The sequence below is a fragment of the Periplaneta americana genome, chromosome 11, assembly GCF_040183065.1.
Source record: "Periplaneta americana isolate PAMFEO1 chromosome 11, P.americana_PAMFEO1_priV1, whole genome shotgun sequence".
NCBI lineage: Eukaryota > Metazoa > Arthropoda > Insecta > Blattodea > Blattidae > Periplaneta > Periplaneta americana.
In genome coordinates this window covers 67,216,577-67,277,524 of record NC_091127.1, presented here as the reverse complement: position 1 = coordinate 67,277,524, position 60,948 = coordinate 67,216,577, and the positions used below count along the sequence as shown (strand labels likewise).

The 60,948-nt window shown below is 33.9% G+C and overlaps 1 protein-coding gene across 1 annotated transcript; it reads left to right on the top strand.

Annotated features, from left to right (window-relative positions):
- Positions 1-254: 254 nt before the first annotated feature.
- frj (membrane bound O-acyltransferase domain containing farjavit) lies at positions 255-32,699 on the top strand. The gene is made up of 8 exons (XM_069839582.1): positions 255-478; positions 4,001-4,127; positions 6,969-7,128; positions 13,929-14,080; positions 19,362-19,576; positions 20,905-21,084; positions 27,797-27,932; positions 30,553-32,699. The coding sequence occupies exons 1-8, from the start codon at positions 267-269 to the stop codon at positions 30,769-30,771; spliced, it is 1,401 nt and encodes a 466-aa protein (XP_069695683.1). The 5' UTR covers positions 255-266; the 3' UTR covers positions 30,772-32,699.
- Positions 32,700-60,948: the final 28,249 nt, after the last annotated feature.

Genomic DNA, 60,948 nt, shown 5'->3' with positions numbered 1-60,948 from the left:
ATTATTTAAATACAATTTCAATTAAGTAACATATTAAACGATTTATCCTTCTAACAAACACAAATGTTCCCTGGATCAAACGTCCTATTTTAATTACGTAATTACTTTATATTTATTTCTAACAGGTGCAGCGGAGCGCACGGGTACGGCTAGTTAGTAATAATTATTGTCATGTCACGCCACCAAACCGTTGAGTTGATCGATATTTTGTTGAACGATGTAGATAATGAACTCTCCCGACCTGTATGAAATCACGTGGTGCAGACATGGAGTGGGACGATATTGTTTATGTATTACTACTCTTCTTTTCTATTGGAATTGGATACGTCTTCCGAGAAATACACGATAAAGAAAGTAGAAAATGGCTAAGTTCTGGTTTAGGATTCCTTCTAGTGTTCATCGTATCAGGGAAACACATTTTGCATCCCATTTTTTGTACTGTTATAAATGCGTTTATTATACTCTCAACAGATAAAAGGTGAGAATGAAGGTTAGAAAGTTGTTACTTGATGCAGCTTTTGAACTCAGATAGGAATATTAGGCCTAGGAACAGATATTGCCCGGAATGGATCAACTTCAGAACACGATTACCGTCCCATCATACAAAATTCCAACCTTGTGCACACAAAATAAATTATTGGCTTTGAAAAGTGCCTTTTCGTAAGCATGATGATGCGCATTTGACAGAGACAAATGGTTTTTTTAGTATTTGAAGATAATTATTGGCATTGGGATAACGGTATACTGAAGGTTGTCCCTTATTAGAAAATGGGTAAAATAATGCGAAACGGACATTGCACTTGACTTAGTATATGCAAGGCATAAAAATGCCTTCGATATCTCTCCACACTACACAATCCTTCGGACTCAAATCACTTAAATAATTCCCTCAACTAAGCCACTAACCTTGTCACATAGGCCTACTTCGACTTAATGTCACTTAGCTGTTCCCTCATTTAACCCATCTAACCCATAGAGAAACTTAAATCAAACAGTCCCGTGTGTGGTGTGGGGCGATATTGAAGATTGGCCACCTAATTTAACCTGTCACATTCGTATATGCAAGGCATACTAAAAACCTAAACTAATGTAACCTAACCTGTCACAGATTCGTATATGCAAGGCATACCAAAAGTCTAAACTAATTTAACCTAACCTGTCACAGATTCTTATATACAAGGCATAAGAAAAGCCTAAACTAACTTGACTTAACCTGTTACAGATATCCACACCGGAGAACTTAGACTAATTCAAGTTGGAAGTTTCAGTGTCCCGTGCTGTAGAAAAGCTGGTCAGGGTCAAGGATCAGTGACAGGTTAGGTTTAGTTTGTTCAGGCTTTTAGTATGCTTTGCATAGGTGTACGCTTTTTGGAAGATATGTAGGCAGATTTACCCAGGACCGAAGAAAGAAGTGCGTTCCCACATAGTGCAACATATGGTTGTACCACTGGGTTACGTGGTCATTTCGTGTGAAAATGTCTGAGAAAATCATGTCAGTTAGGCCTATAATAAGAAATGAAGGTATTTTGGGCGGTTTAGATGTGCAATGGTCACATCGTGTTTTTTTAGATTGGTGTGACTGGTTGAGGTTTTTTCCAGGGTTTTCCCTCAACCCAATACGAGCAAATGCTGGGTAACTTTCGGTGTTCGACCCTGGACTCATTTCTCCGGCATTATCACCTTCATATCATTCAGACGCTAAATAACCTAGATGTTGATACAGCGTCGTAAAATAGACCAATAAAATAAAATTAAAAAAAATAGATTGGTGTGCTGCAATTTTGAGTTATTTTCAATTATTTAAATTTAAGATATTTTTTCCTCTCGTATGATGTGCTTTAGCAGATCGAAGATTCACTTTGAATTATTTATGTTTTAAGTATTTATGTACACCCAATAAAAACATATTTTTTTACATTATTTTTCAGTGGTACAGTCTTTGTAAGCCCTATATAAGTACCTACTTATGCTGTATTCTGAAGTACAGTGGTACTTTTTTTTTTTTTTTTCTCAGGGAAAATAACATGTCTCTTACGAAAACACATGTTTTATTCACTGATTTATAGGACTATAGACTAGCTTAGCCCACATGGATTACCAAGAACTTTTGCCTTATTAATATTAAAACAGCATAAAATTATGAATTGTGTTTGTTACTGGAAGAAACATTGGCTACACTACTTTCACCTTCACTGCAACTTTAGTGGTAGTATGTATGGTTGATGGAGTGAAATGCGTTTCTGCACTTATCTAGCCCCTCATCTATCCCACTTTAACTTCGTCACAGCCCTCGACCTCCTGTACTTCGACCTAGAATAAATACTAGTATTTTTAATCACATGGAAATGTTATTGTACACGCTTAGTGTGATAATACTGTTATTTTCAAAATAATAAGAATCATGGATAAGATTATTTACAGAAATATGTTATATTATGCTTAAAGTAAAGGAATATTGTGTTGTTAATTCATTATTTGCAGAAAGAATGGTCAGTGTTATACAAGCGAATCTTTTGACATAGGCCTAATAACAGATCATTCAACTGTGTAGGGCTTATGTTCTGCAGGCTGGGCTCCAAGGGCTAGTCTCTTCAGGCTAGAGTTCATTGCCTCGAATTCGATATCTGAAGGAGGAGATGTTAAGGACTGCAGGCAGATTTGGAAGGCTTAGTGCTGTACAGATAGTCATCTGAAAACCCACAGTCCACCCATTCACATATCTAGCTACTATGCTGAGTAAATTTTTGGAATATCAGTCAATCTTCTTAATGTATCCAGCTGTTTGCTGACAACATAAAGTTCACTACAGTCCACTGTAGTCTATTCAGTTGTTTTTCACGAGAAATGAGGGATATTTTGATCGGTGTTCATTATAGATGCCTGTTGCTAGTAGCCAGAGGTGGTGTGTAGTCAATATACACTGCAGGGCTGTGTCTTCTGCAACTGGTACTGATGATTTTGATTTATTTCTTTTGTGGTTTATGGATGGACAGTATAGAAGAATGTGTTCCAGATCTTCATCATGATTATTACACCACAGACAAGTAGGATTATCAGAAATGTGAAATCGGTGTAGGTACAATTGAGTGACAATGTGACCTGTACTGGCTCTTGTTAAAAATGTTTGAACATGTCTGGGCAAGTTTTTGTCCATTTCCAGGTCATTTGATTTCTTTTGTACAGACTGTAAAATTTTTCCTTTGTCAGAAGAGAGCCAATTGTTGATCCATAAGTTTGTAAAATGAGACTTTACAGAAGCAAAAGCATTGGATAGAGATATCACTTGAAGAGGTCTTGGTTGCAAATATGTTGCCTATATCGACTTTCTCGTTTCCAGGTATACCACAATGACTAGGTATCCATTGAAATGTTATTTCCTTTTGGAGTTCTCTTGGTTTACTTAGTTGTTTCTGAATTGGAATAATTCTATGTGCGTGTAGATTTGGTACACATTTAATTATATTAAATATAGCCCCCTTGGAATTGGTAAGTATGCAAATAGATTTTTCAGAAATTTGAGTAACACACTGAAGAGCAGCATCAATAGCTAGCAATTCAGTGTCAAGACTGGAGGAGGATGAACATGGTATAACTTTCTTGATATTTTGGAATATGATACCCTGCTCCTGATGTCCCATTATTAGGATTTAGAGATCCATCTGTATAAATTTGGTGATCCTTATATATGCTGCAGAGTAGTTCCATGGAATTTTCACATTTTTGGAATATAGGAAAACGAGAAATGATATTTCTTTGTTATATGCAAATTTAATACAATTATTAAAATTATCAGAAACGACATAATATGTAATGGGATATGATGATAGAGAGTGGATTAATCTTGCACAGGATAGGGACCGATGGCGGGCTTATGTGACGGTGGCAATGAATCTTTTGGTTCCTTAAAAGCCATTTGTAAATAAGTAAGGACATAATATGTGATGCAGTCCTCTCCTAGACAGTTACAGAAAATAATGTATGTTATTTTCTATTTTTTCAGAAAATGTCATATTCTGAGCTTCTTTTTTACATTTTCATACCTGTTCTTCTTCCGTACAACTGAGTATTTTGGGATACCATATCCACCAGCACATACCAACCTCATACAAATGATGATGACATTGAAGGTGATCATTTATTTTTATACATTTTTGTTACATACAGTACAATGAAATTTATAACCTGCACAATAGATTGCTTACTAGCAATAACCATTGCTCTTCCTGTGAAACATGGTAACATAATTGAGGCATTGACATGGGAAAGCATGTAAGTCACAAAAACGAAATTTTACAGGACAAGCAAAAAACCTTTGTGGGTCTGTTACAAAGGACGTTACTTAATGCTAACACCATCTTTGATGAGCTGCTGAAACTAAACCATTTCTGCTAGCGACATACTGGCTTTACCATGCCGCTGGCGTGGGTTCATACTATCTTATCCGTGAAAAAACGGATTTTCGATTTTTTGTGACTTGTATGCTTTCCCATGTCAATGCCTCAATTATTGAAAGAAAAGAAGTCAAGGTTGGACTTTTTAGTACATAAACGACAGTACTTGTCAAGTTAGTAACAGTTGCTGAATATACACAGATATTAATGAATATGATTTCTTCTAATAACCTAATGTATTTCTTAAATTTGTATTTTGGAAGTCCAAGAATAAGCTTTCAGCTGTAAATACTTGATTTCCATTCATCATTTGTACTTGTATCTGAATGCTACGAGAATGTCTTCTCTGATGGCATATTTACCAATGAAGAAAGGAAAACAGGCTATTCTGTAACATAGTAATTAGACGAATGTAAATTTTTTATCTTTTATTTACCATCACAGTTCACTTGCTGCATAATTCTCAGCTTTGTTTGTTTATTATTTACGTATTTTCTCTTTTAAGATTTTGGTGAATGAGTAATATGTGTGTTTCCTTAAGTTATTCTGCAGTGCACCCATTGGTAATTTCTCTGATTTCATCATCACAAGACCGCGGAACTTTATGCACTAAAAACCTGAAAATATGCATGCAACTATACAGTAAAAACTGTTGAAATATGTGCTAAACTTGAAATATATGCAGTAAAAAATACATTTTAGAGATTAATAATCAGCCATTCCAGTTATTATGGATGTTAAATTTTTACAATTTTGAAACTCTAGGCCTATATATTGAAAATGAAATGACTTTTGTCAATTTTTATTATTAGAATCGATTTAGAAGATGAGTATCATTTTACAGAAAAAAGTTGTTTGAATAAAATTTATTAGTACTGCAGAAAATAAAGAAAAGGTTCCGTCACGGATGTTACAAGATTTGTGAACTCACTTTACACCTTATTAACAAAAAGTGTAAAACTCAGGTCTCTGCCTCAAGCAAAAAGAGATTGATTCTCACTGTGTCCGTGTGAAAGCTATGCAAATCGCATGGCATTGAATTAGTTCACAAAAACATAATCGGTAAATATTTTATAGCTGTTTCTTCCATGTCACGGATGTTACACACATTTTGTCACGGATGTTACAGATGAGTTAATGTCCTTCATTTTTTCCAGTTTCAAAACAACTGTGACATTTCTAAGTCAAAATATTCACTTGAACTGTAAGATTGCTAATTGTTATTAACTCAATCTACTTAACATAAATGGCAGAAAGAATATAGTACAGAGTAAAAAATTCCTTGATCCTGGAGCTCTGGAATTAACAGTGCAGACTCTAAAAATATTTCTTCAACAATAGCTTCTTGAAAAACATAGATTAACGGCATCTCTCTATCAGTAAGTGCTGAAAACTTTAGGGAAAGAAAAAGTACTCATTATCTAGACAAGACCACTTAGATTCAATGCCCATAAAACTTGTAACATATTTTCCTTTTGGAAATAAAACAGAGTGTTTAAATTTAGGGCCTTATCCATGTCTTACACTAATAGTAAACAAATATTTTTAAAAAACATTTTTTCATTGGATTTCCCAATTTGCCTGGAATGGCTGTAATACGATGTAAATTAAAATAACTTAAAGTAATAAGTATCAAGAAGCCATATTGACAGAAGACGATTTTCCTATCAGTAGAAAAACATTTGTCTTCAGAAGTCCATTTCTTCAATAAAACTTTTCTGCTACTTTTTTCTTTTGGCATATTGGCAGTTAAACTTGTAAGCAGATTGATCATGTACTGGTTCTTCATTTGATTGTGCAGTAAAACTTGTTGAAATGAAAATTTACACTTCACGAGACTTCATTGTTGCAGGTGTTTAAATACAGTACCGTCAGTTTTGTTTCTATGAAATCAGAGTAAAAGGTGGTAAAAGTCTGAATGACATCTTGGCAGCATGTATTTTCGCCTTGGTTCCTGAAAATTACACTTACACGGCTAGTATGTACTGTACATTGTACACAGAGCAGCAGCTAGCCTCATGTTGAAGTGGAAAACAACCCAGTTTTATACACTAGGGACAAGTATCCATTGTTACAGCAATTTCATGTCCTCAACAGTAATAAAATAATTATTTGTTTCATTTCTCACATAATTTTCATATTTCTTGAAAATTAGGTTCTTTTTATCAGAGAGAAATTTTGAAATTTGATTATATATCTGGCAAAACAAGGAAATATGTTAATATATGCATTTAAAAGCGAAACTCCTCAAAATATGCATTTATGCAAAGTAAAGTTGGCTTCATTCAAACATAAAAACCATGATCAGCAAAGATCCACTTTTACTTTCTTAATATGCCAAATCAATAAAAACATGCAATTACATGAAGTTCTGCAGGCTAATTATCAAATTTTGTGATTATTTTTCCATAATATTCATCATTAAATGGTCTGATGAATGTGCAGCACAAATTATTTTTAATTTGAAGGTAAATTTTTGACAATAATTGTAATATGTATGTACAGTATTTTAACTTTTGTATTATAAATAACATACAATAGCTAGGCCTATATTAATGTTTTCGTCCTTTGAAACAGCTTGTAGGACTGGCATTTGAAGTTCACAATACAGCCACAGCTTCAAGAAAAAATGGACAGGGTGATAGTTCGATTGTTGCAGAATTTGAAGCAACAGAAGTTCATCCAAGTTTCCTTGATATTTTTAATTACACATTCTGCTACATCGGAATTATGACAGGTAATTAGCTTCATTTTATAACCTTTTTTTTAAACAATTTCATATTGTTTACTTAATAAATTATGCTTTCAATTGAAAACTTCTGTAAATAAACATTACATCATTTCACAGGTCACCTACATGAATTAATTTTTAAAACTGGTGCAGTCATTACGAAAATAGAACAAAATAAAATAATTTAATTCGCTTATTAAAACTTTGGAGCGCGAGATAGCATCACAATGCTACAAAGCCAGAAGATTGCGGGTTCGATTCCCGATGGGGGTCACAGATTTTTCCATTGATCTAATCCTTCCAGCCGCATTATGGCCCTGGAGTCTACTCAGCACATAGGATTGACACCCCTACTGCCATTAATTTGCCGACTGTCTGTAAAGATGGAAGCCTTAACCTCTTGCCCACCCTCTGGGCTGGTCTGTCATGGGGTTCCCTTTACCTTTATTAAAACTTTACTTTTTTGTAGACGAAATGTATCTTGCCACAAGTAATTGTAATGCTCCGAAGTAAGTAGTATTACTCTTTAGCATGTACCCAGAAAGTACTACTTTTAATACCTGGTATTTTTTTAACTCTGGTAGTCATTTCAATTAGGTATCTCTACTATTACTACTGTACTGTATTATTAGTGTTGCTGGGTCCATTAACTTCACTAATATAAACAGTCTATGATTTCCATTTAACTCATATGTGAAATAAATACACAGTAGAAAAGATGCGTTAACTATAATATATAAACACTGAAATGATGTAAATAATTCCTCTTGTTTGAAATAAAACTTTGATACTTGTTCACACGTCGCAGTATGAGAGTTGCGCAGTTTTTTGTACTGCAGCATAGCAAAAGTAGCGAAGTTTGACCATACCTTTAAGTGGCCATCCTAGTTCATTTATTGGAATGTGTACTCACTGATTCGATCACTCATTTATGAATGAGGAGCAACTGTGAATATGAAATGAGTTTGAGTGCTGATAGAAGTATCACTCATTTATAAGTGTTCACTATGAATTCGGCGCTTAGAGTATTTTATTGTTCAATTGTTTGTAATTCTACACTACCCTCACTTATTCATCACACTTATTCCTTCTTTCTCCTTGTATAAATTTATATACCATAATGTTTTTTGTGTGATCCTAGCAGCAGATATAAAAAATTTGGGTAGAAGAAAAGATACCTACAGAGTGGGGTAAAGGAGTAATCATTAAAATACCTAAAGAAAGGTGACCTCACCAGTTGCAACAATTGGCGCGGAATAACTTACTATCCACTCCAAGCAAAGTTTTCACCAGAGTCATTCCGAATAGAATTAGAGAAAGGGTGGAAACAACACTGAGAAAGACACAGTATGGCTTTAGGCCAAATAAAACTTGCACTGATCTTATTAATACTTTGAGAATAATAATGGAGCAATCTTCTGAATGAAGTAACCCATTATAGGCTACTTGATATTTGTCGATTTTGTTAAGGCCTTCGATTTGCTGGATAGAGATTTTATCTGGAGAAGATTAAACAAAATTGGAATTACCGACTAAAATCATTAATATTATCAAAGATTGTTATAATAACAGTATTTGTTATGTTTCACATAATGGGGAAATTCTCTGCACCATTTACTACGGAAATAGGAGTTAAACAAGGTTGCCTCTTGTCCCCACTATTGTTTATTCTGGTTATGGATGACATAATGAATGATTTAAGTAGTAGAAGACGTCGTGGCATTCGGTTGGGTTTAAATGCAAGACTAGAAAGTTTAGAATATGCCGATGATGTATGCCTCTTAGCCCACAGATTTTCAGATATAAATGCCAAACTTCATGATTTGCATAACTTGGCAGCTAATGCTGGTCTGGAAATAAGTAAACGCAAAACAAAAGAAATGAGAATGAGTAGATTCTGCTCATATGTTAGAAGGAGAAGTAATTGAAGCTACAAATGAATTTACATATTTGGGAAGTATAATTTCTGTGAATGGTGGTTCAGATGAAGATGTAAATGCCAGAATAAAGAAAGCAAGAAATGCCTTTATTCAATTGAAATCGATTTGGAGGTCGAAGAAAATCTCCTTAAAACTTAAATTAAGATTATTTAACTCAAATGTAAAGTCGATTTTACTGTACGGGTGCGAAACTTGGAAGGCAATGAAACAAATTGGAAAGAAATTGCAAGTCTTTGTAAATCATTGCTTGAGGAACATCATGGGTATTTGGTGGCCAGAGATTATAACTAATAAGGAACTCTGGAGAAGAGCAGATCAGCACGAAATCAGCAAAGAAATCAAATTCAGAAAATGAAAGTGGATTAGGCATGTACTAAGGAGAGAAAATGGTAACATCACTAAAATGGCTCTGGATTGGAACCCCCAAGGACTGAACAGACGAAGAGGAAGACCTAAAATAACATGGAGCAACACAATTAAAGATGAGGCTAAACAGGCAGGGAAAAAATACATTAAAGGTGATATGATTCAGTTGTATGAACACTAATAAGTACAATAAGATTATTGAAGATGTTAGTCAGACATGTTTCGGAGATGCTTCTCCATCTTCAGTGACAAATTACAACGACTGCAAAACGAAAATAATTATAATTAATATCTTGTTTAGTTATATTACAAAAATTAAAAAAGTGACAAATGAAAAAATAGAAAATATCTTAAATTGTGATACTTTGTAAATATCTTCCATTGACTAGAAAAGTTAAAAATATAAAATATAATTGATTTCTAAATAAGCAATAGTATTATATCTTCTATATATGCATATGATAATTGAAAATAATATGAGAAACTATAATAATGTATAATGAAATTGAATAAAAGTATGAAAATAGATTTGCCATTTAAAAATTAAAAAGTTAAAACCCTATGATGTAGGCCTATGTATATTTTTCTGATAAAAAGTTAAATATGTTCTGTGTTAACACCTGCATAGAATTGGAATATATCAGTCCCCTAACTCCATTGTGCAACTCAGATTGGGAAATGGATTCGGAGCACCTCAAAGTCTGTGCTTCAGTGGCTAGTCATGATAATATCTTTGAAAAATATTGAGTGCAAGAGGTCAAATGACTTTATTGTCAAATGCCTGGCATTAGAAAACAACAACTTTTATTCAATTTCATTATACATTATTATAGTTTCTCATATTATTTTCAATTATCATATGCATATATAGAAGATATAACACTATTGCTTATTTAGAAATCAATTATATTTTATATTTTTAACTTTTCTAGTCAATGAAAGACGTTTACAAAGTATCACAATTTAAGATATCTTCAATTTTTCCATTTGTCACTTTTTAATTTTTGTAATATAACTAAACAAGATATTAATTATAATTGTTTTCGTTTTGCATTCGTTGTAATTTGTCACTGAAGATGGAGAAGCATCTCCGAAACATGTCTGACTAACATCTTCAATAATCTTATTGTACTTATTAAAGCGCTTTCAGAATAAGAAGGCATATAAGGCGGAGCTAGTTCAGGCTGGTCTATGTCGACTAGCCATTGACAGTGAAACGGTGTTGCCTAGTTAAATCGTCGCCAAGTCTCACTGAAGCGTCGCGTATTAGTTTCTTTCTTGCGCGCACAATACTTATGGCTAGGAATGAATTTTAAGCTATGCCATTCGATAGAGCTCCGAATTCTGAATCCAACAGTACAAGAATGGCAATTGTATGTCAACTGGTTCGCGTGTTATCGCTCTAAGACTAAACAGAGATATCCAACCTACAGCATAGAACATATTTTGCTCTGAATTCCGTCTCTGTAAACGAAGATAGAATCTGTTTATTTTCAAATTCAGATGTGGACTGTTTTCTCTTGTGTGATGTGTAACTTACCTGTACCGTAACAATATCTCTTGAAGGGATTGCAATTGGCTCTGTTGTTTCATCTGTTATACGCAAAAGGATAATCCAACACTCATAAGCGAGGAGTATGGTATTTTTCTATATAATTTTTTTAAAGGACTAACTTATGATTCAGTGTGTGTCAGTTCTTCACGAACAAAGAATCTTGACTGCAGAGACATGTGGTTTAGAAGTGCATATGTTATCTCATATTCTCGGATAGAACAAAGAGACAATTAAAATAGGTGGTATAACTTACTTGAATTTACCTCTCCTGGAAAATAACGCAAAACAAACGTGTTAATTATTTGTACAATTTTTAGAACCGTGTATTACTTCATCGTACGATATTTTAAATACATTAGTAGTATGTGTTAGCAGTTCCATTATAATAGAACGTGGAAAGAAGAAGAAAGCTGAGAACAATCATAGGTACGATTTTCACTTTTCATTGGAATATTATACATGGTATAAGACGAAATATTGCATAAACATATGAGATATTTGGATGATATTGTAAACATAAACACTCCTGCCTCTTTTTCCATGCATTATACGAAGAGCATTAACAACATTCTTCCTTAAGAGCATTAGAAAACTTTATAAAATGAAGCACATTAACTACATTTCACTTTTAAAATAAATACAGGCATGCTAGGAACAAGGAGATTTTATAATTCCAAAACTCAATTTCTATTTTAAAAACCTTTCGTTATAATATATATTACACTTTATACGATTTTTTCTAATATACAATTTTATCTTCAATATATTAACGATATTATTGGATTACGGTTTTCATATTCGCTTCTGTACAACTACCTTCACTTGTAGGTTTATATTGCCACAGGCCAGAGTGATAGAACATAGCATCCTTGACTTCTAGGTAGGTATAAGCTTGAGGATTAAATTAAATTAGATAGGCTTGATTTAATAAAGTAAAAGAAAGTAATCTTCATTTTCAATATGAGTACTGAATTAGGCCTACATATGAACAGATATGCTTATATTCTTATAGCCGGATTCTTAGCCAGAATATGAAACACTGGACCTCTAGACATGTAAAAATTATATGATAAAATAAAATTAGATAGACTTAGTTTATCAGAGAAAAATAAAATAATCTACAGTTCCAGTATGAGTACTGAATTATATACGAACACACATTATGATTACGTTGCATTATAGCCAGATTCGTAACCAGAATGTAGAACCCTGGACCCCTAGGTATGTATAAGCTAGAAAATTAAATTAAATTATATAGGCTTCATTTAATGGAGGAAAAATAAAATACTTTCCAACTTCAATACTAAATTACGTATCTACAGATATGTTTTCGTTTTGTTATCGCTAGATTCTTAGGCTGCCCCTACAAACAAACTGTACCTTATCTTTCCTCTGGAGAAATAAACAATAATAAATTCAGCTTTGCTGTACAAGGAAGTCTGAGTAAGAATTAAAACATTCTTTCTCAGACATTAGCGAAGGAAATTTCTACATATCTGTCACTTTATTTCGCAAGTCAGTGACTCCAAGAGCTACTGATCTATGAAGCGAAGAAGTAATAAAAATTGAGATGAGAATTACTTCAGTAAGAGTAATTATATTTAAACATTACACACAATGAAGAAACAGGTCTCTACCCGCTCGCTCAGCGAGAGGGCTGCAACTGATATGTTCTGTCCTTATCTGTTGTCTCTGTCTTCCACGTCTCGTGCACCGTGCACTGTGTGACAATGTCGAACTATTGCTAGCACTCAATTGGCTTAGGCCATATGCCTTCTTATTCTGAAACCGCTATAGTGTTCATACAATTGAAACATATCACCTTTAATGTATTTTATCAAATCAATGAACACTGTATTATTGACTTAACATATGTGTTTTATCATTACATAAGGCAGGGAAAAGCTGGAATGAAATTAAAGCGTTGGTGAACAATAGAGTATGATGGCATGCTTTCATCAAGGCCCTATGCCTTGTGACCAGGAGTACTGCTGCTGCTGCTGCTGCTGCTGCTGCTGCTACTACTCCTACTCCTACTCCTACTCCTACTCCTACTGCTGCTACTGCTACTAAGCAATATTAAAATCTATTTAGTTAAAGCTTATCTGTACCGTACTAATATTATTTATTTTTTTTTACCATTATCTTGGACTGACTCGGTTTACCCCTTCAACTTCTGAATTATCGTCGTAAGGGCAAAAGATCACTGGGAAGACCACTTAGATGCTGATGAGAGGCATAACAGGTCATTTAATATGTGAGAGGCTGAAGAAGAACAAGAAGAAGAAGAAGGAGAAGGAGGAGGAGGAGGAGGTTTATCTTACAACTGAAGTTTATTTTTTTCAAGGCCGTTACTTTTGTTTTATATTTGATATTATAGCCTTGGCACCTACCTGGAGATTATCTTCTGATTTTCAAATATAACATTAGATTGCTGGTCTCATTTGGGAAGTTAACTAAATTCATCAGGTGGTTGCTTTGAAATAATGCTTCTGTGCAATACTGTATATGTCACGTTTGTAAGTTGTTTGAAAATAGTCTGGAATTTTTTTACTTATTTCAGACCATCACGCGATTTTTATGTGCCTAAAATAAGAACATTTCTGGTTTCCAGTATGTGTAATGATCATATCATATGCCCTTCTCTTCATTCTTCCAGATGGCTACCATTTCAAAACTTCCTTTCTCATTCTGTCTTCTAACATTCTTCTTTTAACATGCCCCTACTACTCCAGCTGTTTTTTTAAGTACGGTATCAATAATGAGTTTTGTATTTACATTTTGTTCCTGAAAGCCTTATCTGTTACTCTAAATGAGAGTTAAAAATATAACTGTGACAGGCACTATTATTATCATACTCTAGGCCTATATATTTTCATATATTGCGACATAAAATATTTCGAAATTATTAATTATCTTAAGCAGAATCTTAAATTTGTTTTCAGGTCCATATTACACATACAGAACTTACCATGATTGGTTGACTTACCCCTTCTTATCATCTGCTCCTTGTAAAGATGCTACTATTCAGAAAATCAAATATGTGCCAATGTTTGCAGTTCTCTTCCTTATTGCTTCAACTGTCTTTCCACTCAAGGTGAGGAATATTAGATGTTATGAATATTTAGTTTTAAGGTACCTAGCTATACTTTTCAGAGAACTTAAAAATATGGCCTGGCATAGGTGTAGTAATGTAAGATTTTATATATTTTTTAAAAATTATTTATTAAATTATTATTGACATGTCACTGGCTTAGAGTACAAATTAGATACACTGGTGAGATAGAAGATAATAATGTAGAAACAGTCTTATATATAATTGTTGTGAGTAGGCGAGGGATAGTTAAAAAGAAGGGGAAAAGAGAGACAAGACAGGACGAATGACAGAGAGAGAGAGAGAGAGAGAGAGGGGGAGGGAGAGGGGGAGGAGAGAGAGGGAGGGAGGGAGAGAGAGAGATATTTTTTTTTGTATGTGCTCACTATATATAGCATAATGAAATTATTTCGATGCTGCAAAGCATTATTTTGAGATTTTCACCAATACACACATTTTCAGTATTTCTGATACTGAAAAGTTTTTCTTGTACCGGTAAGATCTTCAGTAATATGACCTCAGGGATTTCATCTAAACTATTGGACAGACTATGTTCGTAGGCAGTAACTGTAAGTGAATTTTTTCGGAAATGATACTACGCATAAATGTAGGTAGTCATTCATACTTAATAATTTTTGGGTCTTTGTTAAAAAAAAATCATAAAGTGGAAATTTATTCGAAATTTGCTGTAACGATTTTTTTTTTCACGATTATGTTTCTTATGTAAAACATAAGAGAATGTGATAAATGATAAATATCTATATGAATGACATGATAATTAAACTTTTACAAAAATTGATTACTTCCGTATCTGATATGTATGTGCGTGTGGGTATGTAAAACTTTTCAGGGTGGAGATGTCGTTGTTGTATAAGATTCTTTTGAAAATTAATTTATTGTCCAGGATGCTGCCCGAAGGGTTTCGTTGAAATAATTGGAAAGCCACCATTCATTTGTTTGTTACTCAAGAATTTTATGCATGAAAAATAAAATCTTTGTTTTTCAGTTATATCAGAAAACCTCTAGCATAATTCATGAGACTGTGTCTGTGTGCATTTTTAAAAATCAATTCATTGAATTTTTTAAAACAAGATACGCCAATTGAAACTCAGAGATATAATCTAACATCTATCCTATTCTTAAAGTGGTGCATCAGCTCAATACAAGCACAATTTCAATTTACTCCTTCATAGTATTTTATTGTATTGTATTGTATTTGTTAACATTCCATCACAGTCTACTATATACAGTCACGAAGCTTGAGTTTTGAGGGTGCTAGAAACAATAGACTGTGACGGTACTATTTTGCATTGCCTGTAATGAGGTGATATTAGCAATCCTAGTGGTGAGCAACTATCTAATGTTTGCATATTTACTACGTATTGAGCTTTGCGACTGTATATACTAGACTGTGATTCCATGGTATTGATACATTGCTTCACAGCTAGAACATGATACAAGTCAAAAAACTTAATACTACTATAAAGTCTTAATTTACAGTCACAGTCTAGTTGAAATATATACAGAAGAGGTTTACAATATAGTCTACTAGTACAACACAAAGTTTTAGTATCAATTTTATGAAGTGTTGTTGAATGTCATGAATTCACTACAGAATAGAAGGCCTGAGAAATTAGGTACTTCTATAATTTGGCCCTAAATAATCTTATGTTCTGAGTTCCATTTTTTTATATTGATAGGGAGGCTATTAAAAATTTTTACTGCCATATAACGCATTCCTTTCTGATAGCACAATAGACTTGCCGATGGAGTATGGAAGTCATTTTTTTGACGCGTATTTATGCTGTGAACTATTGAATTAGTTACAAAGTTTTCACGACTACATACGAGGAAGGTCATTAATGAAAAAATATACTGACAAGCCATGGGCTTTATTTGTAGTTTTTTTTAAATAGTCCTACACAATTCCCTAGATTTGGCACCTAATGTTATTCTAATTACCCTTCTTTGTAGTAGGAATATACTGTTACTATCTCTGGAACTTCCCCAGAATATTATTCCAAAACTCATTACCGAGTGGAAGTATCCCAAGTATATTGTTTTTAAGATATTGATGTTTATTATATTTTGCATGAATCTAATAGCAAAACATGCTGAATTTAGTTTGAGGGTAATTTCTTTAATATGATTTTTCCAATTTAACACATTATCGATTTTTAAGCCAAGAAATTTGGTTGTTATTTCTAATAGGGACCTATTGTTAATTATTGCGGTAAAAGTAAAAACAAGAAACAAATACGAACTAAGCATCAGTGGGACCACTAAATTTGTGGGTACATTCATTAAACACTTGAAATAGGTGTATAAGAACTTGACTCTCTAGCGAATTGTTAAAGCCTGTCTTAATGACAGCATATTAACTATGTCTTTCACAAGAGGGTGACCTCAAGGAGGAATCTTATCACCTTTACTGTGGTGTCGAGTGATAAACGACCTTATAATATGTAAATAATCTTAATAGATCGGAGTTATATACTAAGACTTATGCTGAATCTAGTTATATTAGCTCTTGAGTATCATGTCGGCATGCTTTTTGAGTTTCAAAAGTGGGGAGCGGGCATGAGGGAGGAATTAGTATTAGTATTATTTATTAATAGTTCAAAAGTACATAAACTTAATATTAAAAATTGATACATGACAAATAGTGATTATGCACAATAAATATACAATTTAATAACAAATTTTCTATCATATAACTATTCAATTTATGTTGGTTTAACTTACACTTACTTCTGGTTTTAGTGCAAGTTTTCACCCTATCGCATTTATTTTAAACATTCAAACTTCTTTACTTGCTAAGTTTGAAATTATCTTTTTTAACTCTATAATAAACAAGTGTATATAAATCGTCCCTGCTGCTATATTCATCCAATTATCTTTTACAACAGACATATTTATATTTAAATTTCATTTCCTCGTTTACATACTACTTAACTATTTCATGTAATAAATATTGCATTGAGGTTAGCAGATATCGACAATAAATGAACAAACTGAATAGCTGGATCAGTACATTCTATGTGTATATGTAGGGCATTGTCTAACCTTGCGCATTCGCTTGTCAGCAAAATCGTCTACGTAATCTCAATACAGCTGTCAGCTTACTTGTTTAAACACATTATTTGTCAATCTAATTATTACATGATAATATCAATTATGAGGGAGGAATTAAGTGTCAATTCTAATAAAACCGAAATGATTTTTATTTACGAAGAAAAGAAAACTAGGAAATATACCACACATTTCCTTATTTGGTAAGAACCTGGTATTAAACAAATCAGTTAAATATTTAAGAGTAATCCTTGATGCCCAGCTGATTTGGGAAACTCATGTGAAATATTGTTCAGAAAAGACTACTGCTGCCTTTTGGGTCTTTAGATGAGTTTTTGGTTGTATTTGGGGGCTACAGCCGAAAATCCTTTATTGAAGCTATTGTGCTGTTCTACGCCCCATGATTATGTACACAGCAGTGATTTGGTGGTTCTGGACCTTGATTTCCCAAGCAAGGACCTTATTGGATTTCATACAGTGACTTGAGTGTTTAGGTATTACAGGAGCCATGAGGACTTCACCAACAAGGGCTCTCAAGGTCTTGCGATGTTTTCTTCCTCTGTATCTCGCAATCCAAAACGCAGCCATGTTAGCTGCTTCTTGACTCTAAGGCCTTGGCCAATGTATAGGAAGGAATGGAGTACTTGGCCACACATGTATTTGGAAAATGGCAACAGATATCAATCCCATTGTTGGTATGAGACAGGATAATATGATTCCTGCATGTAAATTCTCCTGTTTTTATTGTTCCGACAGTGGTACTGGAGCAGAGATTTATGGTGTAAGATTCAGGACTAGAATATCTATCCCTCTTGGCGAATATACTATGGTTTTCCAAGCTGAAGTGTTTGCGATATTAGCCTGCACTCAGGAAAACCTGAATAGATCATGTCAAGGTATCTATATTTGCTCTGATAGCCAGAGTCGACTCCACACTGGTTGAAGAATGCAGAACTATCTTGGAAACGTCATCTAGAAGAATTTTTTTAAATACTAATGGCGGGTACTTGATTTACGTCATTCACCCATATGAAGCCAGTTATATAGACCAGTTTACCAACACAGTTGTTGCCCAGGGTGTGCCATAGGAGGCTGACCTATGCTACACCTGCGATAAGATGGGCTTGTCCAACACAAGTTATAAATCGAGAGTACACCAGGGATCGAACCTGGGTTCACAGAAATCCAGAAGAAATAAAGTGCAACTAAGTGGAGTGTAGGACAATGAACAAACCGACCTCTGGCCAAGAATGGAACTTCCATCCAATGCTATGGTCCAGAACCTTGTGTTGGCATCTCTAAGTTTATAATCCAACAGAGTCTAAAGACGAACCTGATGAAAGGTTTATTAGAAGCCTGGAGATTTACATCAGCCATGAGTCGGCCTCAGTAGCGCAGTTGGTATAGTGCTGGTCTTCTGTGCTCGAGATTGCGGGTTTGATCCCTGCCCAGGTCACTGGCATTTAAGTGTGCTTAAATGCGACAGGCTCATGTCAGTAGACTTACTGGCATGTAAAAGAACTCCTGCGGGACAAAATTCCGGCACACTGACAATGCTGATATAACTTCAGCAGTTGCGAGCATCGTTAAATAAATCATACTTTTTTTTTTTACATCAACCATGAGGCAGACTAAGCTCCTTATTTAAGAACCAAAACCTGACTCAACTCTTGGATTTGAAAAGGAGAATTTTAAGGTGGATAACTGGATAAACTTGCCATTTGAATGAGAACCTACATGTATTGGGTCTTTGTGATGACCCACCTTCTAGGAGATACGGGATGGAGACTGAGTAAACATTTCACATTTTGCTGAATGCGCAAGCATCATAATCTCGGGAAACACATGTTGTCTCCCGAGGAATTTCAGGACATTAAACCCAGTAGCATTGCAAAGCTGTAACACATTGTGGTCTTCTGGCTTGATTTGTAGTTTATGGGGTGTACAGCAGGCCTTCTGGGGTGTACAATGGGCCTTCTGTGCTTAAGTACTGTAGTTGTGTATAACCTTAATTTAGAAGGGTGTACATTCATTACCATGCATGCAGTGGACAGTGGACAGTTTCTTTCTCTCTCTGTGCCACCTTCTTTCCATCTCCCTCCCTTTCTCCCACTTTTCCTCTCTCCCTCTTTCGAGCGATTGTGGAATTACTTTATTATAAATTGTATGAGCTTCTAGGAATTATGTTGCGTACTTGTCTTTCATTTTTCAGTATGCTGAGTCAGATGAGTTCTACAATGAGCGGTCGTTATTATATAGAATCTGGTACATCAACCCAACATTCTTCATATTCCGTATGCGGTTGTACATTGGAATGGTGTTATCAGAATGTGTTTGCACCATGGCAGGACTTGGAGCGTACCCAGAGTTCACTGAGCCTTCTTCTGGTCATGGTCCAACAAAGGAGTTCGTCAGGCTTAGGGAAACGTGTGTATCAAGCATAGTTACAATAATTGTATTGGTCACTTGTAGTTTTATGGTTGCGATGAAAAAATTATGCACATTCATTTAATTTAATTGCTGAAGTTATCCTATTGTTTGATAAATAATTAGTCATTTTACAGTTTTCTTACTGTCTTTGACTAGTGATGTCTTGTTTGCTTTTGATTCAAATTCAAATGTCATGGGTTTGGACTCAGTAAAGGTCGTTTACCCAGATGACGTCATAAGAAGGATTATCAATCACAAGTTATAAACTCTTGTTGTTATGCTTTGGTGAATTAACCACAAAAACAGTTAAGTATTAAACATATCTGTCTGAATGACAGTATCGCTCACTTAATTTATTCACATCCTATAATTGGACGCAGTTTCGCAATAATAGACCAACCTACAATTTAAAAAAAATGAGATATTTGCACAAATCTGTTGATGGCAGGCTAATTTAACTCGGAAAAAATCAAGAATGCGATATCTGAATTTGTTTATAAGCAAAAATTCGTTTATTGCATAAAATTAATTTATTTTGCTTTGATAGATATTTGATAGCCATCCCAACTAGGTTTAATAATCGGCCTCCTAATCAATTCTAAAAGAATATTTATATTTAATTCGATTAATTAATTAATTCAACTGGTGGTCTCTTATTAAAAATTGGTTAGCCTTTTTTTGGTATTATTTGTGCTATTTTTTGTAACAGTATGAATGTTACAATACTTCTTGAATAAAATGTTTTATAAAAACCAGATACGTTTGAATGGCCAATATCTCGGAACAGGTTTTTGGTGCTTAGTGTATTATTGCGTAACTCTGTCCAATTTATTAGTGAAATTTATTTATTCTTTATTACACTCTTCTAACACTTATATAATCACTGATGAACTATTATTTAAATGAAATAAATAACCATTGTGTTAATATTTAAATTATGGTATTATTTTACCAGATTGACTAATTTTGATGTTATACCCTTCATCCTAGAATTCAGAGGATGATGGATATAACATCGAAAGTAGTCAATCAGATAAAATAACACCATAATTTAATATTAACACAGTGAAGTTGCTATTTATTTAAATTAAATAACTTAATTATTCATCAGTGAAGATTTATGAGAAACTCTTTTTGTGTGCAATCGAGAAGTATAGCTTTTTATTTTAGTGCAGTACTATGAAGAAACTGAGTTACTTTGAAAGACTTAAAGCATATACACAATATACACAATCGTTAATTTTTTGTCGTATTTTGTTTATTGTGAAATAAACAAAATAGCTGAGCAAAGATATGTTTTTTTAAGAATGTTCAAACTTTTTCAGAACCTCGAATTCACTACTTGCCAAGAAGGTAACATACAACTTTGAGACTATCCACAATATAGATCCATATGGATCTGATTTTGTACCAACATTCAGGGGTGGCATGAAGTGCTGGAACATGTGTATTCAGTACTGGTTAGCAGTAAATATATACAAGCGCCTTCCAAGAAATCAGTTCAGGTATGTTGTGAAATATGTTGTTTTCTAAGGACAGGATTACACTAGAGTCCCTATTAACTGATTTACGAATTTGCGGATTAACCGAATCCTGACGACACAGAATATAAAATTTTGATTTTGGCATTTTGCAGTTACTACATTTCATTTATACTCTTAATTATGAACAAATTAGTGTATTTGGAAAATGCTTGGAATGTTCAGTCAGTGAAATTTAATGCATTCTTGAAATTCAGTTAAAATTAAATTTAAATTAGAAATTATGTGAGAGTGAGGTTTGTATCTTGTTCACACGTCCTTTCAGTATTAGTATGTTGTTGAAATTCAGTTAAAAATTAAATTTGAATTAGAAACGGTGTGCGACTGAGATTGAAATGGATGAACACTACCTGAACATCTGCATCGCTGTCAAGCAAGAGGATTCTAAGACTTCAAAGTATTAGAGAGCAAGACTGCTAATGACTTCAGCATTAGATGCAGCACAACAACAACTATTACTACTTAACCACAGAATATTATAACATCAACATGCTATAGACTTTAAATGTAATATATATCGTCGTCTTATCTTCTAGGAGTTCTTTGGATATCCTGCCATTATCCATCTTCTTTACATTTACAGTATGTGGCCCTGAATAAATTCCAAAATTTGCTGCATATACGTATAATTCTTCCAAGATGTCCAAGTTCCTTTTATGATCCAAAAGTGCATATCCAGCTGTTTTATAATATATTGCATCTCTACTGTTGCAAGTCAATGCTGATCTGATTTCTTTATAGTCTAAGCCAGTGGTAACCAGCTCAGCTACTCTTACTAAACATTGTGTGCATTCACATGCACTCCTGAGAAAAACAGAGCAATGTTGACATTGCAGACATTGGGACGGTGTGCTGTCACATACTGTTTGTGTGCCACAAAGAGTGCTCTTGCACAAAGAGCATGAGTTGGTCACCACTTACCTAAGCCTCACTTTTATATACTAGTAATAATTGTCTTAATTGCCTTGCCGAAGTTTTATAAATTTTGAGCTGTGTGTGCTTTTGCATTAGACAGGGTTTAAGAATTGAATTTAAGATTGCCATAATCTTTATGAATTTTATTTTCATAGACATGTCTTTTTCTTCAGTGTACGACATTTCACAGCCTAAATAATTAAAAGAATTAAATTATTGACAGAAATTTTACTTCTGACATGTTTTTTTTTTTTTTTTTTCAGAGAAAACTGTAACTTTCATTTCATTTATAGATACACGGGTCATTCGTTTGTTCAAAAATTAGTGGCAACAATTTAATTAAGAACAAAAACTTATTTCATTCACAATTGACATATTAACATTTCTTAAAAATAATCTCTTACACTATCATGTACACACCCAGAAACTGAATTTTCCAAGTTCCAGTTACAACATACTATGCATGCTCAGTGTTAACTGGGCCCAAATTTTGTTTCTGGGTGTGTACAATCTATACTAATAATAAAGCTGTAACCAAAATTTTTCTGGTAATTTTCGCTTTTTCAGCAGTAATTGGTGTTGACATGTATAATTAACCATCCTGAAACAAAAAATCGCATTTTTCAAATGTTCGTTTGTATGCTGTCTGTCTGGATGTTTGTTAGCTTTTCACGCAATAATGGCTGAACCGATTTCAATGAAAATTGGAATATAAATTAAGTTATTTCTAACTTAGATTTTAGGCTATATGACATTCAAAATACTTAATTTAAAAGAGGGGTTATAAGGGGGCCTGAATTAAATAAATCTCAATATCTCACTTATTATTGTGTTTTTATGACGAATGTTACGTAACAAAAGTTTCTTTAAAAATGGTTTCCAATAAGTTTTGTTATATGCAACATTTTGATAGGACTGATATTTAACGAGATATACGAGTTTTAAAATAACAATGCATTTTGTCTGTGTCGCTTCAGACTAATAGGCTATAATGAAATGAAAACAAATGACTGCATCTATTTAAGGTGGCCTTGCATAACAAACGGAAGATATTCATTTAACACTATTTTTGTACAGATATAATTGTATTATACAGGGTGTTTAAAAAATACGGGGCATAATTTCAGGTATGTATTTCCCACATGTAGACAATCAAAATAGTTCATTACAACATGTGTCCGGAAATGCTTTATTTCCGAGTTATGGCCTTCACAACATTGAAATTCATCGGAACGTTTTTCTTTCCGCAGGTCGTTGCCGTCAAAGGAGACGTTAAGAGGGCACTCTGACAGTTCATTCCGAGGCGAAGGTTACATTCAGTGTTGTGTAGGCGTTAGACTGTGCAACATGTATTCAAATCAAGAGCTGGCAGAGATACACTTCATGTACGGTAAGGCGGACGGCAATGCTGCGCTGGCTCGTCGTTTGTATCAGGAGAGGTACCCATAGTGACAATGTCAGATAGGAAGACATTTGTACGTCTCCATTACCGTCTGTGCGAGTATGGAAAATTTAACTCTCCTGGTTTGGGAAGGGGACGACCAAGATCTACAACTCCAGAACTACAGGAGAAGATTCTGGAGGCTGTGAACATGACTCCTTCTATCAGCACATGAAGGGTAGTGTTGCAAGTCAATGTTCCTCATACGACTGTCTGGAGACTGTTGAAAGAGTATCAATTGTATCCTTATCATTTGCAATGTGTACAGGCCCTGTCACCAGCAGATTACCCTGCACGAGTTAGGTTCTGTCAGTGGTTCTTGCAGCAGTGGTGTAAATCCGAACTTTCCTGCCTTAGTATTATTTACAGATGAAGCACAGTTCACACGAGATGGCATAACAAATTTCCACAATCAGCATGTATGGGCGTATGAAAACCCACGTGCAACTGTTCCATCTCATCACCAGGTGCGGTTCTCCCTCAACATGTGGGCCGGTATCATTGGTGATCGATTAGTTGGACCCCATGTACTTGTAAACAGACTTACGGGGCAGGCGTACACAAACTTCCTGGAAAACACCATACGTCATGTTTTAGAAGACACTCCACTAATCAATCGTCAACACATTCACTTCTTGCATGATGGCGCTCTTGCACACTTCAGTCGTACGGCTCGCCGGTACTTGGATCGAAGTTTTCCTGATCGATGGATAGGTAGAGGTGGCCCAATTGCTTGGCCTCCACACTCACCTGATCTGAACCCTCTCGATTTCTACTTGTGGAGCCATTTAAAATCATTGGTTTATTCGTCTCCGGTGCCTGATTTAGAATCCCTTCGGAATCGAATTGTGGCATGTTCTGAGGACATACGCAATACTCCTGGAGTTTGGGATCGTGTTCGCAGGTCAATGAGACATGGATGTGAGGTCTGTATCCAAGCAGGAGGTGGACATTTTGAACATCTTCTGTAATGACAATGACCTGCGGAAAGAAAAACGTTCCGGTGAATTTCAATGTTGTGAAGGCCATAACTCGGAAATGAAGCATTTCCGGACACATGTTGTAATGAACTATTTTGATTGTCTACATGTGGGAAATACATACCTGAAATTATGCCCCGTATTTTTGAAACACTCTGTATGATGGGAATATATACATGTTTATCAATATTAATATTCAGAGAATGTTCGTGTGTTTGAAGTAATCTCAGAAGCTACTTAATTGGTTTGGATAATTCTTTCACCATTCGAAAGTGTAGTTTCTCTAGATGGACGTAATGCTATAGGCCATTGCTGTAACTCCTGAATGAATCTAGGATTTAGGCAGGATTAAAATAGATTCATATGCACAGAAAACTTGATATTCTATCGCAATATTGTAGTCTATTACTTGATTATTTAAACTTTATTTCGACCAAATAAAATTTAATTTTATACATTTCAATTTCTTTTTGTTCACAGAACATAATAGTATTTTTACGAGTTTTGTCATAAAGATGAGTATTTTCCGTGGATCAAAAATACAGCACATATGGAGTAAAAATTAGTATTTTACCGTTGAGCTCAGAGCTGAGTTATTTTACAACAGTGTCACGAAATGGCATTCTTGCGCTCATAATTTACCCATATTCGTTATACCAGATTCATTTTATTTATTTTTTTTATTTACTTAAACAATAATGTACAACCGAGTGATGTGGCCGACCAATCTGACTGGGGTTTTTCATGGTTTTCTTAGACATAAGGGCAAATGCCTCATTGGAAATTACATGCCATGATTCATCACTGCCTCAATCGTCAATAAAAGGTTGCATTCAAGACTAATTTGGAAAAATGTTAAACGAATTATCCTTGTACCAAAAATGGATGTTCCCTGAACCAAATGATCCTATTTTAATTATTTGCATGTAATAACTATTAAGAAACATATTAAAGGAATTATACTTGCACCAAATGAATGCTCTCTGGACCAAAATGATCGTATTTTAATTACCGGTATTTAAATACAATTCAGAAGATAACTTACAGAGGGCCCTATATAACCTGAACATAATAGCTAAAGAATTTAACTTAAATATTTCTTTAAAAAAGACAAAAGTTATGGGATTCAAAGGAAAAACACCAATAAGATTGAAAATAATCCTTAATGATGAATCAGTAGAACAAGTGAACCATTTTGAATATTTAGGCTGCACATTATCATATGACAATATAAATTATTTTGACAAAAAAATATTAAAATTTCAAAAACTAGTAGGAACAGTTAAAAGAACCTTCGTTAAGAAGGTAAGGACAGATACAGTTCTGAAGTTTTATAAAACAATGGTCATACCAACATTGTTATATGGCTCAGAGATTTGGACCCTAACTAAACAGCAAGAAAGAAGAATGGAGGCAGCAGAAATGAAATTGTTGAGACCATTGGCAGGATATACACTGCTAGATCATAAACAAAACAAATGCATTAGACAGGAATTAGGCATTTCAAATATAATTGATGTAACTCATACCTATATAAATAGATGGCACGAACATGTAGAGAGAATGTCATCAGACAGAGTTCCAAGAAAACTGCACAACTATAGACCCGTGGGACGACGGGATGTAGGAAGACCGAGACGACGATGGAGTGACCAGTTTTAGAGTTCAATTACTATTGGGACGGAACAGGCCGGACGGCCTAACCCGTGATGTTTATGATGATGATGATAAATACAATTTAAATTAAGAAACATGTTAAATGATTTATTCTTCTACTAAACACGGATGTTCCCTGGACCAAATGTCCTATTTTAATTATGTAATTACTTCATAGTTTTATCTGGTAATGTATGAGGTCATTATGATTGAGATACATATTGTTAATTGTAGGCCATAGTGATCAGACATATAAGGACTCGTACACAGTGAGATGGAGGTCAGGGCTTTGGATGGCCCACAAGCCACAGATCATGCTAAATATATTACTTTGCTAAAATTATTTAATATGAAGTGTTGTGCACTATACAGAACTGTTACCCATTAATTATGTAACTTTCTCAGTGACCACAGCATGTCTCTAGAGTGGTGTGTTATAATTCTGAGGTTATTTTCAACTATTTTCTCCCTGTGTGGTATGGGAGGATATCGAAGTTGCATCTTATTGTATAGTGTAGGTTTATCATTTACTGTAATTGGAAGTCTTCTTCCAGCTGAGAGTAAGAGCCCTCAGTTCGTACAAGTATATTTTATTTCAGTCTCTGACCAATTATCTATAAGGTCTAATATAGCATCAATCTTAAAAGTAGAATTGGCTGAACAACTCCAGAAAGTATTCAGTTAAATTTACAGTTTTAAATACAACTTTGAAAATAATTCAGGAGCAAACAACATACAACATATAAAAAGCTATTATTCACTAATTAATTACAAAACTGTATTTAGATTTAAGTCAATAATATTTGAGTAGCTTAATATCAAAGGCGGACATCTGACCTCAGATAGATTTAGATAGCTGTGGATTTTTATATAATTTTTCATGCTCTTTCCAGTTATAGTGAAGCCATATGCAAATTCTAACACTACATTTATAAAATAAATTGTGCTAAATATTACAAAGAACACTGCGAAACAAAAAATTGCCTCTAGATCAAAACTATGGAGACGACAGATGTCCATCTTTGATATTAAACTACTCACTTATTTCTAACAAGTGCAGCAAAGCGCATGGGTATGGCTAGTACTAGAATAAATTGATGGGATATTATTATTATTATTATTATTATTATTATGATTATTATTATTATTATTATTTTTATTATTTCATAGTTTTCTGCCCAAAGGCAGGTCTTTCTCTGCAAACCCAGCATTTTCCAATCTTTTGTATTATTATTATTATTATTATTATTATTATCATTATTATTATTATTATTTAATTCATAGTTTTCTTTCCAAGGGCAGGTCTTTCTCTGCAAACCCAGCATTATCCAATCTCTCTCATTATTATTATTGCCACCGCCACCACCACCACCACCACCACCACCACCACCACCACCACCAAAAAATGCATATCTTTCTCTTACAATCTTTATGCATCATTTTCTTGAGGACTGGTGATATGATTAACTTTGTTTCTTCCACCATTTTACTGAACATTGGTGTGTATTCAGCAGGATGAATTTTTGAAGAAAGTTGAACTCTTGAGCATAAAGAGGGCTGTGACTTGCATTAGATATATCACTATTATGTTGAAGTAATAAATTCTGATATTTTATTAATGAGATTCTTATTTGGATTGATTATTCAATTGCTTACTTTAGTTATTTTCTTTTTCTGTTTTCAGAGCCCTCATTACCATGACAATTTCTGCTGTTTGGCATGGGGTTTACGTTGGTTATTATTTGTGTCTCATGTCAGCTCCAATGTACCTTCCCGTTGAAGATGTTTATATTAAAATCAGGAAAGATACAACTGGATTGGTATGTATATATTATTCTTATTACAGAAACACACAAACTTAAAACTACATGCAGAAGTGAATGAAAGAACATTAATTACTTTTTTGGCATTGCTAATGCTTGACTAAAGCACATCCTGTATGTTCAAATAAGGTAACTTTGGTTTATGGTTAAAGTGGGTAACATTTTTGGTGTCAGATGCTGTTTGTCATATTCTCTGAAAGTACTATCATTAACCATGTTACATCCAACCTGTAATTTAAATGTCAGTGGTGTATTTGTGAACAAAAAAGTGTTCTGGCTCTGGGATTTCAGTAGTACCGATGGTAGTTGTAGTTGTCGTGGTCATGCAAAATTTGACGATAATATGAAAATCATAGTGTCCTACTGCCGCCAGGCCTTGAAAAATAGTACCCTGGCACTACCAGGCTTGAAATACACTTCTGTTCCAAAGGAATGGTGTACATTACAAGTAAATTCTCTAGTAAGTAGTGAAAATACTAGAGTTTCTGTTCCACAAAAGACTTTTCTATAGTAGTACTTTACCACAGATTAACTCCATATGTAGATGAAATTATTGAGGATCATCATTGTGGTTTTTAATAGATCAACTATTGATCAGATATTTTGTATTCGACAAATAATGGAGAAAAAAATGGGAGTATAAGGGTACAGTGCATCAGTTATTCATAGATTTCAAAAAAGGCATATGACTCGTTTAAGAGAGAAGTTTTATATAATATTCTTATTGAATTTGGTATTCCCAAGAAACTAGTTCGATTAATTAAAATGTCTTAGTGAAACTTACAGCTGAGTCTGTATAGGGCAGTTTCTATCTGATGCTTTTCCAGTTCACTGCGGGCTAAAGTGGGGAGATGCACTATCACCTTTACTTTTTAACTTCGCTCTAGAATATGCCATTAGGAAAGTTCAGGATATCACAGAGGGTTTGGAATTGAACGGGTTACATCAGCTTCTTGTCTATGTGGATGACGTGAATATGGTAGGAGAAAATCCACAAACGATTGGGGAAAACGCGGAAATTCTACTTGAAGCAAGTAAAGCGATAGGGTTGGGAATAAATCCCAAAAAGACAAAGTATATGATTATGTCTCGTGACCAGAATATTGTACGAAATGGAACTATAAAAATTGGAGATTTGTCCTTCGAAGATGTGAAAAAATTCAAATATCTTGGAGCAACAGTAACAACTATAAATGACAATTGGGAAGAAATTAAACGCAGAATAAATATGAGAAATGCCTGTTATTATTCATTATCAATAGTTCATTGTGAATCCTCACATTCAAATACATGCATTTTTACATTATTTCCGTTCTCGTTCTCGTTTCCATTCCTGGTTTATTGTGAACCAGCCTTTACACAACACAGAACTGCACACATTATATTCTTCACCTGACATAATTAGGAACATTAAATCCAGACGTTTGAGATGGACAGGGCATGTAGCACATATGAGCGAATCCAGAAATGCATATAGAGTGTTAGTTGGGAGACCGGAGGGAAAAAGGCCTTTGGAGAGGCTGAGACGTAGATGGGAGGATAATATTAAAATGGATTTGAGGGAAGTGGGATATGATGATAGAGAGTGGATTAATTTTGCACAGGATAGTGACTGATGGCGGGTGTATGTGAGGACAGCAATGGACCTTCGGGTTCCTTAAGAGCCATTTGTAAGTACAATGCATGTGCTAACCAGGCAACTCATAGTCATCCTGGGCAACTTGTAAACATAGACATGGTAACACTGTCCCATTACCATGGTTACGTGTCTCTCGTGATTGATTGATTTGAATGGTTGCCATGGTAACATACTAATGGCGTCATTTGTCAGGTCAGAAGTAGTTTTTGGCACACCATAATGGTTTTTCTTCTTAAATTAATTTATTAAACAAATAAGTATCTAGAAGATGTATTAAAGTTACATTATATTACTGAGAACTTTAACAAATCTATACCATATTTTGGAACAGAGGGAGTATTTTATTAAACAAGTTACTAATAAAATCTTCATAAGTATGCTAAATAACTTGATAAAGCGTCGTAAAATAACCTACTAAAAAAACATGTAATTTTCTATTGGCAAAAAAGGAGCTTGAACACTTTACCTTCTCAGTCTTAATATATCATGCCACACACACCAGTGATCATTGAAAATGAGTAGTTTTGGCAGTTAATTTCTGCATTATGTACCTGCTTCCAATAACAAAGTTTGTTATCTTAGGTAAATGTAATGTAACATTAATGAAAACGATTCTTTCTGATTGTAAGTGTATGTGAACTGCCAACATCTAACACTGTTTGAGTTTATGTATGCATCATGCTTATCAAAATGGAACTGATACATTGTTCAGTTTGTTGGATATTCAGCCATTAGGAAGTTTAGTAAGTGTAGAGGGGAGCAGAGGTGTAATAGTTTATTTCCATTCTTTTGCTCAACAGCTGCTTTCAACAAAAGCATTAAAAGAGAAAAGTTTATTGGACAAATGCACGTTCATAGTATGTTGTGTCTGATATAGCTCATGCTTTATTTTTGTTCCATCATTAAGAGATATAGTAAGGACTTCATTTCCGACCAGGTACACATTTTTGAACAAATATGAATTTTATTTTTTTGCAGGAAGAAAAATTTTGGGACTTCTTCCTGTGGTTCTTCAAAATGCAAGCATTTTCATACATGGCAATTGTGTTCTTATTGCTACGTGTTGACCTGACCTTCAAGTTTTGGGGATCAATCTACTTTGCAGGACACATTGCTGCTGTAGTTCTCTTCGTTGTTGGTAAATTAATTCTTAAGGCTCGTCGAAAGAAGAATAAACAAGCATCCAAGAACGAATAATTTCAGCTGATGTTCAGTGAGTCCACAAAAATTTCAGCTGCCACATTCCCCGAAGCTCAGTGTGACAAGATGTACAGGTCAGCGTTAAGCTTTATATATCGAATGTATTACTGTCACTTTATTTTCGTATTACATATTAACCAGGAGTTTTATAAAAATAATGGAAAACAGAGGATTCATACTACTGATATTAAAAATATTAATTGGTAACAATAATAGAGGTAGTTATGTAAAAATGTTTGCTGTGCCCTTATAGCATATTGTCTTGGTCATGAGATCTGCATCATTCCATCACAGAATGAAGATAGGTGTAAAGTAAAATATAAAGAGTTTTGCTTCCTCTTGCTAGGAAGTGAAAATTGTTATAGATGTAAATTCAAACAAATATCTATATCTATTTTTTTAAAGACATGCAGCTATGTTTTGAACTTCAGAAATTTCTTTCATAAACATAAATATGAAACTTATTATGGAAATTACAATATTAATTCTTTTCTGTAACAGTCCGTTCTGTAGAGGATTGTAATTCTCAAAAAAAGATTTACACATTCCTAATGGATTCTCTAATGAAAATGTATCTGTAATATATGAAAAGATTGATGGTTTTTACACTGTAATTATGTCATCTTTTCCTTTTAAAAAATGTGGCCTTGACTTTTGTCTTCCTTTATTTTTATATTAAACTGCTGTATCTCTTTTTGTCCCTACTGCAGTAGGACTTCATTGTCTTAAATGTTGTTTCAAGAAATACAAATACTCAGAAAAATATTTTAAATTAAAATACTCGTATTAATTAAAGCAGTTACACTTTCCACCTGGGATCTGCAAGCATGAGTGACGTCACGTGGTGGGTAGAAGCAGTACTATAGCAGATGCTCGTGCATGCGCCCTCTCTGTTTTGCAGACGACATTAGCTGTCGTCACTATGCTTTCAGATTCCAGGAGATTAGTGTACATAATACATGTTGAAAATGCAGAATATTTACAAATTTTAATCAGAAAATGGTGTTAATCATTTGCTAATGATAGCTGAAAAGTAGACGTGTTTTTTCTATTTTTATTTTTGTGAATCTGGAAATATTAAGGTCACAGTGCCCGTGAAACTCCACATTGTCCACATTTCAATTTCAATAAATCATAGTAATATTATTTTAAGTTCTTCGTAAAGAAAAATATTGGGAGAACTAAATGATGAGTTCATGTTACAATTATTATGAAAATAAATCGTCACTTTAACTCTCCAATGGTCATGTACTCAAGTACAACGTTAGTGGTTGCATGGATCACATATTTTATGTTTTTCTAAATATAATTTTATATTTGTTAAATTTTTCTGGTTAAATAATTATTAATGGTTACACATTAACTCAGTCTAATTATATTAATTTTTTCAATATTCACAAAACAAGTGAAGCGTGCGGCCAGACAGCGGGACAAGCACCAACTTAGAGCAAAGCTAGAATTTTCAGTGGAACATCGACATTTTAGGCCTCTTCTATTGTGACACATGGTCTGGTTCACTGAAAATCCGTAGGAGGCTCGTTTACTTTTGTGCAGTGAGTGTAGCATGAGCTGAAGTGTTTTAAAATTGCCTCTCCTACACAGTACACAATTTGCTCATTGGTGCTTGTCCCGTTGTTTGGCCACATTATAATAAATGCTGTAAAACATAAATTTAGAGACTGAGAATGTTTGCGTGGAGCACAATCGTGATCCAAGAATGCATGAAGAAAACACTCGCTTAACATTGTCAACAACAAACTGAGAGGATACAGAAATATAAAAACGAAAGACACCCAGTGTGGCAGATATGGTAAGAACTGCCATCTCGAATCACCAATCAAAATTGAAGAACTGGATCACTGTTGTGATTCATGCTACCACTCTAAGGTTAAAATATCTTAATGCTTAGAATTTTTTCGCAGCTTGTCATTTATTAATTTTTATGAACGTATATGAGGTACTGTGGATATTAGGGGCAAACACGGCAAAGAACTTCGAAACTTCTATTTTGTGAGTTCGCCCTCAATATTCGAATGCCTCATAACTATGTATGAGATTTCTTAACGTTATTAAATTTACTGTTATCAGGTTGTAGTTCCATAATTTTCTACTTAACAAAGTGAAAACAAACCTATACTGAAATAATTATATAGGGTGTCTCTAAAATGTTGTCTTTAAAGAACCGCACAAGTCCACCACTGTGGAGTAACAGCATGACCGACCATGAAAGAAGTAGGCCTGGGTTTAAATTCTGGTTGGGACAAATTACCTGCTTGGGGTTTTTTTCTGAGTTTTTCTCCTTGAAATAATAAAAGCATAATTGCTGAGTAACTTTCGGTGTTGGACCTCAGACTCATTTCATCTTCAATAATTTCAACTCCATTAGTCATCTTCCAATAGTTTTAGGTCGATTGGAGATGCGTCAGTACCATAATTTGCATACAGATGACATTTATCTGAGGGAGCTGCATAAGTTCCAGGGGGACAGAGGGTCTTTCACAGCAAACTCTTTCGGAGATGGGTGAAGTGCTGAATCGATAGATGGCACCAAATAGTGAATCACGAAACCTAAAGTAATGCGATCTTCAGGTCAATATAGGATGCTTGAGAGCTGTAGTACCGTGACTTGCATACAGATGGCATCAATCTGAGGAAGCTGCTGAAGTTCCAGGGGGAAAGAGAGTTGAGCTCCATTGGATTAGGGTAAGGTAGCTGAATCGATAGATGACACCAAACATTGAATCATGATACTTACAAGAATGCTATTCTGAGAACTTCAGTAATCATCCTATAAAAAAAGAAGGTCGGCACAATAAGGATTAGGCTGAAGTGCATGCCCTGCCCAGGTCCTCCTCAGTACAAAAAGAAAACACATGGTAAAGATCATCATCATCCTTTCTCATTTTAGGCCTCGTGGTCTGTTACAGTCTCAATCAATCATTTATTCGGTCATCCAAATTCCCATTAGGCTGAAAGTGTAGGAGTTGTGCCCACAAACATATTTTTGAAATTTCAATGTAATAAAGTTCCCCGAGGACAGGTTGCAGACTTGTTGTTTGGTATTCTAGTAATGGAACATCAGGTTATGTAAACTGAATATAGGAACCTATCCTCTTATTATCCTTAGTTAAATGGGGCACAACATGAATAAGTTTGTAGTGAATCGCAGGATACAGTGCTTCATTATGAGTACAAAAAATCTACTTAAAATCACAAATTAGAGGGTAGGTTTCTACATTTAATTTATGTGACTTGATCTCTATCACGTGCTGTTCTTCTGAAACAGCATTTTAGAAACACATTACAGAGATGTATTACTATGAATTGTGAAGTAAACATGCATTATATTCAGTTACTATGGGTGTGATTTGATGATTATTTTATACTGATTTCAGTGATTAAAATGGTTTAATGTCATTGAATATTTATTAAAGAAACTAGCAATTTCGCACACTAAAGAAGCTTAAAAAATAATAAAATATTTGTTTAAATTATTATTGAAACCATCCCTTTGAAACTAACAGAGTTTGTATTATTAATTAAATTTGTAATTCAATTTCATTTGATTGTGAAGGGCTGATGGCTCTGCTTTCTTGATCTCATGAAGGCAGTTTTTGCAGAAAAGAGAAATAACTGTTGTCTGTGCTGCTACCTGAAGTAGTCCCTGAAACTATGCATTCATTGTTGCCAGATGTCACACATGTAATGCTGAATGATTAAATATGTAGAAATGTTCATGTGTATTTTATAACAAAGAAAATGTTCACATTTTATTCTGGAGAATGAGTAATTTTTCGTGCGAATTCTCCATAAAGTCTGTTTTTTTAAATATCGTGATTATGAAGTAATTTCATGGATTTCTCTCAATTTAGCGAAAATTCGCGGATATATTTCACTTAATTTTGGACTTTCATTAAGGGATTTGCATTTTCCACATACAAAATTAAGTTTTTAACACATTTCACATATATCGTTAATACCAAAAAGTCACACCCCTATCAATTACTTATTGTTACTTTCTCATTCTACATGGTACTGAGAAAGCATTGTTATGCTGTAAAAATTCGATTTAATAATACCTTACTTAGTGATCTTAATACCGAAAAGTGGTTTTTGGCATGTTTTCTCTTTGTTTTTATACAATTTGTCTCCTAAACTTATTCATAATTTTGTTCATACTCGATGCATTCAGAAAGTATAATAATTTTTGCTGCTGTAACAAAATAAGGTTGATTAAAGCCCTTAGGCAAAATTCCACAAAGCAGTGGTTCACTGAAAGTAACATTTTCTTCTTGAATATTTTTGTTAGACAAATAGTGCCAAATGAGACAGGACAGGCCAGGCCAAATGTCCCCAGAAATGTTTGATTCACAATAATTGCAGATTTATTGCAGCATATCATGCTGTTTAGTAAACAGGTTTTTTGAAGTTTCTAAATTACTGGTGTGTTGCTGAGAGTCGAGGTGGTGGTTGTATGGATGATGACTGTTGATGGTAGGATTCTGCTATTATTGTGCATTATAGGTGCCTGGGGTACGAATTAGAACAGTTAGAGAACACTTTTTGGGAATTCTGTGATTGCAAAGGAAAGAAATCTGTGAGAGTATGTGGATCTTTTCACAAATCTTTCCTTAATTGATGGTTATAATAGTTATTTTATTGTTGCATAATATATGTATGGTAGTGTTATTGTCATTTAATGACAGATAGTTAATTTTTAGTGTAAATTATATTTGTTATGTAATTCACTGAAGTTATTCAAACCTCTAAAGTTTGTACAGATTTCCTTTCTCACTTCTCTTTTCTTGTGTTACTTATAATAATTTAATTTCCGCATTTTTATTGTGTTTACTCTCTCTCCTAAATACGAATGAGAGAAATTCAGAGTGAAAAAAAAAAAGTTGTATTTCTTATCTGTTGTTTTCATCAGCAACTGCTTAGTCTAAATTGTGTATCATTAAGACAGTCTTTGTAGATCATTTGGCAGTTCCAGTCGTTAGGGTGTCTTGTGAGATACTGCTTCAGTTTTCCTTGTTCTGTATCGTTGTATTACCATCATATTATCAAATCTTGAAATGTAGTTCTAAAATGATAGTGTTAGGAATTACCATCCAGTTTCCTGTATCTTCTACCTCCTCTTCTTCTTTATTTATCCTCCCATTGCATTGTAACTTCTAAAGATTAGGTATGAAAAATTGCTATCCTGTGGATTTTTCCTTGTTTGCTGTGTCTGTCATCATTTTTCTCTTTGTTTTTATTGTCGTTTACTTTTTTCCTCCTCTACTTCTCCCTTTTTTTCTTTGCCTTCCTTTCTCTTCTCTTGCTTCTTCTCTTGGTATCTTTTTTCTCTTTCATGTTTATCCATTTTCTTTATCTTTTCTCGTCTATCTTTCATCCTATTCCCTTTCTCCTTCCCCTATTTCTACTTTTCCTTCATCTGTCTCTGGAGTCTGTTACAATCTCAACCAAGAATTTTTATTTCACCTGGTCTTCTTTCAGTTGAAAACAATAAGTCCATCCAATTGGTTGCAGACTGAAAGGTAGTAATTCCATTGGCAGAACTGTCATCTCAGAGTCTCCAAAACACATTTCTTCTACACCACAAAGAACAGTTATACTGCCATTATTTGGTCCCCAAAGTCTCATTTGTAATGCAGATTGTACCATTACTGGCAGGTCAGGATGGGCATTTGGTAATTTACACTTCTCTATCCTTTACACTCCTTGTTGTATGGAATTCTTTGGAATTGGCTTTTCTTAAATATGAACTTTTTTTCTTTAATAAACTGTTGTTTTGCAATAATACTATATATACAGGTGTTTAAAAAAGTGTCGCATATTTTTACAGGAGGTAGTATAGGTTGAAACTGAATAAAAAAAAAATTCCTATAAACATGTGTCCGAAAACATATATGTTGAGATTGGTCCATGCTGTATTGTGGCCTATGATCGTCATTTGTTTAAAAGCACAAAACAATGGTGCATGTTTTCAGAATGACTAGCATCCCTCAACAGAAGTAAACAGAGAATGTAATAGTAAACATTAAGGTCTAAGATATTACGGAGTTTATAATTTTACTTGTGTTAGTAAGTGCTTACAGTATTCATTGGTGTAGGCTATCTTTCTGTTTATGCACGATGTGGCACCACCCCATTTTCTACGCCTCGTGTGACAATACCTAACCTGGAGATTTAATGGGCGATGGATTAGTTGAGGAGGTCCAGTAATATAGCCTCCCTGATCACCTGACCTAAATCCTTTGGATTTCGGGCTATAGGGACATTTAAAGACATTGGTGAATGCCACATCCATTGGCAATGTACAAATGTTACAAAAGCACTTATCCAATGCATGTGAGGAAATTCGACAACAGTCAGGTGTGGTCGCAAGAGTTTGTGTTTCACTGAGAAGGGCTGAAGCATGTATAACAATGCGTGGTAACCACATAGAGAACCTTCTGTAGCATCTATTAACAGACATTTGGGTATCGTAGGCCACAATACAGCATGGTTCATATCTCAGCAGATATTTGTTTCCGGACATACGTTTATAGGAACTTTTTTGTAGTTTTGACCAATGCTACCTCCTGTAAAAATATGAGATACTTTTTTTAAACACTCTGTATATACAGGCTGAGCATTACTGTACCCTTAAATATATACAATATAATGTACTGTAGAATTTACTAAACCTGGTGACAAGAGGGTGTGGCAACACTGAAAGACAGTTGATAACAATGACCAGAACATTTGCTTGCAGTGACAATAACAGTTGAATAACGATGGAATTGTGAGCAAAATGGCAGGTACGAGTAATTATTCGCTTGAAGAGAGTGATTGCGAGTGTTTGGGTCCATGAAAAGCAGCACATGGGGCAGACGATATAACAAATTATAACATAGTTTGAAAGGAGATATGGAAGGCCATCCCCAAAAAAAAGAACATTGCTAGCTTGAGAAAAGTGAATGTTCATTACTGACTGCTAGACGGTATCAAACAAACGACGAACTGAAAGATGCTGTGACAGCTGCCTTTGCAGACATATCACAGCAGTTACGTAAAATGTCACAAAGGATCTGGAGATGTATCCAACTCTGCATAGAAAATGGAGCTAACACAGAACCATTACATTAGCTAAGTAAAGTGTTCATATTCAATTTTGATTTTTGTGTACATACTATTTCAGCAATAACTTTCAATAGTAAATGAAATTAAGCCACCAAGAGTGGATATGGCTCATTTGTTTTTTCACGAAGACTTTACAAGAACTTGTGATCATACCCGAAACAAGAAATTCTGTTCTGGCAGTGGAATAAATATTCTAATTCTGTTTGATTCGATTTGATGATCTGCTTTCTGCTATCTTCCATTTAAATACATTGTGAAGAGAAATTCTATAAGATTCGATTCCGCTACGTGGGAGCGGGCCTTTAGTAAGAAATATCTATGGGTACGGTGACTTATGGCATGCCTGTATAGAGTTTATTATTGCAATACAACAACCCTGAATTTACAGCTTGCCAAAATGACGAGGTATGACAATATACAATATTAATGGTAATAAATCGTATTACTTATTAACACTTTGCTACCCAAGTGATGTCTTTCAAACCATGCATTATCCATTTTCATCATAGTTATAATTATGAATAACATGTAAACTGTTTATAATTGTTTGCTAACAAATAAATATTTCACTTATGGTAGTTTAATTATAAAACAAACATTTTTTCCTCAAGAGGAAATACAGTGCAGTGAAATCAGAAATGAAATAGTTAATATTTTCTTGTTCTAAGAAGCGAGAACTGTTCTACATAATTCGCTTAAGAATTGTCATAGTTTTTATGTAAATAATGTCTTACAAGGAGTGAAATGGTCGCATTATGTATGAATATTACCTATCTTTATCGCAAGAATACAGGGAAAGAAGTTCTGCATGTTTATACTGTATTGTCTGATGCAGTGCCATATTTCAGCCACAAGAATGACATTAGGTGTGATAGTACAAAGTAGAGAAACTGAATAGAACACTTCGTTGCCAAGTTATTGGTTGGTTGGTTGGTTGCAAATGCACAAGATTTGTCTAAAAGCAAATAATGATTTTTTAAAAGTGATGCTATACTAAATTAGCTACTTCTCATGTGATGTATTAGTTAAGATACATTATCTTCACCATATCTTCTTCTTTTCCTTTTTCTTCTTCTCTGTCTTAATGTCACGAGGTTGAGGCTCAATGGCCTGTTCCATCTTAAAAGGTTTATGTTGCTTACCCAGTGAATCTACCAACACTATTTCTTGCTTTCGGTACATAGTTGAAAATCACCTTCTGTAATCTGTGAACTTCCATTCTTTAATATTCCAGTTTTATTTTTGATTTTGTATTCCTTCAACTACTGTATTCACTCGTGTAATAGATACACTTTTTTCCCCTATTTTTTGGATTAAAACTCCAGAGTGCATATTATATGTCAGGAAAAAATTTTAGGGAATAAAATCATAACTACTTGACAACTCACATGATAATCACAGTTGGTTTCGACATTGGACATTCGAGTAATATTGAACATGATCGACAGTACAGCTTTGAGAATGTCAATATATCGAATGCTTGTGAGCAGTAATAATATAGAGTGCATAACATACAAAATGAATAAAAAATGTAATACAGTACTGTATAACCTAAAACTGAATACAAAAAGCAAAAACCAGGTATACTTTGTGAAGGTAACACTATTACTGTTCTTAGGTACTGATTTCAGTATCGTCAGTATCAACATTACGATTGTGTATTACCAGAGATAGCAGTTGAAAATGTAATGCATACATTATGCAATAGCATCTATTACGTGGGTAAATACGGTAAATTAAAAATGTTTAACACAGATTGGGTTCAGGATTCAGATATCAACATATAATTTCAATTATTGAATTTATAAGAGTCATCATACTAATAAAAGTAACTATAGTAACTTGTAATATTTTAGCAACTATTTCTGATGAGAACTGTTATTTAAAATATAACAGTTTTCCTTCTTAAGTACAATATTTTCCCATAGTTTCTTTTTGAGTGTATTATACCTGTCACTTTAATATATAGTTGAAATCCTTACATTGCAACATCTGGTGTCATAAAACACGTGTGGAAGACTTCTTGATGTTTATTCTGTGGCTTGATTGAATATTCTCGTGCTTACTGGATATTCTGAAGGATGATGTTGAGCATTGATGGTTCATTTAGCACTGTTTCATTTTAAATTAAATAATTGAAATTCTACACACTGCCAGTTGAGGTGTTAGCAACTAACCATACCTACTGCCTATTAATATGTTTGTGTTTGGTTTTTAGTTTTACGAATTATTTGTAAGTAGTGTTACTTACATCATCAAATTGCTATGTTTGTAGAGAATTTTGCGTTCAGTGCCATATTATGTGTTCTATCAAAATCAACAAATCATATTGTAACCAATGTCTGACTTCTTTTGTGTGTATAAATGCTTTGTGATTATTTGCCTTTAAGATGAGAAACTTTGACGTTTATCTTCACCATTCTGGCTTTTACAATAATATTTAATTTTATGCATCTTGATTAACACAAGAAAGTCTTATCATACATATTCTGATTTAATTTTACTTTACGCCTCTCTGTATTCATGTATTGCTTTCACCAAGAACTTAATCTTTCATGACTTACACAGTTATATTTAATTATTTCAGAATATAAACATGCAGCATTATAAGTGTTTGCCAATGTTTAAACATTCAATATGAGTATTGTTAAAATTATTAATATGAATAATTATTGCTCTTTCTGTGGATGCAGTACCTGCACTCTCCATTCTTTCCTATTTTCTGTCTTTCTCTTAGTCTCTGCATATGATACATTCATCTTAATGTCTATCATCTGATATCATCTTCTGCCACAAACTTTTCTCCCGTTCACCATTCCTTCCACTGCATCCTTCAGTAGATAATTTCTTCTTGTCAGTGACCCAACCAATTCTTTTTTCTTTTCCTGATCAGTTTCAGCACCACATAGATGTGGAACAAAAATAAACAAGAAGGTAAAATTTCAAACACAGATTTAACAAATTCAAACATGAACTTGTCATTTTATACATGAGTAATTTCTAACGAAACGTTGTGAAGGGAACACAACTAATTAAAGTTATGAATTAATTGGGTTGGGAGGCTTGTTAAAAAAAAACTTTTATCTGCACTTTCAATATTTGTGGGAGTGCAGAAGGGTGGGTACAAGTTAACTTCGGGTTGTCACTAGCTCCTTAAAGCCTGCGGATTAATAGAGATTTGCAGCTAAGTTGGTTGCAAAGTTTGTTAAAATAGCAACTTTTCTTGCCAATAGATTATTCTTCTTTTATGTGAGTTTCTATTCATGTTATTTTAAATGGAATCTATTTAAGCAGTAAAACTACGTAGGTATTCCTTTTTCAAATACAATGTGGTCAATAATGAATGATATGATTACAAAAAAATATTTTCTTATATATGTAAGTTAAAGCTGTGGGACAAAATCGTACATGTGCGAAATCACTTTGTTTATTTCTTAAATGTTCATTGTGTGCTTCTAGTTACTGTGCAAACATTCTACTCAGGCTTTTCCCATGTGCGATATAGCATCGTTACATTGACTCTTTGCATCTGACTCTCGTATTTGATGTCGAAGCTTTTGCAGAAATTGTGGTACTGTACACGTAGTTCTTAACAAATACACAAAAGAAAAAGGCAAGAGATGTTAGATCAGATGTACGTGGCAGCCAAAGAGTTGACCCACCTCGTGGTGCCCCATCCTACTGGAAAACTAAATGTTCAGAAAGGTGCTTCCCTCAGCTGAGGCTACAACTGGTTCAAATAAATCATACCAGTATTGTTTCTCTCCAAAAAAAAATTAATTTTGGCGAATCACACACACATTTCACATTAGCATATGGATTCTCAGTTTTTCAGATCCTCAAATTTTGTTTGTTTACCTTTCCACAAAAAATGTAAAGTTCACTTGTTGCTAAACGCAAGAAATGGTTGTCTCTTGCCAAACCATTAATGAAGTTTTCAGAGAGGTTTGGTCATCTTCAGCTAGTGATTGCAGCTACTATACTTTAATTTGTAAGACTTAAAATGTAATTTTCTACTGACCTTTTGAGTTGTCTTATGAGAACTTCGGACAAGTGATTCTCTAATTTGATCCACATCAACAGTAGACACATAGAGCATTTTTACTCTTACAGATTCAACCTTTGTTTAAAAAGTAATCATACCAACGTCAGATTGACTTTTTGTTGGATCGGTCGATACCAAAATAATGTTATTTGGAAATGATGCTGAACAGTAATTACTTATTTTGTTTTATTCAAACTACGAACAGCATTTTTCTGTTAAATTGATATTTTACACAATAGTTTCTTGTATAAGCAATATGTGAGGGGTTCACAGCCAGAGTGGACCAAGTCCTTCTGGAATAATTTTGAGAAATTGAGTCTTAAAGTTCCTGGCTCATGCTTAGCAACCTTCACCTTCCATAGGAAATGCTGCCCTCTGTGGAGTAACAAATGAGTTATGAACTTGGTTTGTTATGGTAATGAATAAATCTAAGTTTTCTTCATCCGAGATTGTTTTAATCCACAAACTCACCATTGGTGGAATTGGTCCACTCTGGTTATGAGCCCGTCATATTTCAGTGTTTTAGTTGTGTGGATATAAAGATAATATTGTAATTATCCCAGTCATTTTTGACTACGTTGTATCATTACTTAATGCAAATTTTTGTATTACAATGAACGTACATATATTTTTTTTATTAGGAAATATAATTTAATATGAATTTATTTTTGAGTTTTACAATTAAGTTGGAGATATATTTAAATGTACAGTGATATCCACTTACTCAAGTTTCATGGAATAGTCTTTCATAGAACACTATTTTCTCAGAAGTGAAATTTAGATATGATGCAATTTGATGTCTGGAGGAATTTTGTAACTTGAACCAGCATAGTGGAGAAATTAAGTAATTAAGTAATGTTCCGTCAGAAAATTTGACAAAAATTGTTCTCTCTTCTACCTCTTTTCTACTCCCAAAATGTCAGACATTTCATATTGTCTTCTGTGATCCAAGTGTTCACTTCTAGAATCAGAGCACACCAAAGCTGTAGATCATTCTTTTGTCTTGGGCATCTGTGTGGAGATGGATCTACATTTTGTGGTGGTGGTTACAATAATGATGCTGACGACAACAACGATGCTGTGATAGTGACGGCGACCAAAAATTTTATTTGAACTTCACAGAATTCTGACTTAGATCTCTGGTATGGAAAACCAGTCCTCTCTCTGTTTTGTGAATAGACTGCGCAAGGATGTCATATAAATGACTATTTATGGATTTCTCAGAGTATGTAATTTAGTTTAATATAATTTACTTTAGTAGATAGTTTTGAGATTTTTCATTATTGGAAGCAAGTGACTATTAGTTAGTATGAACAAGCCTTCTTCTGAATATTTCTATCATTTCAGTGGAACATGTTAAACCTAAAATTTCGTTTTATGTCCTAGTGGGCAGGATACTTCACTTAGAGTAAAAATAAAAAACCTCTTTATTGGCATAGTTTATAGTTTTGCTGTTAGGGTGGGGTCACCCAGAGTTGATCCCTAATGGAATATGTTGGCATTTACATATCTTGCGAGTAGATGTAATTTATGATGCAGGTTAAAAGTTTCTTCTTTAATAACTGTTTGAAAGTTGGTTCGAATTGTAATTGTACCATTTTTAATATGATACTTTCACAAAATACTATGCGGGTTACAATTTCACAGTATTTAATGCCTATTTGCTGATACAATAAATCTTTGTCTCTTGATTAGTCAGTCATAGGATTATTAAACTATTTTTTCATTTTGTATGAATAAGAACCAGTTAAAATTCCATATGCACTTAGTGGGACAGAGAAGAAGTGAAAACATGAGAGTCTATGCGAGACTATTACATAACAGATAACAGGAAACCCTAAAATAATATTTAAAAAATCATAAAAACTTAGTGCCTCAAAGCTTCATTTTTCACCAATAGTGCCCAAAACCAGAGTTTTATTACAAACTGCACTGGAATCAGTGGAAACACTTGTACGGTTTCTTGAACAAGAGAAGGACATTCATTTTCGGATATTCCTCTCGTAGAGGAATTAGAATTATGCTAAAGTGAAGAAAAATACGACACATTTTTAAAGGAATCTAAAATATGTCTGCTTTAAAAAGAAAATGATGTTACATATACGTTATGGGTTATGTCTTTTTCTATTACCCATTCTTTTCATCTACATAATAGCAGTGGATAATAATTTAAGATCTTCTGTGTAATTTCAAGGTAAAAATTGTTCCGGGACCTTTGGCTAAACGCTCCAATGCTCTCCTGACTGAGCTACCCAAGAACTCTGCTGACACCGACTCAATTTTTCCCTTTATCTCCACATACCTCAAAGTGGGCTGACAAACCGTCAAGCATCCAACAGTGAGTGCACACAAACTCTGTGGGATTTAAATTATTAGATGCTTGATGGTTTGTCAGCCCACTTTAAGGTATGTGGAGATAAAGGGAAAAATTGAATCAGTGTCAGCGAGTTTCTGGGTACCCCATCCGGGAGAACATTAGTGTGTTTAGCCAAAGGTCCCGGGTTCGATACCCGGCCCTGGAACAATTTTTCCCTTGAAATTATTTTAATCAACTTCACAGGGAGTTATACCTGAAAGATAGATTTCCCTAATCTTCTGTATTTTGCATTGAAATTACAATGGAATTTTACTCATCTTCAAATATTAGATCTCAAGTGTTGTGTTATGTTCCCTGGTCATCTCTTTATAAGTTGTTAAGAGACATGTAATTTATAATGTTACAGGAAAGCTTGAATTTTATTATTACTAATTTGAATATATTGTGAATGATTATTGTACAATTAATTTATTTCAAAATGTTATATGGAACAACATAAGTTACATACAGGGTGGGATGTTTTCAGTGACAATCCTTTTAAGGGACGAACCCTGAGCATAGTATGAATGAAAAATTCCTCTGTCATTTTGTTCCTCTGTGCTTAGATTTTCCAGAAATACCGTAATTATTTTACATGATATTTGTGATCCCGTTATCTTTTAAACGCATTTTATAATTTTTTACATGATATTTGTGATCCCATTATCTTTTAAACACACACACACACACACATATATATATATATATATATATATATATATATATATATATATACACGTGGTACAGTCATTAAGTTCTGACACTGACGCCTGAAGGGTAGGCACCCACAAGAATCTGGATGTCTCAGAAGATGCCGTGTGATACGGCGTACACTTAAACAGATCGACATCCTCCCTCAATATAGTCGCCGTTGGCCGCTATGCACGTCTGCCAACGTTGGTGTAGCTGCTGGAAGCACCGCTGAAAGATGTTGGCAGGAAGATGCCGTACGGCTTCTCTTGTGGCAGTCATGACCTTTTTGGCCGCATAAAAATTACGCCCTCCTAGGATTGATTTCATGAGGGGAAAGAGAAAAAAAATCGCATGATGCGAGATCAGGTGAGTACGGAGGGTGTGGCAAAACAGCGACCTGTTGCCTTGCAAGTTCCTCTTGGACAAGGATGGAGCGATGTGCAGGGGCGTTGTCGTGTAGCAACAGCCAATTCTTCCTATGCCAAAGCTCAGGACGCTTACGACGAATTGAATTGCTTAAACGGCCAAGAATCTCTTTGTAGAGAATCTTGTCTACAGTTGCACCTTGTGGGATGAATCCTATGTGAACAATTCCATTTGAATAAAAAAAAAACTGTTAAAGAATCACCTTGCCTTTTGACCTGTCTTGTTGCGGATTTTTCTGTCTTGGAAATAATGGCGTTTTCCAGATGGCGGATCGTAAAGGAAACACCATGTTTCGTCTCCAGTTATGATCGGTTATAGCAGTTTCGCCTAATTTCTGACAGAACGTGACGTTTGCCGTTGCTCAAACTGCAACATACTCGAGTTCTGACGCGCGCATTCAAATCACCGTCACAACAAAGACCATAGTTCTGCTTACAGTGCATGCACTCAACTGTCTCTTGTTGGGTCGAGAGACTGACAAGGTATCATACCATGGCGCCACCTATGCGCTATAGTGCACCACAACGCTCAGTATTAGAACTTAATGACTGTACCACGTATATATATATATATATATATATATATATATATATATATATATATATATATATATATATATATATAATATCTTTGAAAAATATTGGAGTGCAAGAGGTCAAGTGATTTTATTGTCAAATGCCTGGCATTAGAAAACAACAAATAACAACATTTTATAAATTTCTATACATTAGAGTTCGCCATTCCAACAAATAATTTTGCATGTTGTTTTTGTCATGTTTATGTTTTAAGAGTATTTTAATACTCTAATTATTAATCGTTTTAAGAAATGGATGTTTGTCAATGCTGTTACCAGACAAGTGCTTCACCCTAATAAGGCCTGAATACCGCAGGGCATAAGGGCAATCACCTCGTGAATCATGAAACAGCTGATGTTCCGTCCTCACTACTGTGAAGAAGGGGCATTTCCATGCATTGGAAAGTGTTACTGTATTTACTTCGAAGTTGCAGTTATTTTTAGAAACAAAGTCCATTTCCCACCAAATAAAAAGAAATAACGCAAAATGGCAAAAACAGATATTCTTTTCTTATCATCTTAAGGATTTACTCTGTGAAGTTACTAACATTGAACACCTTCCACTCTGTATAAAAATATATTTGGAATTTATTCCATGTAGACATGGGTTTCGCCACTTTAACTTCTTTTTTCTCTATGGAAGCTACAATATGTTCAACTTTTTATTTCAAATTTCCCTTTTTTATGCTACATCAATTTCATTGTTCCAATTGGTCTTTGTCTCCCCTTCTTTCTTTGTCCTGGTGCTCTTCATTGTATAATTATTGGTTTGTGTGTGTGCTTGCGTGTATAATCTTTAAAAGAGTTACAGAAATTAAACATTCGTGGAAGATATCTAGTACTGAATAATAACGTTCATTATAATGTATTCAGTTTGTGTGATACTGCCTTTAAAAGAAACAAGCTCATGCTGAAAGGTAGAAATAACATTTTGTGGTCATATTTGAAAACTAGAATATGTTTACCATGGGAATGCAAACAAAACCAGAAATGAAGTTTATTGTTTATGGGTTGCACATTTTTCACAACCATATATTCAGCAATTACAGATCCACTCTGGATGACCTGTGTGACAGAAGTTTTGATGTGGAAGCAATTTCGACCTGTGTAAAAGTGATGACTGACTAGAGAGACTATTCTAGTAAAACACAGCCTTTGAACTGATAACCAAGTCATATATTTTTTTTCTGGCGGATCTCTGTAATACAAATTTAAAAGCAAACGTTTTAAAAACACATAATTAAACATTAGAGTACACTGTTTAAACTAGGCTTTCCTAAACGTGGTTACAGTGTTGTAAGAGTTGGATTTAGCTTTTAGGACTTTTGATCTAAAGTTGACTAATTATATTATGTCTTGAACACATTTGTTGGGGAATGTATAGTTTCTACTGCACCTATGGAATGTGATGGGATGTACAGTAAATTGTATTACGAACATATGTTGAATTTTTGAAATAGTGAAATTGTAGCATGATGTTACTATGTGGTTATTACCATTGATTCCATGTGATTAGCTCTAGTTTATGCCATATCCTTATGTGGTTAATGGCATAGTGTGATAGTCTTCATATGTACCTTCCTATATTCTGTGGGCTCTCTTTTTGAAATGACCTTTTTATGTGACATTGTATTTTGTCTATGTGAAGATAATATATACATATATTTTTATTGCTAAGGTGTTCGGCATTTATTGTAATTGTAGTATGTAAGAAATGATGGTATCTGTTATATATATTTTTAAAATAAAAGGAAGTGTTTGAAGGAAATGTGAATTGAAAATGTTAAATGACTTGAAACAATTGCAGGATTATATACTGTATATTTTAGTTTTTCCCTTCACAGTACTTGAACTACAAACATTTTATGAGAAAAAAAATAGCATTTTATGTTTTGATTGATTGCAACATGGGATGCCTTCTCTGCATATCATTTTGATGCTTTATCGCAAATACTGGTATCTTTTTCAGATCATACCAGCATTATATCAAATTGAGAGAGAAATCACATTTCTGAAGGTTACTGAAAATTTAAAACAGTTTTCTGCCATAGTTTGCTTTGAAATATTATTGGATGCTCATAATAATGTGATGGGGAAATTGAGAACTTGTCATATACTTGTGCAGCTCTTGTCTTGTTATTGGTGGAAGCATTTATTCATTAGATCTCTCATCTATTTTACAGTAATTTTTGTAATGTATACATTACAGTAACAAGACTCTTTATTTATTTAATAATTTGCATTAAAATAGTCTGTATTAGCCCTTATTTCTCAGGATTGCATTATCAAGTATTCTATTTATATCACTATTTAGAATTTGAATACATAATGAATTTAATATGTCCCATATTGAACCTTATATGGACACATACATATATGATAAAGAAGTGCTACAAGTATTCTCTTTTTCCTTCTAGCATTTAAACGTTCTCTAAGACACATTTCAGTTAGAACTCCTATTTTTTTATGTCAACAGAATATTTGTCCTTTTGTTTGAAGGAGTTTGCCGTTATGTTAATTTTTTTGTTAAATGTAGAGAATTGGATAGCTTTCAGCCATTGCTTGATACTTAGATTAAATGCTTGTTTGAAATGTGCCAATTGTACATCTAGACCTTTTGATAGTTTTAATAGCTAAAAAAAATAATAATAATAAAATAAAAAAACGTAAATGATATGTAGAAGCATTATTATATTTAGCTCACTAAAAATACTCATGAAAGTAAAGTTAGGGGAATCTCATTTTCAAATAACATACCCAAGGAAAGGACATTCTACCATATATAAGTTACATCATACATTGCTGGTAATGAAATCATTAACCTGAAAAGAGCAGAAATGAGCATTTTATACAGTATGTAATAGCTGTTTTTAACGTTTTATACTTCAGGATTTAAACTTTAAAACTTTGAAATAGCTCAAAACTAAATCGTATGATTTAGAATATTCTTTATCTAACTACAAATATACTTTAATTTCTGAATTTTTAGCATATCAGATGTGTGAGCAGGGCATCTGAACGAAGGTTTTCATTTAGTTTATTCTTCAATTTTCCGAACACGTTATTAGTTTAGCTGTGACACTTTATCTGTGCATTCCGAAATGCAAGAGAGAAGGTGTATGAAGACAGGGATGCGAGAACCTGTACATGCGTAGAAAAGCACTTCTCCCATTCTATTGCATTGCCAAAAACTTCAGTTGATATAATTATGTATTTTTTAGGTATCAGACATAATTATATTAAAATATATAAGACCAAAGCAAGCAATTCTAAGAATAACTTATAAAAAAACCTACTTTCTTACAAATAATTCAACTTGAACTGATATTTTTGTTATGTCAGTTCTTTTCTTACAAATGAAAAACACTGATACCGTACATTGTTTCTCTGAGAAAGTTTTATGATACCAACTTTTCATACTGCATCACAATTGATAGAGTCTTTAGGCTCTTTTGAAGGCATCAAGTTGAAATTTTGAGAAAACAGAAATAAACTTTCATTATTATTTAACTTTTCACACAACTTGAACCAAGTTAATTATTCTTGATGCACTTCTGCATTCCCACTGCTCTACTTGTCGACTGTTGTATTAGATTAGATTCACCAATGTCGGTAAATTTTTTTTATCCTGGTTTATAACAAAAAAACTTAGATAACAGCTACATTTGTATTCACCAACAAAATTATCACAGTTAATTGGGATTATCAGAGTTTAAAATTTTACCGGAGAAATATTGACTGATAAAATAGGAAAAACTAATTTAATCGGTATAACAGGATGGCATGTAGGCGACTGGAATATTATTTTAATTAATGAAAGAGAAAATGATAGCAACAAGGAATATGACCAAGAGTGTAAAAGAAAGTGTCCTAGGCGGATGAAAGAATGCATCACACACTTTCAGGACTGCAGTAACAATGATTTTGTAACACATTTTAAGTTATCTAAAACTTCACCTTCATTTTCACCTTTGTCAGTCATGCATTTGTTCATTTTTCATTTGAGTTGTTACACTATGTGTTTTTTATTTTCTATCACTAGGACCAGAATTCATGTGTAAGTGCATATTTTCGCATATTTCAGGCAATTCTGCGTATAATAGACTATTATGCATATATTGTCGCATATTTTCAGGATTTTGTTGCATAAACCACCCCAGTCTGCTTTTTTGTAAAGAAAAACAACAAAGATTCTGGATTATCACATTTATATTTTCTGCCACCAAATCCAATGACGAAGGGTTTTTTAAAAAGGAATCATAGTCCAAAAAATGAAAATTTGAGATATTAAGCATATGGTGAGTATATTGTAGCAGCTATATCTACTGAATTAGTTGTGTTAGCAAAGAAAAAAACACCAGTTCTTTGTTATAGGAGTAGAAATTTTCAATGATTTTCATAAAACAATCGTAGTCCAAAGACTTCTTTTGTGAAAACAGCCATTGTTCAGGATGATTGTAGCATTTACAAACATCACATTCACATTATCTTGAAACATTTATCCATACAATTTTAAAATGTAGTAGATTGGCAGTACTTCTCCTATGTATGCGGCAAATGTCACCTCAGAGAAAAATATTTTAGTACATGAATTGTATTAGTTATGGAGTCATCTTTAGATGCAGAAGTAACCCATGGAAGAAACGTAAGCAATGAAAGGAGAAGAAACAGGATATAATAAAGAAAAGGAAGATTAAAGTAGGGGCACGCTTCAACCACAACAGAGTATTTTTTCTTAAAACAACCATTGTCCATAGTTACCTACATTTACACATGTATTTCTATAAGCCAATTTAAGTTATAAATGTACTTCAGTTTTCCCAAGTTTCTACAACATCTTAAGACATGGCATGATGAATTTTATACTTGAAGTGTCAGCTCCTGAAAATTTATTTTTTGGACTAAGGTTGTTTTTCAAAAAATCCAATTACTTTACTTGATATATTATATTAGGTTTCTTTCTGCGTTTTTGGTCAACACCAATCATAATTTAATGGTAGGTAAACTATTTTCACGCACCTAACCTACATTCACTCTTAAATTTGTTTTCATAATGAATTGTTATTTTATATGGTGCCAGTCAATTATTTCCAATTATTCTTTCTGTGCTTCTTTGGTATGAAAAATTTAATGACCAAATGTAGCCTGAAACGAAAACTTAATTTCAGAAAACGGTATTACTAGAGTTTTAGAAATCTAAGATAATTACTGGAATTGGTGTATATGGATCTAATTCGTATTCAGTTCCTTTTTGAACTGATATTATGAATAGTAACTAAAAGTTTGAACAAAATACATTTACAAGATGCTAATTAAATTTACTACGATCTATATTACATACTATCTACTGCGTGATGTGAGTAGACCTAAAGTAATTGATTAAACTAACAGTCAACAATGCAGAATATTCACAGAAAAAGATACATAGTGTGGCATATTATGTTGCGGTTGAGGCTAGGCCTGCATCCTGCTACCGAGTCCTAGTGAATTGATACCCTCTCCTCCTTGGTCTCCCCTCAAGCTTGTGAGTGCCGCTGCCTGTGAGCAAGGCCATCATGCCTTGCTACGAGGCTTTCTGCGATAAGCTTCTCATATTGGAATGTATGCCAACAGTGAATTTAATATACGAAAGGATCCGAGTGAAACCAAGTGTTATGATACATTGTTATTACGAACTTACGATTTTACTATTATTAGATATAATAATACAAATTTTTTGGGTAGACTAAGTTTCAAAAGCCTCTTAAAACCTTCGCCTCTGATGGAAATTCTGCCACTTTCGAATCGTAGGAAGAGAATGAGAAGAGCTCAAATGGAAAATATTTTTCATTTGGAAGAAAAAATGAAAATCGGAACAAATTGATATTCCAAAAGAATTATTTGGGACAGTGAACTTTTTATTTTAAACCTGGGAGTAATTCAGAAAATCAGGACGTCTGGTAACCCTAAATCTGAACTTGAATGAAGAGAATTTCAGGCACAATAACAAAGTTATATCTGATCTAAGTTTCATATTGTTACTAGATCTAGGTCTCTTCAGGCCTGTGACACTGTGGTGATCTCTTGATACTTGAGTTAGGAAAATAAAATTGCACATATTTTGGTAATGTGCATGGTTACCATCGGGATTAATTCTGTCTGGCTCTGATTTTACCCCATTTTGTCAAGATTAAGTAAAATGTATCTAGAGATCCACAAAATTTCTTAGTGAGAGAAAATATATATATATAGAAGTCCACAAACATTCTTAGTCCATGGTGCCATAAGTGTCTCGTTAGTTTTCCACAATGCCCCTGTGCCAAAATAAATATCTACCAGCCCTATTTATTAAGTAGTTAGGTCCTAATTACTTAAATATGTATGTCGTAATAGTAGTCTTGAGAATTATACTTGTGCATTGAAATAAAATATAATCTCAAATATTCGAGAATGTTATCTGATAAACAGTACACAACAAGTTAATAACTAACTAAAACATTTACATTATTGGCTGCTTGAATGGACTGAAGCTAAAAGAACTTACCATTGCTGTTAAGATTCTGTAAACATATATGTTGTTGCTGCTGCCACCGTAGCAATATTGTTTTTATGACATGTAAGAGAAAATGGTTATATTAATAAAAATTAAATTAATGCAGTAAGAAATATCATAGGAGACAGGAGATTATAGTTCAGTTCTGTGATACCCTTGTTAGTCCTATGGCACTGCAGTACAGCTTAGGAACCACTGATGTAATCTATCCATTTCTCTACATTAATTTGTTTTGTTTGTTAAAAACTTATATTCGTCAGCCTGTGAACGTACTCTTAAGGAATATTAAGATTAACTGCGAGATTTTATTTTGTGTGTAGTAGAGATTTTTTCGTGTACCTAGTATAGAGAAAGTATAGTATTTGTTGTAGAGAAAATACATTTGAATGGTTGCTTATTGTGAGCCTTAGATATGAATATACTGTAGGTACTTGAACATAATGATGATTTTTCATATCTTCACTTGTAGTATTCTTTTACTTTGGAATATTAAGAGGAAATATTAGTATATGTTAAGAAGAGAATTTTCTAATATTTAGTGTTTCATTTGCAGTGTATTGAATTTTCTTCATGGCCATAGTTTTAGTTATTTAAAGACAAATTATGTAAGGTATACATCGACTCTCAGGATAAAAATCCACATGTTTTTCTTAATTTCTTTCAGACTTTGGGACATGATTCTTGGGAGTAAACTAAGAAATTTATATAATTCAAACTTGAAAATCGAATTTGGAGGCCCAAAGAAAAAAAAATTGTTGAAAAAAAAAAATAACATTTTGGACTGACCTAACATCATTAGAAACCAACCTAAGGTAAAACTTCTTTCGCCAAAATGATCCCATACGTATGAAGAATATTACAAACTAAAATTATTTAGGCCTATTTATCTTGAACCATTCGAAAGTTATACCACATTATAATATAGGCACTTTATAAAAAAAATTGTATATTTGTACATTTTTGGAATAAAATAATTATAATCGATTGAAACTAATAATTTTAGTTTACAACATAATCACATGTTTAAGCTTTAATTTGGTACCTCAATGAAGTCTTTTGCCCAATTTGGAGTCTACGTTTTGTCCTTTGGAAGGATAATAAATGTCGGAAAATGTGAAATACGTAGGAGAAAACAGACACTGAAGATAGCATGGTATAGAAAGTACAGTGTGCTTATATTATAAATGCCCGAATAATTATGAAATTACTGAGATAATGGGTACAAGTTATATATTTTTGAAAACTAGAAGAAATGAGCTTTCAGGTGAGGCAAAACATTATTCACAAACATTTTGAAGAAATGTGACATATCTAGAGTCGATGTATACCTTGTCCTTCAAATCTACGGTTGACATAATATGTTGCACTAATATTTTGCAGGTTGTGAAAAAAAATGTATACTTGTACCATGATTTGATTCTAACTGAGGAAGAAAGAATTTGTGGATTCTTTCATTAGCAGTAGAGAATGTCAAAACCGAACTTCTTAACATAATTTATATGGCGGAATTTAAATGTATTTACATTTCCTTGCACGTCTTTCTATTATTTACATAGATCTATGGATCAATTTTGAACTTTTATTCTTTTGCTGTTTTTCACTAACAACAGAATGTGTTCTATAAAAGTAATTACATTTTGGCTGTGAATCTACTGAAAATATAAATGTGCGTAATTTCAAAAAAGGCCCAAAACACTTGTTGTTTTAGAAAGATGAATTAATTTGTGTGTAACTTAAGAAAATTGTTTTATTCATGATCATGGCAGTGAATGAATATTCCATCTTTAACAATTATGGGATTAAGTGCCATTAAATGAATGTAATGCTAAAATAGGTACCGGTATATTTAACTGAAGGACATGTTAAAGTTTTTATACTGCCTTTAAATTTTCACTACGTGCTCCATTTGTAGCATGGTACACTGGCTCGCAAAACTTTTGTCCTATGAAATAACGTGGAAGTGAACTCTGGGAGACGTTATGTTGGCGATATACCTACATACCCCACTCCATATGTTCTGGGGAGGGAGGTATTCGAATTCTGAGTCCAGGTATACCGAGCTATTCGAACCCAAAACATTTTAGAGCAATAACGGTATATGTAACCTACATAAATGAAAACATTAAGTCAATTTTGCAGCGAAATGTTTAAAACATGTTATTTATTGTATGACTTGAGGCTTTCCCGGCGTTTGATATAGAATAACTCTTCTCGGGTTCTCAGCCAGGTGAGTTGGAGATTAGCTTCCAAGCTTTCGACGGCTAGCTCTGCCATCTTCTTCAGGGACGAAGTGATGTGGGACCACGTCTAGCCGGTATATATGCAAAAGTAGGGCGGGAAGCCCTACTTTTGCATATATACCGGCTAGACGTGGTCCCACATCACTTCGTCCCTGAAGAAGATGGCAGAGCTAGCCGTCGAAAGCTTGGAAGCTAATCTCCAACTCACCTGGCTGAGAACCCGAGAAGAGTTATTCTATGTTATTTATTTATCTTGAGTATTATAGAACATTCCAGGATAATTTTTCATCTTTCCTGCACGTATAAATACAATATAACATCAGTTTGTAATAATGGATCTTTCACTCGTCCCTTGGGTTCCAAAAAGTCGTGATCTCAATCCATTGGAAAATGTTTGGGCCGAAGTTCAGCGCACGGTGAATGATACCCTGGATAACACAGGATCCCAAACGTCACAACAGTTATGGGAAATACTACAGGATGCTCGGGATGATGTATTTACGTCAGAATGCTATATAAATGGGTTGATAACTTCCATGAGAAGAATAGACAACATTATACGATATGATGGTAACTAGAGTGGCTATTGATTATATTAATCATAACAAATTAAAAAGGAAAGCTGTATTTCATTTATTAGCTACTATTCTTCATTACAAAAATGTTTCTTCATTAACACTTAAATTGATGAAAATTCAGTTTTCAAATAAATGTCATAAACCCAGCTGGAGTGCAAAGAAACGAAATAATGAAGTTTATCTCTGGCATACTATAATTTGATTTTACTTGAAATTAAAAATTTTCACTAATTTCCTCTCCGTTCTATTATTTATAAAAATATACAGATGGAGAAATGTTTTGCATGTTCTAAATCAGCAGTCAGCTAATATCATGTTTGGTGTCGAAAGCACAGACATTTGCTATTTTCTATATGATTTGTTTATTTTTTGTTCGTTACATCCACATTTTCGTTCCGTTACTGTATGAGAGTTAATCTGCATACCTATTTTTTGTGTGAAAAATGTAAATTAAACTGCATATCCCACGGGATACAATTGACAATTAAGGTTTAAATTATAGACAAAAATTTGTCTTAATATAATTATTTAGACGATTTTTTTAGGATATTAATCTGTCGATTGTTAGTGCCAGCTTTAATTAATGTAATTTACGTAGTGTTATTTCTATGACAACAGTCAAAGAAAATAAACTATATGCGCATCATAATGCAAAGAACTGTGGCTAGAGGAGGATCTACAATATGTCATGTTTATTCAAATATGACACTAGGATTCTCTTTCAGTTTAGAATCAACTAGCTTACGTGTCGTCAACCTTCTTGTTGTGAGGAGGGGTGGGTCATGGTTGGTTACCTGCAAGGAGACTACCTGCCGACTGGGGTGAGTACAAATACCAACTTAAGAACGAGGAAAACTCTACAGTATATCGGACAAAAGTTTTGCGAGCCAGTGTACACATTGAGTCAGTGTTCCAACTCGTTCTTCAGTACAGTCAGATGTCAGGCCTCATGACTTCAGTAACTAACAGTATTCTTGTTTGTAGATACCAGTAGATATTGAAGTATTTGTGGCTAGAGATAAACGTAAAGTTTTCATCACTGATTTGTAACCATTTCAAAATAAAATACTGCGAAAATTTAGGCTACCATTGCAGTAAAATTATAAATAAAATGTTAAAATGTTTTATATTAATAAAATCGATTAGAAAAAAAATAATTCAGTTGATAATTTATTGATTTCCAGGTTTTTTTCCTTACATAAATTCCACCTTTTCTTGCAGTTAGAAAAGTTATTAATAACTGTTATCTTAAATGTGTATAATAAACAATTACCACAATACCAGAGTTTAAAACGTTATAAAATGATAAAGTCACAGTAATTTCTGGTTAATTCTGTGATGTGTGAAAATTCCAGCTCTTGTCTACAGCCCAGTCTGCTGTCTCGTGCAAATTCCAAGTAGAGCAGAGGTAGTCGCTCTTCTGTTTAACAGTAGAGGTTCACACAAAGAATGTACGTATTTCTTAATATAATCTTTGTGTTTAAGTATTAATATTGAAACCTCATGTAAGATATGCAGCTTAAAAAAGTACTCAATGTACCACAAAAACAAGTTTTGCCCTTGTTGGTTAAGAACAGTGTTATTTCATAAATCTTGTTAATAGAACAGTTACAGTTTGTGTAAAAATCTATATATGGTATAAACATGTATCGATGCAGGAAGATTTTTGTAGTGAATTTGAGAATCGGTTTCAAGGTCCAAAACTAAAAATGTGAATATAAAAGTGGATAGTTAGAATATTTTTGTTTTAGGAAATGAATTTCATATGCAACATAAGTTGTTTCTATTTTTTTTTCTTCACTGTCACTTCTTTCATTGACCTACGCTGTTTTTTCTCAATATTCCCCACAAAATTCTGTGAAGTCTCTTTTTCTACTCTACTTTGAGATTTATGAAATGCAGTGGGTGGTTTTTCTTCATGGCTCCATAGTTGATATATGATGTAAAAATTAATTCTGGAAAGTCCAATTGTATTTAGATATAAATTGAAACAATCATGACTGAACTCCATTCTGAAATTGTGTTATGGCAATTATTCGGTTTATATTATATATCGATGGTCTTGCAGGAGAGGGGGTAAATCTACTTTTTTTGATAGCTGTAATCTCGATTTTGATGATCTCTTTTGAGAACATAAGTCTGAATTTTTGTTCTAAGCGATGCTAATTAGATTTTCCTGACTCGATGCACACTGAAAATAATATTTTTTTTTTCTTTATTCTTTTTGTGTTTTATGATTATTTGCCTGCCACTCTTAAAATACATTGTCTTATTGGCTGAAAATTATTAATGGTTTAACTCTTCTAACAGGTTTACATGTATAATCTTTTCTAATACAAGGTACGGTAACTAGTGGTGGGGTATGATTTGAAGACCTGTGATTTTGTCGTTGTGACAGGTTTGTTGCTGGTTCTGAATGTGACTATAGTTCGAAAATCGCAACTCTGAGAAGTAGACATCTCCACCCAGTATGTGAGCAATAGCGAAGATAGCAACTATGATTATATGCTCTAGAAGGCTCCAAGTCAGAAGATTCATACTACACACTAACTTGAATGACATGATAACTGGGATCTGTTATCATCCCATCAAATGGCAATCTTTTGATACTCAAGCTTACAACACCCACCATGTGTTTGTTACTTGCCATGCTAATCAGTACTGCTGACATAATAGTTATGGCACCGCACCCATATGCCAATTTGCAGAAGAGCGATAAACCTAACATATCAAACATCTCTTGTCTCATGGTGGAAAACCAAGCGTAGCTCAACAGTTGCTGTATCTGTTTCAATAAATCTTTCCATGAAATTGTGTTTTCTTTCTTTAAACAGCCTCAGGGAAACTTTCTTTCTCAACGAGCATCGTACTGAGACAAAAAAGGAAAGGTGTTAAGTATTGTGACAGCCTTCCATTTTAAAGATGTCAAGTGTTGCCATAGCCTACTTTCTGAAAGGACTTAGAGTAGCCTACATTTTTAAGAGATTTATTTTTATTTTATAGTAATGAGTTTAATCTATAATAGAGCACAATTGCAGATACACAATACATCAGGGACGGCCGTTATTAAGGGGCACATGGGCAAGTGCCCTCCCAGTAATTTTTATCTTATTATGATTATATTATAATACAATTTAATTAGTGTTTTCGCAATCTGTAGTAGCCTTCGAAACTCAAGTTTTCTGTACAGGTAATAGAATGGGTTCCCTCAGTGGCGGTTTCTCGGGGGAGGGAAGGGAGGAACGTCCTCCTCACATTTTTCTTCTTTTGAAAGTAAATATCAAATTAAATAATGCCTTGGAAATTCGAAGAAGATTCGTTAATTTTTAAGTTCACAGCTATAAGAAAACCTCTGTTGATCAAGTTTAAAATGACGCTCGCTCATGTGCCGCTAGAAAACTGTGAGAAAGATGCGAGATTGTTTGTGTGGAGGAAAGCAAATCCTTTCCTCCTTTCATGCAGTTAACACACATAGACAACAGCGCACTAGCGGCCAGAGAAAGAAGCAGAGTTTTAAAGCAAGCGAATGAACAGTTACGGAGGGGATCCTCATCTGAATCAGCGCATGGGCAGGAAATAGAAACCAACTGGTCTTGCAGCAAACCGCAAACTCGCTACCGCTGCCATCTAACGATGCTGCATTCAACCGGACTACAGCACATCTAGGAGGAGGCACAATAAAAACAGTTTTAACGCAAAGCTATGACACCATATAAACTTTTTTTAAATCATAAATCAAAATATATTATTCATTGCATTTTATATAAGCTATTACTCATGGTTTGAAACTTTCGAGGATATCTGAAAGTTGAAGTTAGATTTATATAAAACAAAGAGGAAATAGTTTTACATTAGTATCGCAGATCTTTTTGGCCCCAGAAATTCACTTCCATTCATTGTCTACTGGATAGGACAAAAGCCAAGTTATCAGTTTTGTACAAATATATTTGAAATTGAAAGTACTCCAAACTACATATTTTTAACACAAAAAAATTAATCGGCCACCTGCAGCTTTGAGCAATAATGGTAGTATGACTTTACAAGAACTGATATTCTTCAAAAGCATGTGATACTGAACTTGTAAAATGTACATGTGGCAACACAGACCATGTGAGTGGGTGCAGTATTCTCGCTTTCCTAACAGATTTCTCATTCCCACTTCCGTAAAACGGTTCTAGTAGCTAGTCTCTACCAACACGTGTGATGCTGTAGTGTGCGCTAAAAATGCTGCGAGTTTGTGAATTTCCTTGTAATTGTTAATTTGTGCAATTATCCACCAATGAATGGAAGTGAAAACATATTTGGACAATTTAGGAAACTCAGTTTACAAGAACAGATAATTGCTATACGAAAGAGAAGGCTAATTCTAACACTACCTGGTGTTACATGTATGCATGTAGGCTAATTTGTAGCATGTTTCTCTCAAGAAAGTGTCATTTTGCGCTGTTAACTTCTTTCCTCCTCTTAAGGAATATGCAGGAGCCGCCCCTGGGTTCCCTCTTCTCGTGCCCAAGGATGGGTTGTGAGTTGTAGGAAGGCGGAGCTTTTTGCCTCAGACCGTGTGTTTTGTGCTCTATATTTGCCATATCCACCAAGCCTCTTTAGTTTAGGAACAGTCAAATTATAGCTGTGTGCCATTCTTAGGGGTGTTGATATTTGCTGCATAGCAGACGACATTGTACAACTAAACTTGACATGAAAAACTTTAGATATAAGTTTACTAATGTAGAAGCTTGACTCATTGTATAAACCACGTGTGTATGTATATATACAGTATATTTATTTGTCATAGCTATGTTGTTAATGCTCCCTGTAAACTTTTATGCTTACCCTACCCAAGAAAGGAAGTTTACATTAAAATACATTAAGTTGGCAAGCTTTGCCACTGACAGAAAATCCTGGCGGGCGCTTTGCCGCTTCAATGCACACTCTACAGTTCTACCACAGTCTAGTATATGCATACAGTGACGAAGCTCAATGCGTAGTAAATATGCATATAGTTGCTAACCACTAGGATTGCTAATATCGCTTCATTACAGACAACGCGAAATAGTACCGGCACAGTCTATTGTTCTTAGCACCCTCACAATTCGAGCTTCGTGACTGTATATACTTGATTGTGGTTCTACACTGAGTTTCCCCAAGTGCTAATGCTGCGGTAGTTAGACCGAGTTACGTGATGTGTGAATACGAACGAGTGAGAAGCTGTACATTTCTGTGAATTATACTTCGAACTCAGTTTAACTTTCTTCTGGGTCTAGCAGTGTCAATGTGCATGAATGTGTGCGTTTTAATAAATCACAATGAATAAAGTGAGTGTTCTTATTGGGAAACTATTAGACTATGAAAGTAAAGTACGCGCTAAGAGTTAAGGACCACTAGACCCCTATGAACATTCAACGGGTAAATGAAGGGAAAACCAGGCTTGATGCTGCATACAAATTATCTATTCGTAATCACAACGAGCAGGTACATAAGAATAGGTACATCATTTCACGTCTAATTTACTGTATAAAATTTTGCGTTGTCTTTGAACTTGCTTTGCGCGGACATAATGAATATTGATTCGAATTTTTTCACAAACTTATGCCCCGTGTAGACA

What these genes read in the sequence shown, in the direction of transcription:
- frj (XM_069839582.1), top strand. Translation starts at nt 267, where the DNA reads ATGGAGTGGGACGATATTGTTTATGTATTACTACTCTTCTTTTCTATT. An exon ending in ATACTCTCAACAGATAAAAG is followed by an intron (nt 479 to 4,000) that starts GTGAGAATGAAG and finishes CTATTTTTTCAG; the next exon opens with AAAATGTCATATTCTGAGCT. An exon ending in GGAAAGATACAACTGGATTG is followed by an intron (nt 27,933 to 30,552) that starts GTATGTATATAT and finishes ATTTTTTTGCAG; the next exon opens with GAAGAAAAATTTTGGGACTT.